Here is a 72,089-nt window from a genome sequence, read left to right on the forward strand (position 1 = left end):
AGCAGAAACTTGTAACTAGAGTTAACTATAAAAACCTGGAGCAAGAGACTAGAAATACTTGAGAACCAAAGCAGTAATTAAGGTACATCTAATAACAACACAAGCAGTATTGATGACCTAATCTTAGCAGTTAGAGACAAGGAATCCGCTTCGTACTTCGTAAAGTTGTAGGAAATGAAAAATGTTTAATTGTTGTTCAAGTTCAGATTCTTCCCTTTGACTTTTTTAAATAGTTTTTCCTCTTATTGTACATTTTAATAACTCCCAAAATATATGGGGATTTACAGATAATTCTGTTTCTTCCCAAGTATCTTTATTTGATAGGTTATATTGATTAACAGTGTCTGATATACACTTTTAATCTCAGCAACATAATAAGTATCATGTAGTAAGGTATTATTGAATTTCCAAGTACCCCTCTCCCTTTCTTGGTTATAAAATTTTAAAATGAGAAACAGGAGAATGGTCAGCACGATAGTTAATATCTATATCAGATTTATTTAATAAGGATTCAAAGTCAGTGGATATAAAAAAAAGTCTTAACGGCTTTGTTTATGTTCCGGGGCTCTCCATGTACACCTTTTCTTGTCTGGGTTATTTGCTCTCCAAACATCTACCAAGTCTAAGGAGTTCTTTATTTCTATTAGTTTAGTGTGCGCTTTGACATTATTTTTTGTTTTATAATTAAGTGTATCAATTTCATCATCTTAAACTACATTCCAGTCTCCCGCAATAATTATTGACGAATTTTGAATATTTGAGATTACCTCCTGTACTTCTGAGTAAAAACCTGGATTACCATTATTTGGGACATATATACCAACGAAAGTTATTCGATACTCATGAATGTTCATATCAAAAGTTAAATAGTTTCCCTCGTTATGTTTGTATTCTTTGTGAACAATAACTTTGAATTTATTATTTAGAAGTATAGAAACTCCCCTGCTGTGTCAAGTGGACGAGCAAAAATAGGCTTGATATCCTCATTCATTTCTCCATTTTTTTCTCTTTCTTTTGTACAATGTATATCACATAAAATAGTTATGTCATATTTTGTATTACATCTATCAAAAATATCTCTGCGTTTAACTGCTTCAGACAGTTCCCTGCAATTGAGAACCCCTATAGTAACTGCCATAGTACCAAAATATTAAACTAAGTTGTATTATACATATATATATGTATATGTAATCAAATAAATCAATTGCTTCAATTAAAGATATGAAAACAAATTTAATCAATATATCAAATTCATAGGCATATTCAAGTTGTGCAGCATGAACAAAAAAAAATAGTTTTCTTATCCTTATTCCCTGACACTGACAAATTCAACCTAAACACAACAAATCTTATGCATACAAAAATGTTATAAGTGAGAAAAAAATATTTTTGAAATAAATAAACCGCCTAAGTCGAACCCAACAGAGGTGATTCCCTGTGCTGCCATTCAATATTAAGAACACCAAAGTCAAACTATGCTCTCTGATTCTTTTCTTTTTAGCTTGAGAATTTTGAAAACTACTGTTTATGTAATTTCGTCTTATGTAAGAGAACGATAATAAGTGGAAAATGATTGAACAAAACAACAAAACACACCCTGGGCATGGATGTACATTCGTTCCCGGATTACCTTTATCCTTCACTGTAAAGAAGTTTTTATTGAAATCTATACTATTAAACGAGAAGACCTCATTTTGTGTGTCGATTCTCCTCCTTCCACAATACATTAATCATCATGCCTCTGTGTCCTATAGGTAACATGTATAGTCGCATTTGTCATCCATTCTTATGATCATTCAGTTTGATTTATTTTGTGATAAAAACGAAAAAGAATGCGTCCGGTTATTTTCCCGTCATTGGACAAAACTTTAAGTCAGATTAGACTTCCGGTTTGTGTTTTTCTGTACTTTGAACATATAAAAACTATGAATAAAGTATATAAATTTGCTTTCTGCTATCATTTTGAGTTTTAGCATGTATCATTCTTGCTTAACGTGTTTCAGTCTGGGTTATTTGGGGAGGAAAACGAAAATGAATAATATTTGCTATTTACTATCAATTAGTTTACAGTGGCGGATCTAGAACTTTTCATAAGGGAGGGGGCCGCTGACTGGCCTAAAAGGGGGGCGCTCCTCTCACGCTTCAGTGATTCCCCATATAATCAACAAATTTTTTTCAACGAAACGGGGGGCCCTACGCCCCCCTGGGATCCGCCTATGGTTGACTATCAAAGGCGGTCACTACGGATATATTTTGGTATACTTACATACATTTACTATGAATAATTGTATTTGTTATAATTTACTATAAATTCCAATGGTTATCTTGGGGGGGGGGGGGGGCTCTTTACTATTCATGGCGTTCACTGATGTATATATATATATATATATATATAAGTACGGTAACCTTTGACTTTTGATACCTCTCCTGATATTCTCTGTATAGTAAGTAAGAATATATAAAATTGAGAATGGAAATGGGGAATGTGTCAAAGAGACAACAACCCGACCAAATAAAAATAAACAGCAGAGGGTCACCAACAGGTCTTCAATGTAGCGAGAAATTCCCGCTCCCGGAGGCGTCCTTCAGCTGGCCCCTAAACAAATATATACTAGTCCAGTGATAATGAACGCAATACTAATTTCGAAATTGTACACAAGAAACTAAAATTAAAATAATACAAGACTAACAAAGGCCAGAGGCTCCTGACTTGGGACAGGCGCAAAAATGCGGCGGGGTTAAACATGTTTGTGAGATCTCAACCCTCCCCCATACCTCTAACTAATGTAGAAAAGTAAACGCATAACAATACGCACATTAAAATTCAGAGAAAAGAGAAGTCCGAGTCTGATGTCAGAAGATGTAACCAACTTCAATTAAACTGACTGAAAGATTATGATTTCATCATATGATCATCAGGCACAATCCTTCCCGTTAGGGGTTTAGTATCATACCATCATAACATATATGAGAGGAACATAACCCGCGTCATGCCAACAACTGTTTTTTAGAATAAATGTGTTTAGTTCCGATGCAAAGACCTTATCAGTGACTCAATATTAACGCCAAAATATGCAATTTTTAATGACTTGACAACAGTATCGTAATTATATCCCTTCTTAATAAGTCTATTCAGAGGTTTTGTAAGTTTCTGAGGTGAATACTGACACCTTTGTGCTTTATAAAGAATATTTCCATAAAAAATTGGATGTGAAATACCTGAACGTATTAGAGGTCTGCATGTTGAGCTATGTTTACGAATGATGTCTTAATATCGATGATAAAATTTAGTAAATCTTTTGACTAGTCTGTGATATCGAAAACCCTGGTGTAATATTTTTTCAGTAATACATAAATTTCTCTCGTTAAAATCTAAAACATTGTTACACACACGAGCGAATCGTACAAGTTGAGATATATAAACACCGTAAGATGGTGACAAGGGAACGTCACCATCTAAAAACGGATAATTAACGATAGGAAATGAAAAATCATCCCTTTTATCATAAATTTTAGTATTCAGCTTTCCATTAGTGATATAGATATCAAGATCGAGAAAAGGGCAGTGGTCATTGTTAGTATTAGCTTTTTTTAAAGTGAGTTCAACAGGATAAATTTCATTAATATACATACTGAAGTCGTCATTATTGAGAGCCAAAATATCATCCAAATATCTAAAAGTATTATTACATTTGTTTATCAGATGTTGTTTCGATGGGTCTTTGCTTATTTTTGTCATAAATTGTAACTCATAACAATACAAAAACAGGTCCGCAATAAGTGGTGCACAGTTAGTCCCCATTGGAATTCCGATAATCTGACGATATACGGAATCCCCAAAGCGAACAAAAATGTTATCTAGTAAAAATTCAAGGGCATATATAGTATCAAAGCATGTCCAATTAACATAGTTTTTTTGTTTATTGCTACTAAAAAATGACCTAAAAGAGTTTTTTCTTAATGAGAATGTGAGGCAATGTGGTATACAGGGTAGAAAAATCAAAACTTTGAACAGATTCAAAATCACCAATATAAGCATGCAATATACAAGTACTTCCAACGAGTTCTTGACACTCCAAAAGTAATTTATTCCACTATTTTTGAAGGTCTTATTTGAACAATTTATTATCAGGTTTTTAATTGTACCAAGTGTGCTGGTAAGAAGAATAGACAATTTAGTAGTTGAACAATGACTTGAAGACGAAATAAATCTATATTTGTAAGGGGTTTTGTGTAGCTTCGGAAGCCAATACATAGTTGGGACTTTCATTGTATTTGGCTCTGCTTGTAAAGCGGTGGCTAAAAGTTTATGTTTGTTACAGATTTCGTTTTCTGAAAATGGAGTCAGTTGGAATGTTGGTGAATTGGTGATTATCTTCTTCAGAACCTCAATGTAAACTTTACGTCAAACAATAATAATATTATTAGCAGCTTTATCGGCAGGGACAAAAACAATTCCTTGGCTAGTTCTTTTAGTTTATGTTTGATAGGTTTATTGTGGTTATTGTTAATAGTAAAATGTTCTTTAAAATGTTGAATACGTATATCAACTATCTTCATTACTGAATTAAAAAAAGAGTCCAAAGATTTTTTGTCAGCTTTTTCCCGTTTTATCCATTTCATACAGTAAGTATGGAGTGAGTCGTGGATGATATTACGACACTCATTCCAATTAATAATTGACGGGGGACGATATTTAGGTCCTTTACTGAGGAATGATTTTAACTCTCGGTCTTGAACGATGTTAAGATCTCCTGTTATAACATGGGAAATGGGTCCATAAATATATTCGGAATTACTGCAATTACATGAAGTAGGTGTATTTTCACTGATATTAACATACATATTCATGTTCATGGAGTCCAGAAAAACAGAAGGTATAAAAATCGGTATTTGGAAAATAGGGGGAGTGCAAAAAAATGTGTCCAGTCCCTCAGTACCTTTGACTTTTGATACCTCTTCTGAAATTCTCCAGTCAGTATATTTTTTTACAGTTTACATACGCTTTATTTCCCCGCGATTTCGCGGGTGTGTTCTAGCATTTAATTAAAGGAGCCTACTGCCGAATTTGTATGTACATGTAAGTCTGGTGCATGGTTTGTAAAATAGAAATTGTTGCAATAATTTATAAATTTTGCCAAATTGCGGTCAAACAAAAAAAACAAAAAAGCCGTTGGAATGTTGCCAAGTTGTTCCTATCGAGCGCCCATTATTAATGAGTCTACATGCCTGTAACTATTGTAGTATGTGATGATTTCACCTTAAACCGTTTGGAAGAAATTTTCAGGCGCATTGAGGTCGCCATCTTTGTTAATATTGTATTTTAGAACTTTTATATTTCAAATGTACAAACAATCATGTGATTAAAACAGCTTATTTTTAAAAACACGGACTTCGACGAGGACACCCAGGCAATACACAATTTAGAAATTTTGAATAAACACAAGACCGTACAAATAAGGTTAAAATAAATTCTTTTGAAATATTTAAGGATTTCAATCTAAGGACAAATATAATGATAATAAATGTAAATAACACATAATTCAAACATAGATTAACTAAAAAAACACACTTTTATTATACACATTGTAAATTAATGTTGTAATCTATGAACGCTTGGTATACCAATTTCGTTTTCCTTCCAAATTCTGGTGACAACTCCCGTCGTACCTTCAAAAGTTCACCTCGTTAGTCTTAGCATAAAACTGCGCCTGTCATCACCGTAGACGATGGACTGCAATGAAAAGCATGTTGTCTGAACGTTCTGGTGGTATGTTTAGTGTATTATTCAGAAAGTGTATGTCTCTGTAACGTTTGCCAGTTCCCGATGGTTGGGGTAGTTTCCTTGTACACCTCTGATAACGACATTCCACTTACGTCCCCGTAGTTTTAACTTCAACCGTTCAGTTTGTTCCTTTTATATCAAACTATTTAGATTTGGAATGTGTGTGTTGTGAATTGCATGTAGTTCAGAGTTCATGAATTCATTGTGATTGTCTATGTGTTCAACCCTTCTTTCCGTCTCAGTTTGTTTTGTCTTCAATATTTTGACTTCATTGTTGATGTGCAAATGTAACTTTTCAAAACATTTTGTCCTCAAAGTCCTTACATTTATACGACGGGGGTTTATCACTTGAGTTGCTCATTGTGCTCGTGTGGCGGGACAAATAGAATCGATTTCAAACACTAAATTAAATGCAAGTCACCAAATAAACGACAGTTGTTGGTACATCGATGAATAAAAAGTGTTCTTACTTATCAGTTTTCAAATTCTAATAGATTTCTAATAGAAATACCGGGAGCAAAATTTTCGTGTTATTCAAACATGGCAGTCACAGGAAGTTCACCTTTGGTCGAGTATGCTTAATACTAAAAAACATAGGTCGAGAACGGGTTACGACTGTTTTAGACCGGTATTAGTTCAGACTACATGTATTTTCAATGTCGTAGGTAAGTCATGTATTCTCATATTGAAGTGATATGTTTACTTATGAAGAGTTAGATTTACAATCCGATATGTTGTTAAAGCAATTGAATGGCTTAGATATAACTATATGCTTGACATGATATCTATGAGTTTGAACTCGACAAATGAAGCAATAACAACAAAAGAGAAATGGTCCAATATAAGCAACAGTAGTATACCGCTGTTCGAAAATATTGATAATATTATAGAGAAATAGAGTTCAATGTAAATGCATTCTGTAATGTATTGGTGACTTAGTATTTTATAATTGGTAACAATTATGGTTAATAACCATATCTATTTGAGTTATTAAATTTTTTTGTGTACATCTTTATTTGTAGATGAGACTTGAATAAAAGAAAATATTAGAAATATTTATTATAAAACCAAACTCTTAATAAATTCCAATGCGTTCGAAGCACTTTTCTTGATTAATCTTCGTCGGGAACGCCGAATATTTTACAGCAAAGTATGTTTACACACTTGAACAGCTACACGACAAAGACAGTCCTAACACAATAGCCTGTCATACGTGGTGAAGGCCTAACTGTTGCGTTTTATACTGCACTCGTTCTTTTTGAGCAGTCAAAATGCGTTGACCGTATATTTCTATGTCATATACAGTCACTGACCTGATGTCACTTTTCCTAATGAATATTTAAATAGAAATTGTCGAAATTATAATTAATCATGCTTACGACCTATTCAAACTGTTCTTGTTTCCAATGTATGCAACGAACCAAACATATTTTGTTTGCAATTTTTAGAAAAAAGAACATATTTCACTTATTCATATTTTTGGTTTGCAAACTATCAATCATTAAGTTTTATGCTTATTGTTGATAGTTTAGTTCATTCTCAAACAAATTCATTACCATCGATTTCGGGTTTCTACAGGTAATGTACATTTCATTGTGTTGTTCGGTCCGAAATGGGGAAAAAGCTCGACAGTGCCTCGCATTTCCACATTTCTAAGCCTCATCCTTATATCGTTGATATGTCAAGTCAATGCACTATTATTGTCTATATATTATGTTATACAGGATCGAATATATAAGAGATTGAAGAAAAGACATACAAATTATTATCCATTTCTTTCAAAACTGAAGGTACAATTTGGGAATTTTGCTAAAAATGGTAATAGATCAGGAACATATATATTGATATAAATAATAGATACACTGTTTCCAGGTTTTATCTGTAGAATTCCCCTGCAATTTTAAAAATAATTCTTAAAGTTTGAAAATCGTTAAATATATTCTTAAAATAAATATTATAGAAAGTTGTTCCTATTAAACATATTCTTAATCAGTGTTTCTTGCCAGCTTATTAATAGCAATTTCCTCTGAAACCAAACGTTTGTGGAAGAAGTTTGTTTTATTCCGTTTGACAATTTATCTACAGTTAAAATTGGGGTTTTAAATGGATAAATAATGCAAACAACTTTTATAATTTGATATTCAAACCATCATAATGACTCGTGACACTGTCATATTAATGTGGCATCTAAATGAGCTTTTCATTAGCACATCGATGGTCAAAGATTATTTTCAACTGTGTGCTAACTAGTAGGCCCGAGACCACAATTAATTTCTCTATTAGTTCTTTATAACGTTTTGTCTCATAAAAAAAATTGAACTGTTCTTTTTGGCAGATCTTTTGTGTGTGTAATGTACAGTACAAGTCCAAAAATATGTCCAAGTTTCAGAAACATTGCATGTTTACTTACAACTTACAAATTTAGCCAATACACATCCATACCCCTATGGACAAGTCAAGAGATGTTCCGAAAACTGTAAATATCACCTTTTTGCACCTGACCTAATCACTCTTTCCATGTCAAAATCAGTTAAAATAAAACATTTTAAAAAATTATTTCACCTCTCTTCTTTCATTTCCACCTTATAAAAGCTAAGAAATGTTTGAGAAAAGGAAAGAAAAAAATTTAAGAAGAAATACACTTAAATTAAAGGGAACTATATTCGTGAACAACGAAAAGCAGGGTCATTAATTGTGGTCTCGGGCCTTATAAGAATTTGACAAAAGTTAATTTTATATGTGCCTATGCCAAAAAATAGAGGTTTTCAAATGAAGCGAGGCCTTATATGAAATGTAATATTTTCCACTTACAACAATTTTCTGAAGTTTCTAAGTTAAAACAAAACATTTAACATATCATAAATGTTCTTTTCATGTAAATATAAGTTTCAAAAAGCAAAACACATGAGTTTTACATGGTATTAAGCAATGTCAAGCTTAAAATAACAAGTTGTCAATTTTGGCCGTTCCCTATATTTCCATATTTAATTGCATATAAATGATATTGGAGATGAAAATATGCTTCTTTTTGCCAAAATTCTTGCTGAGATATGATCAAATTTGAAGCCTGGATGTAACAAGACTGTTGCTTTTAATTGTATATGTAGAAAGTATGGTCTGATGCAAAGTTTTTTCAATTTACTGTTTAAAACCTGCATGGAATTTCAGTCTTAAAATGCCAATATTTTAACCACCAGCCATCCAACAGAAGAAAATAAAGGTAGTCTGTGAAACAGACAAGTTTAAACAACCAGTAATACGTGCTTTTGATATAGATTCAGTGCAATCTGTTTAAAGAAATACAATTTTAAAGTGCATAGAACTTCATATTTCACTTGCTTCGTACGGACCGCTAGACCAAGACTATTAAAACAGCTCATTTTATACTCTTTTTATGCTTTTATCCACTTTTCTTTGTGTTCAGAGTTCACAAATGAGTAAAACACATGAAATAAATACCACAAACACAAATAGATATCAGAAAAAAATTGTCAGAGAAAAATTAAGGATGCTGATTTTGCAAAAATATTGAAAAAAGTGAAAAAGCTACTTTTTGGGCATATTGGCTGAAAAGTGACTTTTTTTTACAAATTTCTATCAAATAAAAGTGGAAATCATTTCTTCTCCTATAGTTTGACAAATCAATACCAATAGATCATTCAGAGAAGTTGTCAAAATATAAATTCAAAATTTGCTGAAATGCACCTCTTAGGCCCGAGACCACAATTAATTCCTCTATTAGTTCTTTATAACGTTTTGTCTCATAAAAAAAATTGAACTGTTCTTTTTGGCAGATCTTTTGTGTGTGTAATGTACAGTACAAGTCCAAAAATATGTCCAAGTTTCAGAAACATTGCATGTTTACAACTTACAAATTTAGCCAATACACATCCATACCCCTATGGACAAGTCAAGAGATGTTCCGAAAACTGTAAATATCACCTTTTTGCACCTGACCTAATCACTCTTTCCATGTCAAAATCAGTTAAAATAAAACATTTTAAAAAATTATTTCACCTCTCTTCTTTCATTTCCACCTTATAAAAGCTAAGAAATGTTTGAGAAAAGGAAAGAAAAAAATTTAAGAAGAAATACACTTAAATTAAAGGGAACTATATTCGTGAACAACGAAAAGCGGGGTCATTAATTGTGGTCTTGGGCCTAGTAATATGGCGTTTGAATAAATTATCTCTACCAAGAATGCATCACATAACATTTTGACATTGATTTTTGTTACTTTTGATAGCAATCTCGCTCAAATCCCGTTTTAATCACAGTTGGAGGTACAGATACAACGTGATCGCCTTACTATATAACGGGTTATCCACTTGTCTAGTAATGGACTTCTGGAAATAACAATAACGGTACCAAATTACCCACATCAGATACCAGATTTTGACATTTAATGTCTTCAGGGATACTCAAGGCCCAAATATTTGATAATCTAAAACCTTTTACAAAGTTTAACGTCGATGAGCCACAGTGAATTCTTAACTGTGTAGCAACTATTGGTATGGTACATTAAAAAAAAAATTCACAAGAAAACATTTGTTGAATGCAATTTGTTTTATTAGTTTTTAATACATTTAATAAGATACCCGTTTCTAAATAATAAATGCACAAAGAAAAAATGTCACTAAATACTGAATACACTGTTTGTTGCGACTAATGTTTTTAGTATTCATAATCCGATATTAAACAAAATTAAAAGGAGAATTTCAGGCAATATAAAGTGGACTATCAGGTACATTTCTAGAAAAGATAATAATAATAACGTTAGTCAATCAATTGACTTTTCTGTTCACACGATATCGAGAAGTGTTACAAGCTAATTACAAGAACCGGTACTCAATGTTATATCATCAATTGCAATATCACCAATATTACCAGAACTCCCTTTCGAAGCCTCGATATCAATCTGAAAAATAAATGTCAATGTAGAAAATACTATTGCGAGAAATTGTTTTAGGTTTACAAGTATTTGAGAGAAAAAAATTGCCAATCACACTTTATGTTCTTTTGAAATACATTTTATGTTACCTTTTTTTTTCTTTCGCACATATAAGTAATTCACGTGTTTTAAATGTTTCAGTTAGTAGCTGCAATTGATATTTTACATTCCGATTAGTTTGAAATGTATTTGCGTACTTTATTTGGAAAATGATAGAATTATGACATAATCACAATTTAACCTGGTTGTAATTGACACAAATTTAAAATTGAAGAGTCCAATTTGATATATCATACGGTAAAATCGTTTAGTAATGTTTGTTCCAATATATGGCTACATCAAGAAAGTAACCATATTTTGCCAAGTAAGGAATATAAAAGTTACTCTTAATTTCGTTTGATGAGTAACTGTTTGAGCTTTTGATAAGAGAGTGTCCGTTTTAATGTTTCCTTGGAATTTGGTATTTTTGTTATTTTATCTCTTAATGTCTTGCTATACATACAATTAAATGTGTTGCATGCGTTAAAGATAAACCGTGTTAAACAACATCACGTCTTTCATACATTCACCCCATTATGAAGGTTAAACGTGTCATCAACGAAAGTATATAGACAGTTTATATTCATTAGTGTTACTATTTAAAAAGGGACAAAACTCCTTCACAATGAAGTGAAAATCGTCAACCCCGTTAATGACCTCCATTTTGTTACCAGCTACAACATGTCCAAATCCGAAAAGCATTGGTGTGATAACGCTGAAGCTATAGCATGGACATTGCCATGTTCTAATCAATCAAAGACCATATAATAGTAATTCTGACTAACAAGAGTAGAAATCATAACATAGAGCTTGACATCCATTGTAATATACGAAACAACATATAACAGCGCATTTAAGAGCAATGTGTCAACGGTTAGAAAATCATCAAATGCAGATGCTTGTCCGTCTGTTCAGCAAACGTGTTCCCTACTTAGTACCCGAATCTTCGGCCAAGAGGGAGTCAGAAGCCTTATATACTGATTTCATGTCCGAACTAACTTAAAATAATGCCATTTACGAGTTTTATGTTTTTTGGCAGAGTAATATAAAGATGTTTTGAATTTTATGCGTTATCAACTTTTTGCAAACAAATTTTCTCAACTATATCCTGTGGTGAGCAAGGGTAACAGATGAAATTATAGAACAGAAGAGGTACTCCTTCATCATTCTTTTTTTTTTTCTCGTTAAATGTCCTATGCTCATTTTTTATTTTCGCTTAGATAATTGATACTTGGACACTCCAACCCTTTTTTAATCGCTCAAATATTCGTTCATTTCGCTCAAATGTCCTTTGCTGCAAATAAGGTATAGAAGGCACAACTGCTATCAAATAACAACAAACAACGGCAGTGCAAAAAGTAACAATCAGTATGATGCCATCGATATGGCAATATATAGAGCCAACCTGCTAGGAACCGACTAAGTGATTTTACATTTAAATGGGGGAAACATTCGATTGAGATGAAATTCTGATATTTTGAGTACATTTTCTATAATATACTGATATAGTTATTGAAAATTGCTAGTTGATTTATATTAGAATTAGAATAATCACTTTGGGAAACATATTTCTAGCATATATAGTCCCAATATTTTCTAACAGTCAAATCAAAATGAATCAGTTTCTCCCTCTAAATTATGATGCTTCATAGTAATTTCAGAAGTCAAAGGTCAAAGATAAAGATTTATTTAAGGTCAGTGTATAAAATTATAAGCCAACACAACCTCAGTGAAATTTTACAAACAAACAAATGAATGTGTATTTAAAGTTTACTCTGGTAGGAAAAAATGTGAAGGAAGAACTGATATTCTGATTATATACTTACAACAATGCCTGTCTGTATATTACCAGTAATATTCACACTAGCTTTTATCCATTGATTTCCTTGATTTCCGGACCGAGTCCAAGGTTTGGACCACCAGCCCGAGTTGCGTTTTTGTGAGTACACTGCTAGATATCCGATATTTTGGCCATACATGTGATAATAAAATCTGAGGCAATACGAAGAGGCTGAAATAAACACAATAATTATTTGACAAGTGAGATATGTAAGATATGGTTATTGGAGCACAAACTGCAATATTTATATACATGTAATTCATTATCAAAAGAATTGAAATGTGAAGTTTATATGAATGAACAGGGAAATTAAAAACAACTTTTGAGAGCAACTCACAGACCCAACGCCCCTACATTGTCACTGAGCAAACACAATCTCAACATATCCTTAAGTCCAAAGACACACAACTGCTAAATGGTTCATCTGAGAAAAAATTCTTGTAAATATGCTCATCTGTATAGTATGTCCTAATTGAGTACACATGTTCAATTTGTTACGATTTAAAATTATTCGTCTTTTTTATAGGTATTCATAATATTTTACCAATAAAATCAGAATGAATTGTTGCAAAAACATAACTGTCCCAATTATGGGTTTTAGTAATATTAAAGTAAATACTAAAACTGAATATATGTAAAATGTGTAAGACAACACGATTAGATAATGCCTTATCTTTCGTATACGGCATAAACAAATGTCATTGGTTAATAAAACATAAAGATTATTGCATTTTTATATAGTAATACCTCTGACCCTTCAGTTAAACACAAAAGTATCACTATTTACAGCACAGTTCAATTTTAATATTCAAATTATATATATAATATCAATATCTAAAAATGACAATAGTGTTACTAAAAAGTGTCATTGATGTTACCAGCATACACGAGTTTGTAAGAAAGATTGGTATAGGTAATACATTTAATTGTTAAAAATTGTTAAAAAAAGTATTGTATTTTATAAATAATATAATATTTCAGTTGTTTGACATGAAAATATCACACAAAAATAGCATATGGTCAAGATATATTCAGTGGTGTTACTAAACTGGTCAATGATATCACTTGATCGAAGTAATCTCACCATTGACAGTAAGACTTATGACGTACAGGTGTATTTTTGATTATGATAAGTGCTCTCTTTACCTGTTTTATATGTTGTTCATTGTGCATGTTTCTACAATCAATATCTTTTCATAAATCAAAGTTTAGGAAATCTTTCGGAAAAAGATTTTTGATAAGGATACACCATGGGCACTAATGTCATTTACGATATAGCTTTTACTTACTTATTAAGATTTTAACAATAATTTCCAACTTTTTTTTTGTCGTCTGTACTACATGCTTACGGTTACATTGTTATTGAAGACACTATTGTTAATGCTTAAATCTTTAGAAAAATAAATCTGACCCAACCAATTTGGGTTACACCAGTGGCGTAAGACATGAAAATTTTCGTTTTGTTGAAATTTTTATTAATATAGATATAAGAAGACCAGGTATGCATGCCAATGAAACCACTCTCTTTTATGTCACAATTTATAAAAGTAAACCATTACAGGTCAATGTACATTCTTTAATACGGAGCCTTTGCTAACACTGAACAGCAAGCTATAAAGGTGTCCCAAAATGACGTGTAAAATCACAGAACAGATAGCAGATGACAACCATGCTGTTACAATAGATAAGCAACATTAGGGTCAAGGGGATAAATCGAAAAAATTCCAACTGCATCTGAAATAAAGAGACAAAGTATCTGATAATTTTAGATCGACGGCTGTTTATAAAAACATAATGATCTGGAGAATATAATTGGGAACATGTCAAAGTGACCACAACAAGACCGAAGAGCAGATAATGTACGTAGGCCAGCAATGGGTCTTCAACACAGCGAAAACATCCTCTCGCTCCGACACACCCTATTATCTTGTATATTATTAGAGCATTAACCTGAAGCACGAGGATGCACTCTACTGTCTTCATACGGCACTCTAGACAACATGAAAGCTAGTTAAAAGAAATCAATATAGTGCAGTTGTGCAGTTGAATACAAATAACAAAAATACTTATGTATTTAATGTAAATTTTTAACATATATAAATGAATGTCTTTAATACTTACAGAACAGGTTAGTATTCGATGAGCTCAAAAAGGCTACAAAGCCCTGTCCTTGACCATTTACCTCAATATAGGCATATTGGTTACCACTGTGTGCAGCCGAAGGACCAGTGTTTGTGGTAGATGTTGATCCCTGTATTGCAATGACATTTATAATATGAAAAATAAAATTGTGTTTGTTTGTTGTCATGTTTTACAGTTCCCTCTTTGATGTGTCGTCACACGATTATTTGTACAACACAATAAAACATTTCAGCGACTGATATAATACAAAACTCGATATAAAAAAATATTTTATTGATTACTATACCACATTACTTTGTTTGTCACAAGAAAACATTTCTGAAGGTATTTTCTGATTTCGATACCAACTTGTTAGCACTTTTTGAAATTACGTCTCATATTGAGAATTTAGTTGTGTTTTCAATGTATGCCATTAGCTGTATAAGACAATAAGTTGTCCTATAATGGAATATTATGTTATAGCTGGCAATGGGTTTGAGACGGAGAGTACGTGCTTGAGAAAAATCATGATTGCTGAATTTTTTAATATGAATTTGAACTTGCTAAATTTTTTTTTTTTAACATTATAATCAAACTTACCATTTTTTTTAACATCAACTCAAATTTACACATATAGAGAAATTTTAGTTCAAATGTATAATTTTGTATTAGTTTGTTGTTTCGTTGGATTGATGCCTCATCCCCTATTCGTATTCGTATTAACCGTTTTCTGAGAAAGGACGTTATTTCTTTTAAAAGAAAAAAGAAAAAAATAACATACCAAAAGCGGAATAATATTTTTTATATCAACAAGATAAGTCTAATTTAAACTCTTTTATGTAGGATTCTTATAATTTTTATAGCATGTTGGACAAGAATATCATTAGCCGATGATGTTATTGTATTATAATCAATTAATCTCTGAATTGATATTTTCGAAGAATGTCCAATTTCAGTAAAAATTAGTAGTTGTTGCACATAAATGACACACCGACGATCAATGATCTAAACAAAATATCAGAACTATGTGATATAATTAAGGAAAAACTGTAATATTTTTTTTCTGTCTATGACGAAATAACATAAAAAAAATGTGGTGCACACTGAATAACCCGCGTAGCAGGTTAATTGAAGTGTGCAATACATTTTTGTGTTATTTCGAATAGATAAATAAAATATTAATGTTATTTCTTATAATTTAATTCTTAATTCTATTTTAAACCGGAGTAAACTTCAAAAAACGTTTGATGACGTCATGGTCACATGATCAAAAAATGTCTATGAGTTTATAAACAAAACACCGTCAGCCAATCAGAAGACTCGTTACATCTAAAATTAAATTATATGTTAATAAATATTCATTATTCATTTGTTTCTAGATAAAACTTACTGATTGATCTAAGGTCCAGTCGAAGTCGTCGCCTTTAGTATTTTCGAATGCACATGTTTGTCCTTGTTCAAATCCACATTCAATAACTGAAAAGAAAAAAGGCAGATATAAAGTCTTTATATTTTTTTCGTGAAACCTCTCCCCTCCCCAGTATTTAACTGTTTGACACCGAATGCTTAGCTCAATCACTAAGATTCATTTTGACTCTTGCTTTTATTATTTCCTTCTTTTAAAATATTGAGTTCAGAGTCAATTAAAATGAATATAAAGCAGATGAAATCAACTCGTTTCTACATTTCCTTTTTTTTAATCGAACTAACCATTATCTCCTTGCAAATATTCATGTATTCCAGTTAACTAAATATGAAATACTCCAAAAAAGGGAAGAAAAGAAAAGGATGCATACATTTTATGTGAAGAATCCTTCAAAATGCCTCATGGGATGATTGAGAAGGGGTACTGTAAACCAACTTATTTTCGCGGATACTTTATTTCGCGTTTTTTCTCTTTTTAGTCCACTTCGCGGCTATTTATTTTCGCGAGTTTCCCAATTTACTTGACGTAATCTAATAAGAAAAGATCAAAGTCTTCTAAATTTGCGACGATTTATATTCGCGTTTATTTTTCTACTCGCGAAAGTCGCGAAAATAAATCGCTCGCGAAAATAAGTTGGTTTACAGTATACAAGAATATCATAAAATGTTAAGTAAAATAATAAAACACTACATCCATTTTTCCCTCGATGCCTTTATACCTATGTTTGTTGTAGGAACTGTTGTCGTTGAGGTCGGAGTAGTTGTTGTAGTCGGGGTAGTTGTTGTGGTCGGAGTGGTAGTTGTTGTCGGAGTGGTTGTTGTGGTCGGAGTAATTGTTGTGGTCGAAGTAGTTGTTGTGGTCAGAGTAATTGTTGTGGTCGGGGTAGTTGTTGTGGTCGTTGTGGTCGGAGAAGTTGTTGTAGTCGGAGTAGTTGTTGTGGTCGGAGTAATTGTTGTGGTTGGAGTAGTCGTTGTGGTCGTTGTGGTCGGAGAAGTTGTTGTAGTCGGAGTAGTTGTTGTGGTCGGTGTAGTTGTTGGTGTCGGAGTAGTTGATGTTGTGGTTGGAGCAGTTGTTGTGGTCGGAGTAGTTGTTGTGATCGGAGTGGTTGTTGAGGTTGGAGTTGTCGTTGTAGTCGGAGTTGTTGTGGTTGGCTTAGTTGTTGTGGTCGGAGTAATTGTTGTGGTTGGAGTAGTCGTTGTGGTCGTTGTGGTCGTTGTGGTCGGAGAAGTTGTTGTTGTCGGAGTAGTTGTTGTGGTCGGTGAAGTTGTTGGTGTCGGAGTAGTTGATGTTGTGGTTGGAGCAGTTGTTGTGGTCGGAGTAGTTGTTGTGATCGGAGTGGTTGTTGAGGTTGGAGTTGTCGTTGTAGTCGGAGTTGTTGTGGTTGGCTTAGTTGTTGTGGTCGGAGTAGTTGTTGTGGTTGGGGTAGTTTGAGCGGGTGTTGACAGAGGACTTGCTGTAAAATTCACATACAGTGAAGTGTGTTTAGAAATGTTATTTTTTTCATAATAAATTCGATCTGATGAATTAAAAGAAAATCCCAAATAAGCAAAATGAAAGAAATGTTCGTTCTTAAAGGTTCTTTGTTTCTATTTTAGGAAAATTTCTATTACAGACTATAACTTCAGTAAGTAGTCGACTTACAATTTCGGTCATTCTAATTTATTGGTAGATTTTGTCCTACTGGTCTTTTTTTCTATTTGAAATATCTATGTATATACTATAGCTTTCAAAAAAAAATTGAAAGTTGAATAATTTGTGGATCTTGTCTTGTCATTTTTTAATTTTCAAAGCTGATTCATTCTGTTATAATTTTTGTTATAGAAATCACAAAAAAAAAATTCAATCATTCTGGTTTACTTTTACAAATAGTCGTCTGACTGTTGATGTCATCATTGTGAACAGTTTATTCTTTTTTTGTAGCGGTTTTCACGTTTTGAAAGACGAACCTTGCATTTTTACCCCTATGTTTAGCCATGTTTGCAATAGATGTTTGCAAGCGTGTTCATAAGACACATTTTTCAAATCTAAATACCCAATGATGGTTGTGGTAAAGTTTGGTTAAATTTGGTTCTATAGTTTTAAAGGAGATTATCTTTATAAAAATTAACAGATGACCAACGAGGATTTAGGAAAAGTGATGACGAAAGTTTACGCTGGATCTTCGGTTCAGGCGAGCTTAAAATATAAATAAATGCAGGTCAAAATTTATTTTCTTTTATAAAACACACTTTTTCACAGGACCTATAATTCTGAAAGTATATCGCGTGCAATACAATGCCACTTTGGTCGACATATATCGATGATTGGATGAGTTGACACATTACATTGAGACAATGTATTTAATTGTGCAGAAGGGATCGACTGAAATTTGTATGTCAAAGGAGAACAAATGTTGCCATAACAGTTGAAATATCATACAAAAGTGTGGGTAACAAATGTCTTTAAACAGTTTACAATTTCTGGAGGCTACCAATTTATAGATTGAAACATTTTAAAGAAAGTGTTTAAAAATTTCAAAAACTTCATGTTTAATGTCAAAGGACCACAAAGTCTGTAGAAGTAGATCAATCAGAAACAAACTTCCTTACTTATTATAGGCACAGATCATCCCTAGTTTTTTGGTTGGGTTTCGTGTTGTTTATTCTTTAGTTTTCTATGTTGTGTCATGTGTACTATTGTTTGTCTGTTTGTCCTTTTCATTTTTAGCCATGGTGGTGTCAGTTTATTTTCGATTTATGAGTTTGACTGTCCCTATGGTATCTTTCGTCCCTCTTTTTTTAGCAAATATTGAATTTTTATATTGAAGCTTTTCATAGCAAATACGGAAGCATAGATTATATCTCGAAACATTAATCTAAGTCAAATACAGCTTTGTTTGATGTATGCCAATTTTCTCATGATTTATATACTTCAGATGAGCTTTAAAATGATGTTCTATTAACGAAGTCATACTCACCACAGGTACCAGGAACCAAGAATATACCATCTAGAGCCATTTCTGACATATAACTATTCCCTTGGATTCCGTTAATTGTAATCTATAAGGAATAATAATCCTGTCATATAATTATATTATCGAGTTTTCAAGCACAAAAAAGAAGAGCAAAATCTCTAAATGCATCCAGAAATAAGAGAATTCAAGGAGCTTTAATTGCTCATTCAGCAAGCAATATACAGCATTAAATTCCTAAACAGCATTTGCATATTGTGATCGCTAAGAGATTGTTACAAGGTCTGATCCTCTCTGATCTCATTTATAAATTTTAGGAACACACAGCTTTGGGGATTCAATAGACACTACGAGGACATATTGATAATTTGCAGATATGGTCGTGCAGATAAATTTTTGCTGTCTAAAGTCCCAATGTTTCTTTTGAAATAATTAAGTCTTTCGAAAGTGGACACACTCGTGTTACTGAAGGGGTCAATTGGTAACCATGTTCATATACTATCTAATCTAATAGTAACTTATTAGTGTAAATCTTGTCTTGCTTATCACATAGGTATTCGGATTATGCCACAAATGTATTATTGCTGCTACGTACGCAGACAGTCAGAATTATACGTTTACTAGATTTACTCATTGGCAATCATACCACATCTTCTTTTTATATAAACTTCATTTCAAGGTTAAGTTCCATAATTGTGTATGTCAATTTTTTTTATTCTTCAATCAAATCACAGTATATATTAAACAGTCTGAAATTATAAAAAAGAAGATGTGGTATGATTGCCAATGAGACAACTATCCACAAAAGACCAAAATGACACAGACATTAACAACTATATGTCATCGTACGGCCTTCAACAATGAGCAAAGCCCATACCGCATAGTCAGCTATAAAAAGTCCCGATAAGACAATGTAAAACAATTAAAACGAGAAAACTAACGGCCTTATTTATGTAAAAGATGAACGAAAAACAAATATGTAACACATAAACAAACGCCAACCACTGAATATACAGGCTCCTGACTTGGGACAGGCACATACATAAATAATGTGGCGGAGTTAAACATGTTAGCGGGATCCCAACCATCCCCCTAACCTGGGACAGTGGTATAACAGTACAACATAAGAACGAACTATAAAAATCAGTTGAAAAAGGCTTAACTCATCAGATGGACACAAATATAAGTGGACGTGGCCGGGTACGTATACATCCCGACACAAAAAGACACAATGAACAGATCTGAGAGTACTCGCAGTTATCTGACAGCTAGTTCAAAGCCACTAACAACTAATAAAAGAATCATGCATCTAAGACTAAGACTAAACTACCAATCCGTACACATTCAACATCCAATGGATTTAGTGTAAAGACATCCTAAACAGCCAGAGAAAAACATGACCTTGTGCAATGCCAAGTTACAGGTATCGACAGATTGTAGATCCTTGAATATGTATATATATATAGCATACTAGTAAAATTTAGTTAGCTTTTGATCTACTGATAACAAAATCAATACGAAACTCTGCTTACTAGTATCGATTGTTTGCAAACATCCAAGCAAACATAGCCAGAAAGACGATCAAATAAATTCAGAATTGAAATTGGAAATGTGTCAAAGAGACAACAACACGACCATAGAACAGACAACATCTGAAGGTCACCAACACAACTTTTGTTTTGCATGCTTTGATATAAAAGCTTTATCTGTTATGCTGTTTTACCATGGCAAACGTACGTCTTTATGCGAATATTCCCGGTCAATGGCCTTTGTTTAAATGCGGCCTCATGTTTTTGCTTTTAATTTTACATTATATTCAAGGGCTGTCTATATCATTCCATACAGTGTAATTGTAATTAGTTCATTATTAAAGGACGTACGGCGACATTTGGTTATTTCAGATCTTCCTTATTCGTCGATGTTTGTTGGAAAGTTGTCTCATAGGCAGTTATATACCATATATCTTTATCATCCTATTTATAATTCGAAGGGAAGTAACATTTTACGTACCTTCAAATTATCAACAGCTGGTATGTCTATTTTTTCTTGTAACCATGCTTGACCTTGATTTCCCGATCGAGTAAACAATAACGTTTCATCACCAGTGCTATCTGTCATTTTAATTTGTAGTGTCCCCATAGCACTTAAATGATAACTGCTCATATGATACCAGAAAGACAAACATCGCTCGACCTCTATCGTGCAAAAAAGTCAAAAAGTTCATTGAGAGTTGAATTGATTCAAATGAATAAAAATAAATTATATCATATCTGATTAATTCTTAAGATTCTTTGAAATATAAAACATAAACACACAGGTATTTGTTGAATTTCATTTTATTAGACAAATTATAGCAATCGTATCAAAGTCATCAATACTTATCTTAATAAATAGATAACAGGATTGAAATTTTAAACCTCAGACGCGCGATTTTCTTTAAACGACTCATCATTGAAACTCCATCCAATAAAAGTTATAAAGGTCAAATAAGTAAAAAGTTAAGAGCATTTAGGATACAAGTAACAATATGCATTCTCTTTTTGATTACATAACCACCATTACAAAATACAATGTTTAAATTCCTTGTCAGTTTTTGAATTGCAACCAGAATTATCTGAATACCTGAAGTCTGTTCAATCTTATCTTTACGCATGTTTTTTTTATTTCAATAAAGGATAATTTCATCGCAATTTTAAGGTGCTCTATAGAAGAAGAAAAAACATTTAATCTTAATTTAAGACGGATAACACTGTCTATAAAAAAATCACCAGAGAAATCTCTGCTCTGATTTTAGATTAAAGATGATTTGTTTTAAAACTTTTTAACATTGTCCGTTAATATTTTTTTTAAGGTTTTCACCGGTCTTAGTTTATTTTAGATTGATTTTGCTCTTTGAATGTCATTTTAATCATATAGCCCTGTTCTTCAACTGTTTCGTTTCTTATACATTGGCTTTCATAAAATTCATGAAATTAATTATGTTTCGTTTTCATTTTAGTTAATACCATCTATTTGATTTTTTTTTCGTTTTTCCTTGACTCAGGTATTTGATAAGTATTTTAACTGTTAACTAACAATCAAATAAAAGAAAAAGAAATCAAAGTATTAAAAGCTCTCACTTGGAAAAGATATTTCAGTAGACATAACTGCATTATCACCCGTTTTCCTATTTCCTAATTTTGTAGTATATAAATATACAAATCCTTCTTTTGCACCACCAGGACCAGTCACTCTCGATATTCCACTAGTATCATAACGCCTTGATCGACCCTGGAGAAAAGTGGACTATTAAAAGACTAGACTCTTAAAAGGAATAAAATTATTTTTAACGTAGTGAATTAGAACTCCGCGTATCACTAAATTAATGAAATGCATAAACAGCAACAAAGATTATTCTAAAAAGACAAAAATAACATTTACAGATTGAGCGAATTGAAAATTGTCAATAAACCATGCAACCGGCAGCAACATAGACAATTGCTGCGATTTTGACTGTATAATTCATCATAGATACTTGCTCAATATAGGTGATAGTTTGCAAGATATTTAATAGGAGTTACTTGAGTTGTACAAGCTCCGTCTATATCGACCTTTCATATGACCTTAGTTAGAAATATATTGCTCATGAACTCATAATATTTAGTGTGTGAAATGTCTCATGAAAAAGCAAAAATAGACATCAGTAAGGTTATAATTAAACTCGTTCCTATACAGCTGGTTACACGAAGGTATAAATTCTTTTAATTGATATAAAAGTTGCCAAAAAAAAAGGAAAAATAGCATAGCCATGAACATTGATTCCATGCACATCTATTTTATCGGGATCTGTATCTGATATCGCAGAAACATGTTCAACGCCTTTATGAGTTCATGTCGATTGTTAATTAGATAGCGTACCATCCCAAAATTCGCAGGAATTGTTGATATCATTCTTGCACTGTTTATCGTTTTCTCTGAAACTCTTGTAAACTTTTTAAGAATGTTAAAATTTAAAGTTGAAGGTGAATCAAATTTGTTGAACGTGTATTCGGCATCTAATACCGCTTTAAAACTGGATTGCTGCACTTTAAACATCTAAATAGTGTTCATGTTCAGGTTTAAATTATATGGATGCAAGAAAAAGTTACAAAACCTGATCAAGTCAGTGGTAATCCGTTTTTCATTTGATCTGTGCAAGTCTTATTTAATGTTTTCTAGTTTATTACGTATGTCTGGTCTCAATTAAAAATTTGGGTCTGGTTTTAATCGCTCAATAGTTTTTGACTGTACAAAGTCATGGTCCCGAAAGCACGTGCTGTTCGTTGTTCTTTGTTTTTATTTTTCTGCCTATTTCCACGTAGGATGTCGGTAGTTGGTTGTTGGTGTGTTCTGATGTAACTGCTGCTAGTTTTACCATCTTTAGCTATAATACGATAAACGTATTGCCTATCTTTTTGGAGGGAATTATTGATGTAATGTTCGATTGTTTTTTAAACGTCAAAGGCTTTAATTCGTATATATGAACAACAATTATACACAATATTGATATATTTACTCACTGATCGTGTGCCCCAGTCAAAATCATCATCAGTTGATTGAACAAACATACAGTAATGATCAATCTCTGCAGTACATTCGAATACTGAATACACTGTAAAAAAAAATAAAAGCATGAATCTGAACCAAAAGATGAAAGGAGTAGGTCTAGTAAGACCCCTTTTTTGCCCCAAAATATAGCAGTTTTACAAAATTGTTAAAATGTAAACTTTGAGTTATTTATTGGACAGAAGAATGCTTCTGCTACATACATATGGTCTGTTTTTGACAATACAATGCACATATATCGAGAACTAACATTACTAAGTTATGCTTAGTTACTGAAATTTTCACAATTCTAGCATTTTACTTAAATTTTAGACGGTTTGTCTGTAAAACAAAAGTGGCCGCATTCGTGTTCATCCTGAATATTGAAATGTAAGTTGTATTTGATGATAATACATAACATATATAAAGGTTGAGGATGAACACAGATGCGGCCACTTTCATTTTTGACAAAAAAACATCTGAAAAATTACATTTGTCGGCATATTTAGTAGATTTTTCATATTTGAGCTTGAATCGGATCAGTTAAAATCTTTCACATGAACTAATTGAATCATATTTAATAGACACTTAAGTGTTTTAAAAAATGTCAAAATCTTTCGTCAGATGAACCTGAAATTTAAGGCCAAAATCGGTCCTTACCGGACCTACTCCTTTGTTAAGAGTATGACATAATTGTGTATTATTTTAAAACCATGCAGCTATAACATCGTATATAAATATAACCTGTCAAAACCGTCTTATTTTGAAATAAAAGAAATACAATAATTTAAAGATCGGACATGTTCAATAGTATATCCAATATGTCATAATATACAATAGACAAGCATGAGTTGGAATGAACGGACTAACATCAACCCGAAACTGAGTAATGTCTTGAATATTGAATTTAAAAAAAAACCCATCTGCATTGTAAGCAAAACTGGTCATCAACACTGGTTTCTGGAATTAAAACCCACGGTCAATACTCAGCGGAAAAGTCAGCTTCACTACAAAACCGGAAGTATTTGCCTACGCAATGGAACCATTGACAAAATTGGACGTAATGACTCGTGGATCTACGACAAAGCTTCTACATCTTCTTCCCGTTTACTAGTCGAGCTCTACAATGGAGTGTACCTGACTCGAGCGCATCTCAAAGAGATAGGTGACCACTCTTCTGGCCAAAAGCAAAAGTCAAGGGAAACTGGATAGTATTTATAATAAAATTATAAACTAATTAACAACCATTTACACTGGTTGTCCTATGGTGTTGTCCTATGGTGTCCTGTTGTATTTTTCTTCATTGCTCTGCATTTTGTATTTTGTTATTTTATTCGTTTGTGCTGTTCTCTGTGATGAATATTCTTGCGTGTGTTTGTGTTGTTTTACTGTCACGCAGTATTGTCATTTCAACTATATGTTTTAACATTGTCGTAAAGCGGACGGTTTGGCTAGCCATTAGACCAGGTTCAACCCACCAGTTTTCTCTAAAATGGCCTGTACCAAGTCAGGCGTATGGTAGTTGTTATCAAAAAGTTAGTTTCTATGTATGATTGCGTTTGTTTTTGTTGCATATTAGTGTTCTTATTGTTCCTTTATTTTCATCTAATAGTTTATAAGTTTCCCTCGGTCATTGTTTGTAACCATGTTTTCTGTTTACCGATTTATGATTTTTCAACACCGGTATACTAATGTTGTCTTTATGTATATTGCTGTCTATTCACTATGTGGTTGGGGCTTTATAGCCACTATAAACAAAGCGAGCTGTTCGTCTTTGTACATGATCTATGTCGTGTATGATTGTTGAGAATCCCATACCGGAGAAACATAGTCCAGTGTTGGTCTTACTAAGATGAAGAAAGCTTTTGTTGTTGGAGTACATTAAGCAGGTTTCTCTGCAAGAAGCAACGTGTTTTGACTTTCTTGTTGATGTGGTGCAACCAGATGAGGTCTTTGCTGATGATGAGCCCAATATATTTTCCAATTCCTTTCTATAATCTCCGATTTTGACAACACCGAAAGAGACTTTGATATACGTAATATGAGCAACATAAATTGTACCACGCGTTTAACAGGATTTGCTTAGTCTTTCACAAAAGGCACCTAAAATCCAGTTTTGGGAATTTCGTGTTGCTGAGTTTTCTATGTTGTATCTAGTGTAATTGTCTGTCTTTCGTCGTCTTTCGTTTTATTTTGCCTAATTATTGTCAGTTTCTTGTCTTAAGAGTCTTCAATATAGCATTAGTATCTTCTGCATTTTTTTGCATATACCTCATAACGCTGAAGGTTAATCCATCAAGTGTTTCGGACACACGGAATTAATGGGATTTACATTTTCCGCGTCTTTTGTGTTTATCAAATGTATGAGGAGATATATAATACAAATTTTCTAAAAGTAGAAATCCTGTTCCCTTTTCATGAATGTGACCTACTGAATAAGACTATTCACCGGCTTTGTAATAATATGAGCAACATGACGTGTGCAACATGTGAAGCAGGATCTGCTTACTTTTCCGGCAAACCTGAAATCAACCCAAGTTTTTGGTGGGGTTCGTGTTGTTGTTGTACTCCTATTTGTGACACTCTGTTTACGCATCTTAGTCAATAGAATTGAATTTGACGCAACTGTCGTACAAATGAGAGGTTCAGCGCTACTTAACCAGGTTCAAGCCAGCATTTTCCACATTTGAGAATGCCTGTACTAAGTCAGGAATATGACAGTCCATTCATTTGATGTGTTCTATCATTTGATCTTGCCATTTGATTAGGGATTTTTCGTTATGTATTTTCCTCGGAGTTCAATTTTGTTGTTATTTTACTTTTAATGTGATTATATCGTCCATTGATTAACTATTAAAGAATATTAAAGCAATTAATATATCAATAACTAAATAAAAAGAAAATAACCTAATAACAATCGTATTGCTGCATTTAAAAATAAGTGATCTCATAGAATAATATAACTTTTTTTTTTACTTTGCAGAAAAAGATGGTTCGTATAAGATATAAACGCTTTCCAGAAAACAAAAAAATCATATTTAATATGTGCAATATTGCAGGTATTTGTCTGGAAATCAAAATATATAAATGCAATAATACGATATTTATTTATGATGACTTTGCATAGAATACAGTTGTATGTTGTTTTTTTCATACCTGAGGGTACGTCGCAGTTGGTTCCAAAAAATCCCTGGTTGCATGTACAGGTATAATTGCCTGAATTCATTGGACTGTAACATGAGCCATGAACACACGGATTATTCTCACATCCTATGAATAATAATAACATTTATAAATATCTGTGATCATTGTAACGAGTGTTAAAAAGATGACTGCTAGATATTTATATTAAAAAATTGGCCTTTGTTAGATTATTGTGCCATTGGCAATTATATCACAAACATTCATCGTTGTCTTCCGTGTTGTTGATCAACACCGACTGTAAAAATAAATGCATATACTTACAAATTAATTTTAACATACACTGGACTATTTGCACGAAATGTAATAGTTTTTACTTTCACTTATAATCTGATTTAACACGTGTCAACCAAATTGAAATAAAATATCGTAAATCAGTTTACTTATAGAATATAGATAGATAATACTTATAGAAAGCTACTAATAAAGCTAACCTGAGACTTTCCAAAGGGTACCTGACACTTTCAAGCGTTTACGGATGCGGATATTTGAAATGTATTGAGATAATCAGATTCGTATACTTCATAACTTAGCATCAACTGTGATCAATGTCTTTTACTCAATAATGGACTTTTTTTACATTATTTTTTGCATATTCAATTAGTTTGAAGTAAAAACAAATTCAGAAACATTAAATGGTCATATTTACTAACGAATGACATCACTTTTATCCTAGATTGTCTCTCATGCTTACCAAACTGTCAAACTTAAGAACAAACTAACTCGATTTTATGACATCTTACAATCAATGATACATTAAAAGAAGAACAATTACTTAATTCTGCCACCAGCGCTCTTATGAGCTATGTTCTCGTTAGGTGTTTCTATAAAAAAAAAAGATGCCCGCATCGCATCTGAAGTTCATTTGATAGTTAATTGATGAAAAATCACACAAAGACGCTTATGAACCGTATATTGTCCGTAAAGATTATATAAATTCGTAAATGTATGGCTATTACAAAATACATCATTTCTGTAGCAATATTCGCCCCATTACATCTGGAATTGGCCGTGCAGTTCTATCGAGAATATTGGAATATGTGTCACGAAAATTGATGGAAACTTGTACTCGCATGGCTGCTTTTGTGTTTCCTATGCAGATGTAAGACTTTGCCTGACAGGCATTGCCATGCACAAGTTTGACGAAATTAAGACAGCATTCCAGATTGCATTGTTTCAAAACACCGAGGGGGGTGTTTGATACAACAAATGACAACAATGTAGTCACCAACACGGAGACAATTGATAGTAAGGAACGTTTCATTCCATGAAACGAGCAGACATTCAGGCTTCTCGCTGCATTAAAGACCCATTGGTGGCCTTCGGTTATTGTTTGCTCTATAGTCGGGATGTTGTTTCTTTGACACATTACCCACTTCCATTCCTAATTTTATTATCAATTCACAATTGATTCCCGAATGCGTCAGATGAAATTGAATAGAGGTCAAGATAACACTTTTCAATTGACTGACAATGCATCATCGTTGGCGGCTGTTTCGTTATACCAAAGGTGAGAGAGATCCTTTTCGTGTTACGACTTCTTTTCAACATTCGACCGGGAGGACAAAAATGGATAAACCCTAACATGTCATCAGATTACTTACAAGATTAACTTTGTACTTGCAAAGTTAATTCTTTGTGCTCAAAATCTGCGTTTGTTTAGAACAAACTCTGTCCTTCGCCGAACTTGTTCGTATAAAAAAGGGACAAGTGTGTTGTAATGCTAATATGAGTACTGAATTCGCATTTGATGACGAAAAGATTGATTCATATCCCTATTTAATGAAGACTAGGGCTGTATAACGATTTTAAAAGACAAGTTCTATAAGGGTCATTACTGATTTTAAATTACATCATTAGCAATTTGGCATTATATTGTAATATTTTCGATCACTTCCCTAAAAAATTGATGAGTCTACACTTTTTGACAAGGATAATCCCACTAAAACAAGGTTCATGAACCAAACTGACTTTGTTTTACACTCAACCAAACGCTAAATCAATGCAAGTTAAAACTTATATTTTTTTAAAACCTCGCATCCGCCTCGGTTTACTATGGTATTTTTTGTGTTATAACTGATCTGTCCAGACTTTGCAAATACACAATATGTATTTATCTATAACTAGTTATCAAAGGTACCAGGATTATCATTTAGTACGCCAGACGAGCGTTTTGTCACTAATAGATACTAATTTTCACAAAATATGAAACCTTTTAGATGCAAAATTTTAAACACTATTTCAGTGCTTGAACTTTTGATATTTTTTTTTCAAAGATAGGAAAAATATTAAAATAATTTAATTAACTGGTGTTTTATAGTTTAGAAAATAATTATGTAATATATTGTAGTGAAAAGATATTGGCAATATGAAAGTCTATGAATGTGAAAAGTATAAGTAGAGCTACTTACTTAAAAAAAATTATAGTTTTTTGGGAGAAGTAATTCCATTTTATATAAAGTGCCAATTTAATTAAAAGGACCCATTTTATGTAAATTTTCTTTTTATAGCGCTTTCAAATGATTACTTAAATGAAGGATTGCTTATCATTTGGGAATAGGTTTTCCCCTACCTATTCAGGTCATCTCCTTACACAATACTTATATTATACCTAATAAATACTGGCTGTGTCTTTTATATATTCTTTTTATATTATGATACACATATACACAAAACAAATATGCTAAACAACATGATATAAAGAAACGAACTGCCTTCTTTGAAATAGCAAACAACTTGGTGACAGTTACAAAAACATAATTACATATACTTTTAACCGACCTGTTCCAATTGATTCTAATGTTATATTGAAACCACGGGAGGCAGCCTTATCACTCGCTACAAAGCTGTTAAATTTGATGATCATTGTATTTATTTCTCCGTCGGAAGATGTATCCCAGACTTCATGGTCTGTAGTACCGCATCGCCTTAAAATAAAACACTGTTTATCAGCATAATAAGATTAGAAAATTGTAGTATCATTTGTTAAACAATTCGTTTTTAAAATATCAGCCAATTAACAGCAGTAGTTTAAAAAATTGCAATGATTATGAAAGTTTTAAGGTCACAACGTAGGTTACTACATACTTTTGCACGCTTATAGCATTCTAAACGATAAGTATTTGACTGCGATTGTGTTATGCCTCTTTGTAAGAATCACCTTGAATATTTGTAAGTTTGAATATCTTAATAATTTCATTTATAATTAAGTACATAAGTAATTTTCGTATATGACTTTTTTCCTTACACATAGATTACATAACGTACTCTGGACCTTTGTTGGCAAGGAGGTAATAAACCATTTCTATCCAGTGATAGCACGTATTTTTGTTATGGCTTATATCCATATCGGTTACAGTTGCTCTTATATGGTTGCCAGGATCTCCCTGTAAAATGATTAAGACTTTAAATAACTCATTAAAGAAATTATTTGGATTATAATTTGCTAAACTTAATGTGTATTTCGTCTACATAAGCATAAGTAAGAAGCAGTTATATGAGTGCTAATAAGACAACTATCCATTCAAGTTACAATTTATATTAAATCAAAATAAGATATGGGTCAAAATACGGCCTTCAACATGGAGCCTTGGACAAACACCGAACAGCCGAAAACATATTATTCATATTTTACAAAAAAAAAGTTGCTATATCTTTAAAAAAAAAAATACGAACCTCTCATACCAACTTTAACAGTAGATCAAATTCATTAATCAATGGTTATAATCAAAGGATACAAATCGCTCTGGAATCTTCACAAATACCTCTGTTAATATGTATTCAATACAATATTCAAATATAAAAACTAAATTTACCACTGCCTATCAGATATATCATTATGTGATTTAAGTGCTTTAACGATACATACCTGTATGAACCATACACACTTCAAACCAGTGTCATAATTCGAGGGGTAATTTGGTGACGTCAGGAAATATGTTTCACCGCCTGCTATATTAATAGTACCTCCACAATTTGCTGAAATCAGTATCAATACATTCATGTGTCATTTCAATAATTTAAAATTACCGCCGTTTCTATCATATACAACACGAATTTTCAAATCATTTAATGATTCATTGTTATTTGAAATGTATGCGTCAATTCAATGAATCTTTACTTTTTGAAGTTTCATATTTTACCTATAGAAAAAGATTTTAGAATTTTTAAACTTTCATTCATACATGAAAAATGATATCTCAATGTTATCAAAACCTTTGAATAAACTTATTAACTAGGTTGATACCTCTGTTTTTAGACTGATATGATATACACTATATATTTTTACTAAACCCCCACTTTGATTATTACGATTTACTGAGAAAATAACAATTCCAAATCCATCAGGCAATACTGACTTAGATTAATTGTTCTATTCTTTTTATTTCCCTTCATTCAGATAGCTTCTAACGTGTCTACCCATCTGTAAATTTCTTGAATTCAATTAATTTTTTTTTAATGTTCCAGATGACGAAAAATGGAGAAAAGTACTTCTGAAGCAGGAATTATTGGAAGTCTTATTTTCATGAAAGAGAAAAACACTGTATACTAGTATACATGTTAAAATGTAAAATAAAAATGTTCAATGCATCACACTGCGGTTGAAGACACTATATAATCAGAATTTACTTACAACTACTTTGATCAAGTTGTTGACAAAAAGTGCCCGTTAAATCTGGAGGACAAGCACATGAACAAGTTTGATCAACAAATCCTCCGTGCTGACAGGTAGGTGGTGAGACACAAGAATCTGAAATAGTAGTAAAGATAAAAATGTTATTGGAATAACTTGAAAAAAAGACCATGAGACCGCTTGGTTTTTTTTCTAAAATATAAAATAACTGTTTTCAAAAATTCGAAATTAAGATTAATCACGAAAAAAATTGTTTGAAATTTTAGCATGAAATAATACTATCTTTTATGAATTGATGCCGATAATAAATATCTAACATTTTAGTTAACGCATCAATGTAAATATAACGGAATTTGATTAGACTGTCATCAAAGTGAGAGGGTTAAGGCTATAAAACCAGGTTTAATCCACAACTTTCTACATTTGAAAATTCCTGTACCAAGTCAGAAATATGACAGTTCTTGTCCATTCGTTTTTGTTATTTGATTTTGCCAGGAGATTATGGACTATCCGAATTGATTTTCTTCTAAGTTCAGTATTGTTGTGATTTAACTTTTAACAAACAGTTGTATCACCACTACAAACACATAACAAATAAAGGATATCTTCGGAAATTCTTTTGTCCATTTGAGATACATATAAATATATAGTAGGTATGTTGTATTGTCGTTTTCGTTGTTGTTTGTTTTGTTGTTTCGTTGTTTTCCTCTCGTAGTTTATGTGTTTTCTTTTGTTTAAGATTGTAAACCGGATTTGTTTTCTCTGAATTGGTCTATGACTTTTGAACAGCGATATACCACTGTTGCCTTTATTTTGCATAGCTACAACAATTTCAATTTTCTTATCACTAAGTTTTTGAAATATTCAAAACACTTCACTGTTAAAAATTAATTGAATGAGCTAGATTTAAAAAAATCCGATTTATGTTTTACTTCTCTACATTCTCGTATTCTTTTATCATTTATCATGTTTATCGCATACTTTAATTTCAAAGAGAAATTTTATTGTCAAACAACTAATACAAAACACTTAATTTACAATGACAAACGTTCTTTTTTTCAACAATTGAACTGTATTAATGACGATTTTCTTACCAGTACATTTATACGCCGCAGTAACATCAGCAATATCATAGAAACTCAGAGTTTTACCAGTTCCTGCGAGAAACTCTTGTCTCCAGTCATGGAAGATTTCTGTTTTATCTCCATTTATTGTGAATGACTAAAAGGAAGATAATACAAAACTACAAAATACGCTATTTTTTAAAAATCAAAGCACAGTCTATTCATTTCATTAAACAACATATTGATACATCTAATACGAATTAAAAATATAAAGGCAAAAAAATAATAATAACAATTATCAGTTTAGCACCTTTAATTTGTTTTGTATAAATAGGAAACAAAACTAAATATAATAGAGCATTACAAAGAGCAACGTGTAAGCAATATTTTAGGCAACAGTAGTCTACCAGTATTCACATCTCGGAAATCTTTGAAGAAAACAAATCGTCACTAAAACTATAACAAGATGGAATAATTCTAAAAGGGGCGAGACCTGTTACGTCGGTAGTGTATTCGTTCTCTGCTATGCATTCAGTATCTGCAATCCACCACAATCAGTCAAAATGTCATGTTAAATTAAACTATTGTTTTGTTTTTTTAAAGATTAAAGCCTTTGTTTCAATAAACAATCCTGCACAATATGCGAGCACAATAAAAATGTGATAAGTAAGAAGCCAAATTGTCCATATAAAGCTTTCCCATACAAACACCATATTAGTGATTTTGAAATCGGAACAAACAATTTGCTTCACGTAAAGGTATATTACAAAACTATTAGCTAAATATTTGTATAAACATTTGATATAATAAGCATTTCAGGCGGAAACCAACTTAAATTAGAACAAAATAATCGTCGCTCTTTGTTAAAGAAGGCGATAAATTCTTACTGTAATGTTTACTATAATAACAAAATTTTTAAAACTTAATAGAAAGACATAAAATGACCGTTTTCGGATAAATTATGATGTATTGCTTCAGAAAAACACAATTTACATAAGTTTTAAAGTTGAGAATGGAAATGGGGAATGTGTCAAAGAGACAACAACCCGACCAAATAAATAACAACAGCAGAGGGTCACCAACAGGTCTTCAATGTAGCGAGAAATTCCCGCACTCGGAGGCGTCCTTCAGCTGGCCCCTAAACAAATATATACTAGTCCAGTGATAATGAACGCCATACTAATTTCGAAATTGTACACAAGAAACTAAAATTAAAATAATACAAGACTAACAAAGGCCAGAGGCTCCTGACTTGGGACAGGCGCAAAAATGCGGCGGGGTTAAACATGTTTGTGAGATCTCAACCCTATACCTCTAACCAATGTAGAAAAGTAAACGCATAACAATACGCACATTAAAATTCAGAGAAAAGAGAAGTCCGAGTCTGATGTCAGAAGATGTAACCAAAGAAAATAAACAAAATGACAATAATACATAAATAACAACAGACTACTAGCAGTTAACTGACATGCCAGCTCCAGACTTCAATTAAACTGACTAAAAGATTATGATTTCATCATATGAACATCAGGCACAATCCTTCCCGTTAGGGGTTTAGTATCATACCATCATAACATATATGAGAAGAACATAACCCGTGTCATGCCAACAACTGTTTTTAGAATAAATGTGTTTAGTTCCGATGCAAAGACCTTATCAGTGACTCAATATTAACGCCAAAATATGCAATCTTTAATGACTTGACAACAGTATCGTAATTATATCCCTTCTTAATAAGTCTATTCAAAGGTTTTGTAAGTTTCTGAGGTGAATACTGACAGCTTTGTGCTTTATAAAGAATATTTCCATAAAAAATTGGATGTGAAATACCTGAACGTATTAGAAGTCTGCATGTTGAGCTATATTTACGAATGATGTCTTTATATCGATGATAAAATTTAGTAAATGTTTTGACTAGTTTGTGATATCGAAAACCCTGGTGTAATAATTTTTCAGTAATACTTTTCAATGTATCTGTTGCATAATTAAGCAGAACAATTAGATACATGTATCAAGCCGACAACATCAGTGTCTACTCTGTTAGAAAAAAAAATCAAATAAACAAGGACAGTAAACGTATTAATCGATTTGCTCATTAATGTGTCTTCCCTTCCATTATGTGACTCAAGAAGAAATTCCAAAAAAAGGTAACAATTGCATAGTTAAGAGAAAATCGAGTGCATCTTTATACAGTAGAACTTGTTTGTGTTGAATATTTTGTCTTAAAAACGTATAATGCAAGAGTATTGATACATCATTTCATTTCAGATTCTATAATTTTTTTATATCAAGGCTACAGGTTGACTTTATAACATCAGACTTTCTAAGTACTAATGAAATATAATATGGGTCAAGTGAAACACCTTTCTTATGAATCACAAACAAAGAGTGGGTGTGTTCGAATAACAATTTTTTTATAGAAGTGCTTGACGATAGACTTTCAAGTTGAATCTTGAAAGTGCATATCTTCGATTAAAACTTCATTTTTTGTGTGTGAGAATAAGGGTTAATAGTCTTCAACTCCTGAAAATGTCAGTCTGCCCTTTCACAAAAGATTTCATTAAATTTTCTTTTAAATGTCTATGAATTTTTGAAAATTCCACCTGACAACCGATCAGACAATCTATACTAATAAACGAGAAGACCTCATTTTGTGTGTCGCTTCTCTTCCTTCCACGATAAATTAGTCATCATACCTCTCTGTGTTCTATAGGTAACATGCACAGTCGCATTTGTCACTCATTCTTATGATTATTCAGATTCAGTTATTTTTGGAAAAAAACGACATAAAAAGATCCAGATATTGATTCCGTAATCAGACTGACATTTGTCATGGCTAAGACTTATGGTTTGAAACACTGCACAAGTACAACCAATCGTATGATAGATAACAAAAATAAAAAATAAATAAGCCAATCAGAGCGTTCTCCATATCAGGGTGTTTAGATTGCAAGAACCACAACTATTATTCCTCCTTAGAGAGGACAATTATTTTTCGCGTTTATCTACATGTAAACTACAATTATACTACTTTAATATATAGAGACTCTCTGTCTTCTGTCTACTGTTTTCTTTGAAATGTTTACTATTGAAGGGGTCATACCAGTTGCATATATATATATATATATATATATTATATTAAAATAAGTAAAACATGTGGGAACAAGAATGTGTCCATAGTACACGGATGCCACATCGGCACTAAATTCTAAGTTTCGAGTTGATTTGACTTCAACTTCATCAAAAACTACCTCGACCAAAAACTTTCAACTAAAGCGGGACAGACGGGCGGACGGACGAATGAATGAACGAACACCCACGGATGCACTAGAAAACATTATGCCCATAAATGGGGCTTAAAAAGTATTGAAGAAAGTGAAAGTTTTGACTGGCAAAAATGAAAGTAGGGTAGAGATTAGAGGGAGGCAGGACCTTTTTCAGGACGTCGGAATCGGGTGTTTTCAAGCTCGGGATTCGAGTTGATTGGACTTCAACTTCATCAAAAACTGCCTCGACCAAACATTTTAACCTGAAGCGGGAAAGACGGACGAACGAACGAACGAACTCATGGATACACAGACTAGAAAACATAATCCCCATAAATGGAGCATAAAACAATTATTGTGGAAAGTGCCTGAAAGTAGTAGTTTGGCAAAAATGAAATGGGTAGAGATTAGAGGGATGCAGGAACTTTTCGGGACGTCGGGATCGGGTGTTTTTAACTTCGGGATTTTGGGATTGATCCTTACGGGATCCGGGAATATGTTTTTCGATTTCGGAACTTGGGGATTTCATGTTTTTAAGCCCGGAATTTCGGGATCAAGACCCCTCCGACCACCCCTCAAATTAGCCTCAGACGGCCTTAGTCATTTGTACAAGATTCATATCCTACCATTGGCATGTTAATAAGGCTCTCAAAAGATAAAGCACTGATGGATTGTCCCAGAAGCATATTTTATTAGAAAAATAATTGTCTATATATAACGGTTACATTTATTTCATGTTTGAAACGCTGCAAATTTTAATTTAATTTCATTTCACCAAAAGATACATTGTAGCACAGGAGGGGATAGAAACACGAAAATAATTGAAATTAAAAGAAAGGAAACAAATATCGGACTTTGGAAAAAGGTAGAGGGCTTTTGATACCTTTTATGAAATTCTCCATACATAATATCTTTTATAAACAAGAATGTGTCCATAGAACACGGATGCCCCACTCGCACTATCATTTTCTATGTTCAGTGGACCGTGAAACTGCGGTCAAAATTATAATTTGGAATTATAATTAGAAAGATCATATCATAGGGAACATGTGTACTAAGTTTCAAGTTGATGTAACTTTAACTTCATCAAAAACTACCTTGACCAAAAACTTTAACCTGAACTTCGCACTATCATTTTCTATGTTCACCGGACCATGAAATTGGGGTCAAAACTAGAATTTGGCATTAAAATTAGAAAGATCATATCATGGGGAACATGTGTACTATGTTTCAAGTTGATTGGACTTCAACTTCTTCAAAAACTACCTTGACCAAAAACTTTAACCTGAAGCGAACGTACGGACGGACGCATAGACGGACGGACGAACGAACGAACGGAGCCACAGACCAGAAAAAATAATGCCCCTCTACTATCGTAGGTGGGGCATAAAAATCATCCTACAACAGTTCCCCGCGGGTTTGTTTTAGTAGTTTTTAAGTTGACTGAATGCAGCAAAGTACATTAACTGATGCTCATTAGCTATATACGTGTAGTAGATGCATTTCTCTTTTAAAATACAACTGGCTTATAAGGATTGTAATGGTGCTATGTGGATAAATTTAATGGTTTTAATGAGCTAAATTGGTAGCGCGTCATCCCTAAAATGGCTTCAATTATACGATTGTAAAAATGAACTGGCGGAATGGGGATAACATTTTGACAAAGTAGAATCTAGACTGATTTATAAATAGAAAGGTTTGTCTCAGAAACAATGAAACAGACACCTGAAAATAAAAAGAAATGCTGATTCTAAATAAGACTTACATATACACCATACATTATATCGGATGCTGGGTCAAATGGAGAAATATCACTTGTTTGTCTTATATAGAAGTTTCCACGACTTCCGCTAATAACATTACTCATATCAATAGTCATATAGTTGTTTCGGTCCCGTCGAGCCTGTTCATGCCAAGAACCAATGGCATGTAGCATTTCATGCATAATTGATCCTTTCTGTAAAAGTAACAATATTACACGAAATATGATAGGACATAGGAACATTATATCATTATTAGTGCCAAGGGCTTATCTTGTTGATTCGTATTTGTATACTTAAATGCAATCAGTTGTTATTTTAATAATTTGAATTGAAATTGTAAACTATATGTAATGCTTTAAAGAGGACATATTGTTATATTTGAATGTTCCTTAGGCATCTATTGCATTTCTTTAATATAAGAAAAATTATATTCGTTGATGTAAATCATATTATTTGAAATAGGAATAACAATGAAAATAATCATTGTGCTAATTGTCAAAAAGAAACAAAAAAACAAAAATACCCAATACATACGTATACACAGTTGTTATTCAACCCTATTATTTGTGGACTTTTCGAAACTTTACCAACAAACGAAATGCATTTTCTACAAGAAGAAAGAAATCAAATGATTAAAAGTACGGCTGTGAATACAATTCTGTACAGAAAGCTTTAACAGACATAACGAGTGTACACCATTAATTATGTATCCTTGAGTTATCCCAATCATGGTTAACTGTGGTATGGTACAATGTTCTGGCAGTCCGTTTTAAATGGGAACGTTTAATCTGATGCCTCGTGAAGGGCTGTTTTCAACGATTATGTAAGAAAGAAAAAATAGCGACAACTATTCGTGGATACTTAGGAGATCTAACTGTAAATCAAATGTTGGAATTTATTATATTATTGTTTACCAGTAGCAAAAAAGTTTTCGTCTTTCATCCCAAATCAATTTGTGATATTATCTGATGTTTTAATTATAGACTTTCCGTTTTGAATTTTCCTCGTAGTTCACTATTTTTGTGATTTTTCTTTTTGGTAGAATTTTCCTATTTAGAATTTTGTTCAAGGTTAATTTTCAGAAATTTTTTGATTTGACCACGTTTACAGCATAGAGATAAGTATCGAACCATGTTAAAGCTAGAAGTCGTCCTAGTCCTAGCCTAACTGTGAAAATATTTAATTGTGTGCTTATAGTGAATAAATTACAAAGAGAAAAGGTTGAACGCATGAACAACTAGTTCAACCAACCCACAGGTTGTTCCTGTACACAATCAGACCGTCTGGCATCTGATTTCCTCGGAGTAAGCGTTACAGGAGTCGGGTAATTGTGATTGATGTAGTATGTTATACTGTGCGGTATTGTTTTTGTTTTTTGTTATCATTAGTAATAAGTTATTAGTATCTTTGACACACTGAATGATGTTCCTATATAAACTCACGCATGAGGAACGAATTCAACGTAGTGAATATGAATATTGTTGTCATATGGTATCCATTTTACACATGTTTTTTCATTAAACTCTGCTATTGCATCAATTATTCGTATTCTCTGTTTATCATCTGCAAATACAAATTTGCCTTCATAATTAAAAGTTTTATGTGGCTTTGCCAGAAGGAGAAAGAATAATTATGCTATTGGTTTTTAGCTTTATCTACAAGGCTAATATGTCAAAGACGTTTTCTGAAATGATTTAGTAAACACTATTTTACTTGTGAAAAAAAAGCCAGAACAAATAATCATCGGCAAATAATAGAAACTAATAAGGAATCAAAGGATAATGAAATAGATAAACTTAACCTATAAATATATTCATTGATAAAGGTGTCCTAGAAAACTGCGAAGCCTAATTATATTGTCGAATGTTGGAATTATCATACATGATGAAAGTTGCAATGAGATATATCAAAATATTGTGTTTAAAATAATATAAAATTAAAAGAAAACAAACAGATAAAGAAATTTAAAGAGTAAGAAAAAATAAATAGCCAAACAAACAAAACTAATTAGATATATAAAGAATAATTATAAATTAGATCAACTAAAAACTTAACTATATAAATTGATAAGATTTCCTAATGATAAAACTGCAAGAGTCTGTTCGATTGTCGAATGATAGAATCATTAGTTTTTTTGTAAGACTATAAGTGTTGGTTGAAGGTTAATCTTTGTTGCAAACATGCTCAGTGAAAAACAATTATCAAAAACGTCGGCACACATTCAATTTTATTTGAAACCTTTATTTTACACATACATGCTGCATAGTGACTAATTTGCAAAATATCAGAATAGTTTTCTGACGTTTAAAAACTTATTTGTGAAATACAAACCAAGCGTACCGGAAGTATTCTAATAAACTCATAATTAAACGGTACTGATTTCATCTAAATGTTACCTTCACGTCATCGCTTATGAATGCATTACAAGCCATGCTCTCGTCAAAAACGTTACACTAGGGTATTTGACACAATCAATAAATTTACAAATTATACCATGAATATGAAATTGTAATATCTAAGCCACAATCGATACATTTACATTAACAGCCCGTAATACGAATATGGAATCGTAAGTTCTACGTCTTGGTTAACATGGCCTTGGCATTGCGTGTTTGTCGTCGAATTACGGTTTTTATTGTCCCTTCTCCTTGTATTGCCATAGTAACAAATATTTCGAAGGTACTCCGCGGAGTTTCAAATGTAAATCTGTGGCGGGTCAAAAACTTATAATTCCGTAAATTTGATTTTAATGCAAACAATAAATAGATTTATGGGCGCACTACATTTGCACGCATTTGGGGATTAAAATGTTTTACGTTTTGCGCAGCTTTTGATTACATTTGGGAGCATTCATTTTACAGGTAAACTCAGGTAAAATATAAATAGAAATCAATCAAATTACAAATGACTACATATTTTTTTATTTTTATGATAAATATGACTATCAATTATTAGTTTTGTGCAATTAAAGTCATGTATTATCAGTACTTTTACGATTTAGATTAGCTATATTTTAACATTTTAACATTTGTATCGGTATATATTTCAAGGATTTAGTGTTTGTGCATAACAAAATGGACTTATACTTATAAATCCTCCTTCATCCTCGCTGTTGAGCAGGTGACTTAGACTAACGAAAGGTTTACTTATACTAGTAAATATTTGAAAAAATAATAAATTATTAGATATCATTACCTGTATTTTACCTGAGATTACCCTGCACCTGTCAAAAATATGCACGCAAATGTAATCAAAAGCAGCACGCAAACGTAACGATTTTTGCGCGCAAATGTAATGGTAATGCGCGCAAACGTAATGCACCGGACAATTTTTAGGGACCGTTCAATATTTACATAATGGTTTGGCCGGTGCATTCTTAATATTATTTCATTAAAAAAGTGAATGCCCATCCTTTTAAATTCTGCAAAAAAGACCTTTTCCATCTAATAAAAATTATAAAATAAGTACTTGTCCCTCTTAAGCTCAAAGACAATCAAACAAATTTAGTTTTTTTTTCTATTTTGATGTTTGCATATTTATGTCTGAAAATAAAACTGGTGTATGATACAAAATTCAAAATGTGTTTGTTAAATCCATGTATACATATTTTGTGTGTGTAACAGAAACATACATTTTATTGTTTTTACAACCAGTATGAAAATACTATGAATTTACATGTATAGATTTGATTTACATGTGCAGCCTCAGATACAATGCCACAATTAAATCTCAAGACATAAGTAAAAGCATACTATTATATATCATCCAGCCTTTCTTAGAGGCTTGATAAGTGCTAACAATGTTCATGCAAGTCAAAAAAACATGTGAAGAAATATTAACCATAATATTAGATTATATTTTTTTTTTTAAATCTGAGGGCAGTTTAATGTATCCCTTGTTATGTCTTTGTCCTAAATTAAATAATTGCGGGTCAGAACTTTTTTCCCCTTTTGTGAGCATAGGACATGACATTTATTCAAACTGTTATTAACAATCCTAATAATTTATTAACTAAATATCCAATCTGTATTCAATTTTCAAAATACCCTATTAATATAAAATAAAGGAAATACTTTAAATTAAGGGACAATAACTCTTAGACTATTTAACATATTATCTCATGTTGAATAACCAACTATTGTCTTAATATCAGAGCATGTTTATGTCAAAAATAAACAATGTCCCTTTATCTATTCTTCTTTTCAAGAAATAAATAAATTATAGTCTTTATAAAGAAATTTAGGATGACATGTTTTTGGACTTTGATGCAGCTTTTTTCTAACATATTAATAAAATTCCTAGTTTTTTAAGATCAATATGTAAATGAAATAGCTGTCAATTTATATGAAAATCCAAGTTGATATAAAAAAAGATATGAAAATTTCTAAAATGACTATCTGGAATCAGCCTAAACTGAATATTTTAGGTTTTTTTTCACCTATTTATAAATTCCAAAAAAATTACAGCAAAACACCTATTTATAAATTCCAAAAAAATTACAGAAAATCCAAGTTGATATAAAAAAAGATATGAAAATTTCTAAAATGACTATCTGGAATCAGCCTAAACTGAATATTTTAGTTTTTTTTTCACCTATTTATAAATTCCAAAAAAATTACAGCAAAACACCAAACTTCCAAACAACCTGGCTTTCTATAAGATCAATATGTAAATGAAATAGCTGTAATTTATATGAAAATCCAAGTTGAATTATAAAAATTATAAAAAAATCTAAAGATGACTATCTGAATTCAGCCTAAACTAAAAAATTTAGCTTTTTTCTTACCTTTGAATTAAATCCATAAATTTAACAGCAATACACCAAACAATTAGACAATTTGATATTCTTTACGATAAAAACAAATTTAATTTTAGTCAGAACAGAAAATTCTAGTTTTTTTAATCCTCAATTAAATCCTTAAAATTGACAGAAATGAACCAAGCTACTAGTTTGTTCAGACATGTTTTGTGCGCCTGCAAAAATATTTTCCTACCCACCGATACATTTGATGGCAATTTTTTTCCTAAGTTCTAGCCCATACACTAAGCATATTAAAAAAAGTTCTCGCCAACCAAATATTTCCACAAAAAAAAGTGCTTGCCCCGCCCCATTTTGCACCGGACCATCCATCTGATAAACATTGAACGGTCCCTTAAAAGTAGAAAAATCAATAAAAAAATTAAAAAAAATATAATTTACTAATGAACTAATGAACTCAAAATCGATAACTTGTTTTTCTAACTTTTTCATTTTCCCGCATTTACGCATAAAACTATTTCTATTTCATTTCCGGTCTCTTTTGTCAGGAGACTTTGAGTTATATAGAACCAATATGAATGGACACGAAGTCCGTATCAATTACAAAAACATGTAATTGATACGGACTTCGTGTCCTTTCATAGGTAACGCCTGCCTCATATTTAATTGTTTAACTGATAATCATGTATACACCATGTATTTAAATTATGCAAACATTGATTTCCAGATTGAACAGTGGACCCGTTATTTGAATGTTTGAAAACGAGACTTGTTGACTAAGTTTGATAGGAAACAAAATGTATACAACATGTCATCTTTTTGTGGTTTATTTGTTTCATTTGGTAACTAATATTACATGTATGTGTATGTATATGATAAAATATAATAAAATGTACAGTTTTTAAGACTTGTAAATTATTTCTTTGAAATTGTCTAAAATGTAAATCAACTTACTAAAGGTTGAATTAATATCATAAGGAACAATTCCGTTCGGCCAAAAACTAAACGTCCGGATAAAATTTCTCTTAGATGGATCCTAAAAAAGAAACAAATATATACCTGCATTAAAACTACTAGGATTATAAGGACAGAATGCTATATTTTTACCGGTTCCCTTTAAGTTATGTGATAATTCCATTGATATTTATTTCGAGATTAAGAAGTTATGGCGAGAAAAAAGTTCATTCCTGGTATCTTTGATGAGTTTATGCATATCTTTATTACATAACATTTGGTTATTTTATGTATTTGCAATTTTTATCTTTTTCAATGTTGATATATTTTTATAGTGATTAAGATTATTACAAAATGTTGACTGTTATACCCCTATTTTGTACATTTTTACCTATGATGTCTGTTTGTTTTATTCACACATTGTTGTAATTAAATCTGAATTTGATCGTGTAGCACATAGGTGAAATGTTTAGCTCGCTATCAAAGCAGGTTTAATCAACCTTGTTTTACAAAAAAAAATGTCTGTTCCAAGTCATGAATATGTCAGTTGTTTTCAATTTGTTTAATGTATTTTTGCTTCTGCTTTTTCATTTTATTAGAGGCTTTCCGCTTAGTATTTTCCTCAGAGTTCGTATTTTTTTTTTTTACTTAATGAATAATTAAACAGATGATTATCTTGATCATTGAAATATCCGGCATTAAAGGCAGACTAAGCTGACCCTTGAACACTTATATTTACCAGTTCAACAAAATGGACGCCACACTATACCTCGAAAGATATTAACAACCAAAATTTAAAATAATCGCACAGAACTAAAGGTCAAACGTAGGACAGGCGCTCAAATGTCGATCAACAATACAGAACATTAAGGGGAATTGTCCAGTGGTGGATTAAGGTGGGGCATAGATGACATATCCGTCCTCATTCAATAATATATGATTTTATCAATATAAAATCATCCCATTAATGTTTGACTCTCTTCACTATTCTCTCAGTTTCATATTTTAGACACCCTCTCTCGTCTGCTGTTCTTTTACAATGTTAAATAGGTACACAATACTTTAATCCTAGGTTACAATTTTGCAGTGTCAAAAATAATTACAACATTATTCTAAACCCCAGTCCCACTAGACCACGATCGCACCACGCTCACCGCGATCTAGAATAAATTCAGATCGTGGTGAGGTCGCGGTATGAGCACCATGACAATGTAAATTTTCGTTGCCTTTACGATGTTACTACGTCCTCATTACGCTTCTTCAACGATCCCACTACGATTATATCACATTCTCGCCGCGCTTATTCTGCGACCTTATTACGCTTATCAAGATCTTTCTACGCTCCATGCCACCAAAATCTACTAGAACACGTGGGCGTGTTGGTAGGGGTTGATGTAGAGGCAGAGGAGCTCTGATAGTATTGAACCCTGTTCAAGCAGAGATGTAGAAGACCGACCAATCCAATCTAAATTTCAACCTATTGCTGGTCCATAAAGCTCAAATAACTATATTTTAGTGAACGATAGCAGAGATGACACAGCTATGTCAATAGATTTAGGAAGATGTGGTATGAGTGCCAATGAAATAACTCTCCATCCAAGTAACAATCTGTAAAAGTAAACTATTATAGGCCAAGGTACGGCCTTCAACACGGAGCCTTGGCTCACACCGAACAGCAAGCTATAAAGGGACCAAAACATTTCTAGTGTATATCCGTTCAAACGGGAAAATCAACGGTCTTATCTGTATAAAAACGAGAAGCATGGTTGAGCAGTTAGAGAAATGGACTGTCCCAAGTCAGGAGCCTCTGGCCTTTGTTAGTCTTGTATTATTTTAATTTTAGTTTCTTGTGTACAATTTGGAAATTAGTATGGCGTTCATTATCACTGGACTAGTATATATTTGTTTAGGGGCCAGCTGAAGGACGCCTCCGGGTGCGGGAATTTCTCGCTACATTGAAGACCTGTTGGTGACCCTCTGCTGTTGTTTTTTATTTGGTCGGGTTCTTGTCTCTTTGACACATTCCCCATTTCCATTCTCAATTTTAAGAATTCTTATTACATACAGACAAACAAAACCTGGAGAGATATATTATATTTTATGTGAAAATGACAATGAGAATGATGGTCGTAATATGAACGTAATCAGGTCGTAAGAAGAGCGTGATGAGGACGGCAAGGGCGTGCTAAAATCGTACTATGATTTTGAACAGCGTGGTGAAGTCGTAGTGGAAGGGTAGTTGGGTCTCAGTGAGAACGTGATGGTCGTAGTGAGTTCGTAATAAAGTCGCTGTGAGATCGTAGCGCAGTCTCTCCGAATGAAATTATGCTTTCGCTTCGCTCTCGCTACGATGGTACAGCGACCTTTGCGATCTTACTACGATCTTAGTGCGCTCTCAATACGCTTCTACTACGACCTGATTTCGCCACGACCGCTCCACGATTGTTTTGAAAATGTTCAGAGTTGGCCACGCTCATCACGATCTTGATGACCTCACCACGACCGTGATACAACCTTACTGCTACTACACGATTGTACTACGATCATAAAAATTTGCATTTTTTTCACAGATCGTATGGAGATCGTGGCCTATTCGGACTGCGGTATAAGCACACATATGCATTATCTAAATAAGCTCCAAAAGCAATTATTGTTGTATACACTTGGGATGCTCTATACGCCTTTTTGTCGGAACAAGGCGACAATAATTTATTTTTTATTTCATATTGTTATAAATTTTTGTCATTGGCGGTTAGAGGATGCTGACAACAATTGCAATATGCTTTGCCTACTCACAGGAACAACCTATAAACTGACGGGTCCAATACCTAATAATACGATAAGGTGTGCTTACTAAATGGCGGCAATGAAAATCGTTTTGTCGGAATTGCCTATTTTAGTTCTGTTTTAACAATTAAAGTTGACCTTAGATTCATTCAACTGTGTTCGATGTATATATGTATACTAGATAACAAAAGAAACGATACAAGGCAATGCATTTCCCATATTTCACGAATTTGTATACAATACACCGAGGTGAGTCATTTCCCAATCGGTCTAATTTTTACAGAGTGTTATTTTCGCATCAAACCCATTGATTTAAGGCAAAAATTCTGCGGTTTCAAAATTTGTTTTTCACCCACAAATTCAAAAATTGATATTTTTACTTTTTCTTCTTCGAAATCAAGTTCCGATTCTTGTCATCATTTTCTTCAATACCTCGTTTTTTTCTAACTTTGCAATTTGGTCAAATTCTTTCCATCATATGCATTTGCTTTGTAAATGAATGTTTTTCATTGGATAAAAACACAGTTTTTTATATTTATTATATTTCATGATAAATCGTAGTTCAAACTTGTGTTTCGTTTCTTTTGTTGACTAGGACATATACATTTACGAAATCAATTTAGAAAGGAAGGCGAGGGTTCGATTCTTTTTGACCCATTATGAAACGGTCTCTGCAAGTTATAAAATTCTTGAACATCTCTTTGAGGTAGCCTTATACGAAGCTGAGATTCTGTCCTTATTGTTCATATTGTCTTTTCCTGAGTCAGCCCGAATGTTTTTTCCGTCATCATATATCAAATATTGTTCTTTTATCTTCATATCACTAGACATTACTTTTATATTTTTTACCCAGACTGATTTGTTTAATTGGCATTAAGATGTTGTCATAAGCTCAAAATTTTTAAATAAAACCACTCACAGAAGGAGAGTCTGGATGGTAATCTAAGTTGTCTGCAATGGCTCTCGTTGTATTCTTGATATTACGTCCAATGGGCTAAAACAGATGATTATGGTTATGGTAATAAAGGAAAATCGCAGACATGCAAAAATATCATTATGTAGTTACTGTGCTATTGTATCACTTTAGTCATTGTTATTCTTTTGTAGCAAAACTATTTTGAAGGTGACTTCTATAATAACGTCTAAACCAACAACAAATCTTTCATATCAATTTAAATATAACATGTGATTCTGCCAAAGAGAATGTATATCATCAGAAACCGCTTCTATATGTACAAAAAGGAATATTTTATCGATGCAATGTTCAATGTAATTTTTGGTATATATTGCGTTCAAATATGGGAACGCTAAAACCCAAAAACTTGAAACCCTAAGACTTAAGTTATTTGTTATAACTTTCTCCTGGTACGTGAACGACCAAATGTTTAAATGATAACAAAAAACGTTTATGAGCATCATAATGCCCGCGTCACACTGTCCCGATTTTTACGCCGATGACAACACGAGTATGGAAATTTTCAAAATCGGGACTGATCGTATCCAGATCGGGCTATTCGTAGTGCCATCTTTAACCATCGTAGAACCATCGGCCACTTTTTCTAGCTTTCGGGGACAACTTCGGGAAGGGTTCTAAATTTTTTAACATGTTAAAAAATCCCCGAAGGTGCGTCCGATGTTGGGGGTTCGTATAGAGTTCATATCACCATCCCCACCATCGTTATGTCACCGGGAATGCATCTTTGAACATCGTATTGCATTCGTGTTTCCATCGTTTCCATCGGGCAGTTTTGACATTACGATGTCTACACGAATGAATCACGAAGCTACGCGAGGGTCTTACGATGGCAACACGACTTCGTGAAAACCTCGTAATCCCGTCGTGTTGCCATCGCATAACAGTACGAAGGCGACAAGATGGAACTACGACGGCAATAAATCCAGCTAAATGTAAGTTAATTTTCGCGCTAAAATACATTTAAAGTGTCATGAGCGATATGCACTGGTCAGTCTAATACCACAGTTTAGAAAGACGTTCACAAAACATGGAGCTCATATCATATGATTCTATGAGAACAAGAAAGGCGACAGCGTTGTTTCTATTAATTCAAATGGAACAAGAAGAGCAGCTATTACAGGCTCAGGATTTACTTTTACAAGTAAAATATTATTTTTTGTCAATTTTTCATATCAAGTAACATAATGAAAATTATAAACGCGCCTCGTACACCAACACTGCAGGTACACGCATATAGGGAAACCAACTTTTTCTTCATTATTCTGATTTTTTATGTTTCGTCTGAGTTGTTGTCACACGAATGTTTACTCCATAACCATTTTGTTTTCTATATGTCATATTTTGCCGCATTTATTGCTTTCCCCACATCCTTTCTTTTGTCTATATTATTATGATATTCTCCTGAAAAGCGCTCTTTTTGAATAAAAGGGATCAACGAACCCATTACCTTACCTTTAAGATAGATCAGTAAACATGGTCTTAATTATGGGTGATTATTCAGACTAGTGCACACATTTTACAGTACAAACAAGGCAATGCCGAGCGTGGCATCCCCCCGTATGTAACATATTGGGGACAAATATGGATACTATATTTGTATATGACACATGCAGAAAATGGTAAATTGAATATGCATATTTGATACATAAACTATTTTTTTAGAAATCAACCAAAACATTCAGTTACTGGAAATACATTTAATATTGTCTTTAGAACCAGCAGGTAAAAAAAATGAACAACCAATTTCCTGTGTATTATGCTATTTCAAGGAGAAAAAAACAAGTCCTTGACCTTTTGCCTTGAACGTAAAAAATGTCAGATCATTACAAGGAGGAACAATATACCAAATGTGGTTAAAATCTTTTGAAGCATATTGGTTTTAGAGTGTCCACAAGGGTGATATTGCCTTGTATTACAACTGCCACTGTGACCTTGTTTAGACATCGTATGGCCATCGCGCCATCATCGTAATCCAACGTGTAGCCTTCGTAATCCATCGTGTAGCCTGCGTGATCTATCGTATAGTCTTCGGCTGAGATATGAAGCTTAAATACCCGTCTTCGGTTAACCTTCGTATGTCCATCTTTTGCTATCGTATATAAATTCGGCACCATCGTATAGACTTCGTTATTCATCGTACTTGATTCGGTCACCTTTTGGTATTTTAACGAGATCGGCACCAACTTCGTACGAACTTACAATTTTCGCATTCGGGTGTCCATCGTATATAAAAATCGGGACAGTGTGACGCGGGCATAACTCAGAGCATGTACAATACATATATATCAAGTCATCATCATTAAACAATTGTAAAAACTTTAATATCTTACGTATATTCACAAATTTAATAATTTACTGATAATACCCCACTATCACAATTGAATCTAACAACCTCATTTCAAAGAAGATACACAAACGACCAAGAGGGCATTCAAAGACAATAATGAAAAAAAAATGTTTTCGATTTAAAATTAACATACTTTTACTTAATATTATTTATATTACAGTTAAAGGTTGCGAGGACTTCTTTGCTATTTTTGCTGATAAATTGGCATTCCTCCTTGAAGGTTTTTCTACAACTTAAATAAATATTTTTCAAAAATCTATAAAAAGAGGGAGGAAAGATACCAGAGGGAGAGTCAAACGCATAGATAGAAAATAAACTGACAACGCCATGGCTGAAAATGAAAAGACAAACAGACAAAAAATGGTACAGAATACAAAACATAGAAAACTAAAGACTAAGCAACACGAACCCCACCAAAAACCTGGGGTGATCTCAGCTGCTAAGGAAGGGAAGCATATCATGCTCCACATGTGACACCCGTCAGGTTGCTTATGTTTTTACAAAAAATAGTCTAATTCGGTAGGTCACATTTGTGAAAAGGGAAAGGTATTGTAGTTACGACATAAGGAACATATCCGATAGTTTACAATTACAAAGTATTACTAGTTTTCTCATTTGAATTAATTTACACTTGATGATGTCGTGGCTTTTCATATTTTATGGTTGTTTATAAAGGCCGTGTGTTTAGCTATCTTAACATAATAAAATAAAGTATAAGCTTTGTCCATTGTTGAAGGCCGTACGGTGACCTACAGTTGTTTATGTCTGTGTCATTTTGGTCTCTTGTGGAGAGTTGTCTCATCGGCAATCATACCACATCTTCTTTTTTATATCTATTGAATAGTTGCCTTTCTGTATCGTATAACATCTCCTTATTTTCATATAAATTTTGTTTAAAGTATTTAAAAATGTTTAATAATACATCTTTTATTATGTTTTAACAACAAGATGAACATATGATGAAAAAAGGGTATGAAAAAGTATCATTTTGTAAATACACATAGTGTATCTTAAAAGAAGATCAATCATAATCTTCAGATTAGAAGGCAAAGAAAAGGGGATTGTGGAATACAATCAAATACAGTCTACGGTCAACGCATACATTTTCAAATGATAAAATGAGGGTTACTTTAAAACTGAATACATATATTATCTATGAAGTGAATTGTACCTGGTATACTTGTCCGTGGTCATCAATACTCATTCCATTGAATAAAAACGCCAAATCCGAATCAGGGTCAAGATCCTGTGAAAAAGATAAGAACAAAATCAATGTTTTCAAGTGGAAATTGCTCTTCACGTATTGTTTTGCTGTGCCGACATGTTCTAATGTCTGAGAGCCTTTTTTGGAATGGTTGAACCTTGTTACTTTACGATCTGAGTCAAAATAAAAAATAAAACATGAACGTTTCCGACCCAGACTTTTGCCGGAAGTTTACTAGTATATCTAAAAAAAACTATATGAGATCAATATCAGACGAAAGCCCTTTTTTATTACTTTTTGATGGATTTTAAAAAATATATATCTCTCTATAATGACGTGCTGAATGTTATGGCAATTTTTGTCAATTACGGCTTTAAAATTTGAGTTTCAGCCAACAGTGATATTCTTGCATTTTGAGTTTCATGTATGACAATTCTACACTTTTAGATTCAAAGTGTATTTAGATTATTTTAGTTTATAAGATTACTGTCTCAAGAAGGTACTCCGTTATTGATCTTTATTTTCTTTAAAATGCATCTATATTAATTTGTTTGAGTAAACAATCATTGCACAGATACCTGAACATAAGACAACAAGCCCTCTCGTATGATAATAAATTCCTTGAGGTGCTATTTATTTTTGTTACTTTAATTTGTCACTCCGAAATCGATTTACGATATTTTTAGTTACTCGTGCTAAAATCCAATGATGAATTGTTAACACATTATGGGTAACTTTGTGATTTTGCATGCGACTGTCATACAACTGAAAGAGTGAGCTATCTATAAAAACCCCACATTTCTACATAATGATATATCTGTACTTAGCCAGGAATATGCTTTTTTTTCGTTACATATGTCTGATCTTTTAATTTTGCAATTTGTCGAGTTACTTTGAATTTTCCTAATTAAATTTTTCTTGAAGTTCGGTATGTTTGTTATTTTACTTTTGATAAGGTGCGTTGTAAAGTGGTTTGAAAGAAATGACTTCACCACTAATCGGATGTATACTTTTAAGCGTTCTTTTTCATCGTGTTGGCAAACATCGCTGTTTGATGTTATTATAAGAATTGACATGTTTATTTAATTATATTGCAAGTTTCGCTTTTCACTTTGATATTTTAGAATCTATTTAAGGTCTTCATTTCGCTTCGTAGAGGCTAAACACTAAACAGGTTAATGCCATAAGAATATTATGGACATCTTATATTCCAATATCAATGTCATTACTTAAGCCATCGTTTTGTTATTAGATTTTATTAAATGAGATTCTGTTTTTACAAATGAAAAAAAAACCGTTAATTTTGGCCACTCATCAACAAACGAATCTTTCTATTAACTCTACTTGAAATAAGACAACTCTTTCTAAATAACATGTATATTATATACCGAAAGTATGACGAATGTATGACGAAGTAATAATCTTTCAATTTTAAAACCTTTGATGGAATTCAGTTCAATCTCCTACTTTAGATTAAATTGAGGATAACTACTAGAAGTTAGCAGTATCCTTTAAATTTACTTCCCGCTATATAGATGATGTTCTCTCACTTTTTTTTTTTTGCCATGGCGTTGTCACTTTATTTTCATTAGATGAGTTTGACTGTTTGGTTGGTATCTTTCGCCCTCTTTTACTACTTATTTCATTTTCAAGAATAATAGATTTAAAAACATACCGTTGGTTTATCAAATTTGTACCCCTCATCGAGACCCTTTTCCTCCGTGTTTTGTTCCTGGTCAAGTGTTCGTAAGTTTTCCGTAAGTTGTGGGTTGCCTTTAAAGGCATTATCATTGCTGATATAGCTTTTGTCTTTATCCGGTGATTGCCTGTGTTGACTTATCTGAAATAGTCGTATCATACAATGCAATGTCATATATTTAATCAAAGTATAAGTTCAATTAAAAATTGAAAAAAAAGCTTTATACACAGAAACAAATTAGCAAATATTGTACGAAGAACGGGTTTTTCTTCTATTCTTCAATACATCTGTAAGACTTTTTTGTACTAAGTATACGGGAAATATATAGGCAATAATTCAAATTAAGACATGAGTAAAATAAGTTGTTTAAATTGACGTAAAACAGGATTCCACGGATTTTGATGGTGGAACATTAAATCAAAATGCTAGCCTTATATAACGATTTTTTCGTAATACTAAAATAATGAGATTTCGTATTATTTTTACCGAGACAACTTCCCATGAATAACATATAAACAATAATGAACGTTTAGTTCAGGTCTTATATATACTATCATAGCATACGTTTCTATCAGTCACAGTAGCCTTTGAGCAATACAATAGTTTTAAAAGTATGCATCAAATTAAAGAGATAACGAAAATGGGATAAATATATAAAGGAAAGTATCATTTCTTGCATGTATGACGTTAACTCGCCAATATATTTTATAGATAACCACACTATTTCACGAGACGAACCAGCTTTTGAAGGCGCTTAATATGAGATAAATGTAATAAAATATACCATAAGCTGCAATATTCTCGTATCAGTCACCAATTTTCCCTATAAGATACAAATGATGAAGCTAGTTCCGGGTCGGATCTAGGATTTTTGATAGGGCCATAAAAGTGAAGAAATACCAGAGTGTAGCTATACTTTACACATTTTGGAAGAATAAATGCTCAAAATGATATATCTTTCGATCAATGAGGGACGTGCACCCTCTATTCCCACTTGAACCCTCAACTAAGCTAGTTTATCTATGGAGATATTGCGTGGAGCTATTGACTATAGCAGTTAATCTTTAAACACATATAAGCATGCAAAATCTACACTTTTAAGCAAGTTATAATCTAATTTGGTAAATGCATCAGTTAATTTAAAACCTGATCAAAATAGTTTGAACGTTCATTTTTGCTATTAATAGACCCTCCATTCTTATTATTATTATCTAGTTTAAGAATGTTTTACAAACTTACCTCACGTAATTGTCTTCCATAAATGTTATCCAGTTCATTAATGGTTTTTGCTACTTCTTCTATATAAAAAAAGAAAGAACGAACGCATTTCCTAAATAAAGGTTATTCAATTCATAAATATTTCCTTTTGGGTTTTTTTTTTTAGAATTAACAAGAAAAATAAAAAAATAAATAAAAACGATTCCCCTTCTTCCCCAAACAATTTACTACATACACAAAAAGTTAAAACAAATAATGATTAAAAAGAAAATATATAATAAACACCACAAAAATATTTAAAAAAAGTAAACATGAGCAATCTAAATATACAAAAGTCGTTCAAACTTTTCAATAATCAATAAGGTGTTGAACAATTTAAAAAGGAGAAGTAAACATTGTCATCTGAGAAAAATTAACAAACTAAACAAACGAAATAGTCTTGAAATTGTATTTCTCAGAATGGAATAAGTCAATATTGCATGTCATGTAATTTCTTTTGATTTTAATGTTTTTGTTTAATAGTAACCGTTGTACAAAAGTTTTTATTTAGTTTGAAATATAAAAAGGGAACAGAACTCGACAAAAATTATGCAATATGAGCTAAGTGGTTTTGTTTTTCCTCTAAATTAGAGCTCCCTGAAGCAGAGCTTTTATTTCTTATAAGTGTTCGCGAATGTTGCGATGTTTGCCGATACTTTAATAGCATTTCGATTTAAATCAGGCTTTCATCTTTAGTATTAAATTTTGAATATTTATATATGGTTTGACCTATAGCATAAGTGCAGTCCAACCTTTGTGACTGGCATGCAAATACGGATATTAGTTTTATAAAATGTGCAGTGATAAATATAGGACATCTTCATATTAAGGAATGTAAAAGCATATAGTGATTTATTGTCTAGATTTGTCTACACTTTTGAAAAAAAAGAGGGACGAAAGATACCAAAGGGACAGTCAAACTCATAAATCGAAAATAAACTGACAACGCCATAGCTAAAAATGAAAAGGACAAACAGACAAACAGTAGTACACATGACACAACATAGAAAACTGTTTCGATTACCGTATAAATGGTTTTGTCGCTGGTGGGAAATTTCCCGATTTACCTTGAATAAGGTATTCTATATACTTAATGGTTTTTATTTTGGAGGATTCAAAACTTCCATCAAAACATTCGCATGTACAACTTTAAATTGGTGGAATTTTTTTTTTGCGATTTTTTTCTTTTCGCGAAAATAAACGAAAATTTACAACCGCGAAAATAACCCGCTATACAGTATATCAGCTCTTTATCGTAAGTATAAGGTACACATTTTGAATATAGTTTTACCTCAATCATCATTAAATAAAACTTGTGTAAGAAAATGCAAACATGATGCTAACATTGGTACAGCTTAATGTTATTAGTTATGTATTGCAAACCAGTGTTAGAAATGTCAACTCCCGATTGTATTATTGTTTTCAAATATTTAATTTTAAGAAATAAATATCTTATATTGTCGACAAGCTGATATTAAACAATAGTTTATATGTGGAAAATATTTAAATGTGTGTTGATGCACTTCACTTGGTTATACAATAGGTTCTTTTTATTTCAGAATCTAAATGGAAAACGGCTTGATGAATTAGTAAAATTCGGGATTTGTATTTTATGATGAGACCAGGAAATGTCAATACATACTGGAGTGGATATAACAGTTGGCATGAAAAAAATACCTTTAAAGTGTAAATAATTGAAGTCAGTAAGACAAAACTTTTATGTAACATGTTAAACAAAAACCCAACGGCTAAATTTGTGATAAAACAACAAACAGCTAAAACTATAGCAGACAACAATAATCGACAACCACTTCAAACTACAGGCTCCTGATATTGAAGATTCCTTCGAGAATGTATTTTAGAAGGTAACAAAATGTAATTGAAATAATATCTTTGTGATCGCTTACCTTTCTTTATATGAATTGCTCCACTAAAAACTGCAAAATGAACCAGAAAAATAGCGTAACTGATGTACATTTTTAGTCAATCTAGTTGTTTCATCGACAAACAAAATAGCTATAACTTTTTAATGGACTTAAACTCTCTAAATACTGAAGTCTTAATGAATGTTGCTCAACATGAAACATCTTTTAATTGGTCCTCATTATTTAATGTAGAAAGATTGGATATGATTGGCTACGAACTATTCACGAAAAAACAGATGAAGGAGGATCTTTAATGCATGAATCTATTTTCGTAGATTTGACGTTTGGTGATAATACAGTGAAACCTGGGTGAACCGGAACCTGATTTAACCGAATTTCAGTTTAAAGTTTCAGTCCCTCAAAATTTCCCCATCAATTAACGTTAATCTAACCTGAAAAAAACGAACCCTGTCAACACCGAATTTGAAACGCTTTTTGAAAGCTCGTTTGTAAATATGTATTTACAAATTACCTGTCAAAATTATTTTGAATGATTAAATTAAACAAACACATGATGACTGAGTATCCCCGAGTATATTTGAGGTAAAATTAACTGTTTTGGTGCGTTGTTATTACAAACTAATGAGCATGCTTGTATTCATGTATTCAGTGATCAAAGAATATTTGCGTGAAGAAACGTTAAACTGGTTAGATGCCCCTATTGCCGAAAAGGAAAAGTAAGGAACTTTCCCTCGGATCAATTTAATGCACTTTATTCAAATATTTACAGCCACAGATGAACAATTGCCATTCAATAGCTAAACTGTTTAATTAAATAATAGTTTTTTAGCCTTTTATTGGATTAACAAGTCGTGCAACACAACAATGTCAATGAATTTCGAATTATGTTAAAGGGATGCCGGATTTCCTTTAGATGTCCTATAATACATCATAATTCAGATGCTCCTGCAGACTTCCGGTAGATATATAGCAACGATAAACTCCTAGAATAGACTGAACTCTTGTTGTTGTTTCATTCTTATCTTGTAGCGAAGTATCAATCAGCGAGTTAGTTTAGTCAGAGAACTATGTGTACAGACAATTGAAAATGACGATCTCGATTCAAACTACGGACAGTGGCTGGGAATCTAAATTAACGGATGAGAAAATATTTATAAAAAGCAAAATCGCTCCACGTCGGACATCATTGAACGATTTATACATTTCTACAAAGAGGAACGTGATTGACGGAGTTGATTTTTATTGATAACAAAAATGTAACAATACGTCTAACTTATATTTTTACATCTTAATCAACATGAAAATAAATTGTCGTTTGCTGTATCACCTATTGCATGTCCTTTGTTAAGTATGCACAAACAATAGTTTGGTGTCGACTTCCGTTTGACTGTACAATCCGGACACCAGTGAAAACCGAACAAAACGCAATGTCCCGCGGGTAATTGGTTTGGACAGGTTTCACTGAGTCGTGTATACTTTTCGAGATTTTTATAATGTCGAAACGGGGGGTATCAAAAGAATTGTACAAAGTTGGTTCAATGTTTCAATATTTTTTGCGCTACTGTTATGTTTATATTATGCTTTGTAGCTTTGTATCTAGTTGCATGTTACATGGAACATGACAAAAATCGGAAATTTAAATAGAAACGTCAGTAAACGTACGACTGACGTAAAGATATCGAACTGATATGCCAAGAATCTTTGATGATTTTTCATGTATACTGTGTTGATGCCACTGCCTACATAACACATACATGGTCCGGGACACAAGATATTGTCTTTTGATTTTCGTTGTCTACAAATTGGGTCCTTACTGTGAATAGTGTATCAATAGCACTGGGTTTTCCATGCACTATAAAATGCTATACATGAATGACTTTTAATTGTCACTTAATTATGAAAGTGAACTCTTAATAACTGCACTAACGAAGTGTACAATCCCCTGAGGCAGTTTCCATGGAAAAAGAGCCTACTGACTAAAGATGAAAGAGCAAAGATTACATAATAACATTTTGAATTTTGCAAATTTTCATACATTATCTAACGCCGTGGAACGGTACACATATATAGAATAAATAAAAACAAGTTGGGTAAGGATGTAGGTAAAATAATACTTATTTAATTTATAAACCTGACATTTGAGGGATTTTTTTTTCTTTCAAGAAAACAATGCCAGACTGCTGATATATAAAGCAAAGATTTGTTTCGGAGAAACACAATACATGTAAATTTATCAATAAAAAGTAAGCATTAAATGTTGAATGGTCTGAATTAAAATATTGACCCAGAGAGTTTTATATTTATAAAAAAAAGTAAAAAAGGGGATTTATAAAACATTGTGTTGCTTTTTTAAAATAAGTAAATCTTAAGATATATAAGTATTAAATTTTACCAGAAGCAGACGAAAATCAATTTATCCACAATTCAGTCCTCACAAACTATGTTCGAGCTTTTTCATTCCATCCATTGAAATGATGATTACCTATACTTTACATTTAGTTCATAATAAAAAGTGAACTCTTATTTAGGTTTGAATATTACAATGGAAAAGGATAATTTTGTAAGGTCACTCGAATGTGTGAATATGTGCTAAGTTGGTCAGACAATACTTGGTCATGTTTTATGAAGGTTTAAGCCCTGTCTTACAAGTATTGTCTAACCTATAATTCATTATGTTATGTATATCTCTTGAGCTTAATTATTACCAATGTCAATGCTATCATTTTCAAATACGCAATTCGTATGGGTAAATATGATTACTCTGCCAAACATTTCAAAAACACTTCTGTTCGATTAGGAGATTTTAAAGTAAAAATTAGACATGTATTATAAATATATATACATATGATAATATCTGATAATCAACCAAAACGTCAATCCTATTAATGGTATACATATGTTAAAACCTATTATATTACTATTGCTAAAACTGTTTGACTATCGAGATTACCCACATTAATATTTCATAAATAAAGTTGTTTAATTCATGTTTTAATAGTCTAAGAACAGTAAATCGTTGCACATTTAAAACTCATTCATAAAGTAACACCAGGTCTTAATCCGTCCAGAAGTGATTTCAGTATGTCTGATGTTTTAAGTCAAATTATTTAAAATTTAGATACGTGGAAGTTCACTAATATCAGATCCTAATACGTATACATACGTAAACAAAGTAAACGCTTTGTAAGTTTCGTGCTTTCAAACAGCTTTTCTGGATATAACTTTCACATGGGAAAATAACAGAACAACATTAATTCGTGGGACCAGACTAGAACACAAAATCGTAACATTTTGATGGCATTGATAACACAAGTGATAGATTTTCTAATTAGCTAGCTGTTTCATAGTAGATGGATTGTATAATGCTATCATCAAATATTGAAGTTTCATCCATTAAGAATAGCGTTACAAATCTATTATGATGATGTTATAAAAGAAATCTGTTTTAGGTGTGCCAATTTCTTTTCTTTAGGCGTGGTGGATGGAAAGGATGAACACGGGAAGGGATAATTTCGATATTTATTAATCACCTATGTTCATACATTTGTCGTTTTACGTTTTGATAAACGTGTGATGCCAATAAGTACATGTAGGTGTGTCTTTTGTCGGTCAATTGTCGGTCAGTATTTACCAAAACTTGCCATTTATTTACTTATTCTTTTATCTTATTCACATACATTCAAATACTCTTTTATCTGGCAAAAGTATTAAAACAAAAACAATCAAAACCAAGGAGTAAACAAAGACTCACAAAACCAAAGGACATTTACAGTAAAGTTATCAATACTAAATAAAAAAACAACACGAATTTCACTAAAAACCGGAGGTGAAATCAGGTGCTCCGGAAGGGTTAGCATTTCCTGTACCGTATACGGCATCCGTCGTGTTATTCCTTTGTTCAGTTCGGTAATGATGGAAGGTTATTATGACTAAGGAAGAATATCAGATATGATTTCTGAAACACTTTTGTCATAATGGCCAATCAGCTCATGATGATGACCGTAAAATTTCTTGAATGATGACCTTAATTTGATTGATTCATAGCGCCGTCTTAGCAACTTTTGAGAAAGCAGTATTCCTCGTTCAACAAAATCAACGTACTTTAAGCGTATTCATTGAGACACGTATACTCCATATGCTGGTGCAGTTGGGATGTTGATACACACTAAAGGAAAGTTGACTATAGGAAAATTAAAATCATTGCGTTTGTCATAAATTTTGGTATTCAACCTACCATCAGTAGTCATTTCGATTGATATTTGATTTTCTACATTGTACACAAGTATTCCGAAAAACAAACTAAAAGACAAATTGACAGATATGGTATTGCTTTGTCTAATCAAAAGAATGAACAACGTAGATATAGGTATCTTGTCCTAAGGAGAGATAAATCCTACTTTGTAAAAATTCACTCTGATTCAAACAAAGGTAATTGAAGTTAAAACTGACATTATCAAGATGCTTGATTACTTGATTGACAACAAATTTGTTACGTTTAGAGAACGTGTTTTTCATCAAACTATCTGCATTCCCATAAGAACAGAGTATGTCCCTGTTCTTTCTGACTTGTTCCTTTTTTTATGAGGCTGACATCATACAGGAACTTTGTCAGAAGAAAAAAATAGAAATCAGCAGTTTTCCTCAACTTTACTTTCAGCTTTAAGGATGATGTTCTCTCACTAAATAATTAAAACTTTGGTGACCAAGTTTAACGCATGTATCCAATTGAACGAGAGATAAACAACAGACACAATTATTTTTGCCTCATTTCTTTACTTTCATCTAGAAATTGACAATGAGAGTCGGTTAAAAACAAAACAAAACGACAAAAGAAATGATTTCATCGTCCAAATGTAAATTTTACATTTCTATGTAGCTAAATTCCAGCAGCTCCTGTATACGGAGTATAGATCTCCCAATTGCAACGCTATTCCCGGGTATGTATTTCTTATCATGATTTCCTTGATAGAGGATTGCTGCTCACAAGGACAGTAATAAACCAAGTATTTCAAATGGTGAAACTGAAATCATCCCTGCGTAAATTTTACGGACGCCTTCATGGTTGTTTGACTGTTGTGAAATAGCCATCAAGCAGATGATAACATATATGTTCCTTATGTCGTATTAACTACAGTCCTGTTCACTTTTCACGAATGTGACCTATTAAATACGACATTGTATGGGGTTTGTAATAACATGAGCAACACGACGGGTGTCACATTTGGAGCAGGATCTGCATTCACTTCCGGAGCCCCTGATATCACCCCTAGATTTTTAGGGGTTCGTGTTGTGTTGTGTGTACTATTATATGTCTGTTTGTCTTTTTTCATGATTTATGAGTTCAAATGTCTGGTATCTTTTGACCATCATTCCATAACCAATGAAATTATCATTATCCCAAACACATGGTAAAAGTTCTACGTTTTGAATTTCACTGGTAATAGTACTGCTTTTTATTTTTTCTCTCTATCTTAAAAAGAATTAAAGATTTTTTTTAATGTATTGAAGAGATGAAAGGAAATTCTGACAACCATCTTTCTACATTAAAAAAAAAGAAGAGATAGCCTAGGATATCTTCAACAAGAGAATACCATACGTAAAGCTCTCAATTTTAGGGAATTTTGGAATTGAGTAGACACTGGTTTCAAACATGAGTTTGCTATGAGTAAATAAACGTGATAAGTTTCCAGTAACCATCAATTGGTGTTAGCAAATGGATGCGTATTTTACAAATTAATGAAAACCTCAGTATTAACCAACTATATGTTTTCATGTTTTATTATTTAGAAGAAAATAAGTTAAAAATATATAGATGGAAACTTTTACAATTCATATTACCAACAAAACAATTATTGTTTAAATGGAAACAGACGAATGTCAATCTATGTAATGTATGTAACGAAGAAGAAGATTATAACAACTTTTTTATCTCTTGTCGATTTTTAGAAAAATTTTGGATAAGTATTCATGAGTTAATGATAAAATCAAATTTAAATTTTAGAGTATCATTAAAGCAATTAGTCTTTGGACATAAAATTTTTGACAACAATTATTTTGGTCTGAATTATTTCCTAACAATCTTAGGTTTTTCCATATACAAATCATATTATGTATCTAATCAGAAATTGACAAAGGTAAATGTTTATCAAATTTTTGTTCGAGAATACATAAAAAGATACAACGAAAACAAAACAATGAAACTTAATCCATTACTAACGTCACTAAAAAGAAGTTTAGACGATTGATAGAATAAAACATAATGTATTAAAATGTTGTATAATTGTATTTCAAGAAATTTATACATATTATTATAATATATACATATATACCAGCAGCTGATTGCTAACCTGGGCAATCGGTGGAATATTACAGGATGCATCAAGAAAAGCTTGGTTTCTTGGTGTAACAATGTAACAAGCATATTTGATGAATAAATATATAATGTTGTTAAAAAAAAAAAAAAAAAAGTTTCCAGTAACGATATGTTCCTTATGTCGTAACTACAATACCCTTTCCCTTTTCACGAATGTGACCTACCGAATTAAGACTATTTACCGAATTTTTAAACACATAAGCAACACGACGGGTGCCACGTGTAGGGCAGGATCTGCTTACCCTTTCGGGGCACCTGAGATCACCCCAAAACTTTGGTGGGCTTTGTGTTGCTTAGTCCTTAGTTTGTTTATGTTGTGTCTTCTGTACTCTTATTTGTCTGTTTGTCTTTTTATTGTTAGCCATGGCGTTGTCAGCTTATTTTCTATCTATGAGTTTGATTCTCCTTCTGGTAGCGTTCGTCCCTCTTTGGTATATAAATTATAAAATGGTACACTTGCGAATAATACAACAATCTTATAAACGACCTAAGCAATTATAGGTCATCTTATGACTTTAATATTTACCAGAACCCATACCGTAATTGTGAGGTATAAAATGCCCCGACATGACAATATGTGAAACAATTCAAACAAACGACCAACGGCCAGATTTCTGATAAAACAATGAACAAAAAACAATATAACATACAGTTACCATCAACAACTTCCAAATTACAGGCTCCTGATATTGTAGATTATTTAAACTTATCCAAGTGATTCTGTCCCTGGATCGTACTCTGTCTGTTTTAACGTATTGTGTATCACATGCCAATCTTATCTCTCGGTATCATGTTTATTTTATTGTATATATATTGTTTGCCTTAAAAACAAATTGAGGCGTTGTCCCGAATATATGCATAAAAAAACTCTTCATAGATACCAGAAATGTTGTACGTCAGACGCACGTCTTCAAAAGGGTCATGCTCCAATCAAAAAAATTAGAGATACATGAAGTACGATTTGAAGAGCATTTAAGAAAAAAACCGAAATGTTTTGCAAATTATAGCTAAGACAATATATTCCTTGGATAGAAATCCTCAGTATTTCGAACAATTCAAATTTTTTTAAAGAGCTTATTTGATTTTGCAATGTGATTATGGACTTTCCGAATTGATTTTCCTCTAAGTTCAGTATTTTTGTGATTTTACTTTTTATCATAACGACCATATAAATGATAATTCATGTCAACACAGAAGTGCTGAATACTAAGATTGTGATACTCTCTGGATGACAAACACAACCAGTAGGTGCATGTAATCCAGTGGTAGTAAATAAATTTATCATAGGTACCAGGATTTAAATTTGGTACAATAGACGCGCATTCTGTCATCAAAAGACTCAGCAGTGACGATCGAATGAAAAAAATGTAAGAAAGGCCAAATAAAGTACGAACAGCATTAAACAACCAAAGTTCCTTTAAGTTTTGCCAAATGTAGCTTACATATGATAATCTTTTCCTTGAGTATAAATCCTCAGTATTTCGAAACAATGAATTCATGATTATGACCATATCATTGATAATGCATGTTAATACAGACGTGTTGAATACTTGGTTGGTGGTACTATCGGAATGAAAAACTCTTATCAGTCGCATCGATCTAGTGATTGTAAATAAACTCATCATATATACCAGGATTGAAATGTTGTACGCATTCCGTCTACAAAAGTGTTAGCAGTGACCTTCCAATCAAAGAAATTAAAAAGACCAAAAATAGTACGAATGTAAAGATCATTGAGAACAGAAAATATCTGAATATTTTGACAAATACAACTAAGGAAATCTATTCATGGGGAAGAACATCCTTAGTATTTTTAAAAAAATCCATATACACATACAAAAAAATGGAGGAGAGGGATTTCAGCGATTTGATCACATGTCATTGGAATGTATGATAAATGCAGGCTTTCCAATTTCATTTAATGGCATTTGAATAATGTAATGTGAATACCTCATAATCTGTGTGATTCTCTTTATTATCATGTAAATTTTATGTTTATATAACATATCAGATAATGTGATACGGTTCCATCAAGACAGTGATAATTATTTCACTTAAAATAAAGTGAAATTCTGTAGCATTGAAAACATCTCTTGGTTTTTGATAAAACATGTATTTTTCTTCTTTTAGTGACATTATATTTACCCTGTCCTGTGCTAATCTCTTACTTTTACTATTATGTTGGTGCAGAGGTGACAATTTACAAGAAATAAAACATATTCTATTAAGTTAAAATCAACTATGGTATTTGCACCGAAGTAATGTTGCAGTAATCACGTTTTTAGTATTATAGCAGGGTCATATATGACTTTATTATTAGTTTTTATTGGCTGTGAACTTACATTCAGTAACTGCGAGTATTATCTGATCTGTGAATTATGTCTTTTGTGCTTTTTTAGTGCCTTGTATATTAAATTCTATTCAACTGATGCTTATAGTTTGTTCTGATGTACTGTTACATCACTGTCAAATGTTGGGGTTGGGATTGGGCTTGGCGCCAGCAAACACATTCAACACCTTCTTATTATGTATGTTACTATTCCAAATTATATTTGGAGCCTGTAATTCAGTGGTTGTCGTTTGTTGCTGTAAATCAGATTTATTTTCATGTTTATGGTCATGTAGGCAGCTAGTGGTTTTTTTCTCACTTCAAATGATCTACATTAATAGTCATTACGATTACTCTCTTTCTATTTGCAGGATGATTTAGGGGGGAATCCCTCCTTTTTCATATTTTCAATATATCTTTTAAAATCATCACTTGTAAATCGAACCAAAATTGATTAGGTTATGTAATGACTTAGATGTAGCACACCCAACTGTCAATTCACTGTTGAAGGTCGGTTATAAATTTTTAATGAAAACATTACTAAAATGATGTTGCACTTTCTACCAGTCTAGTGCATACACACCAATAATTATATACTAGATGAAATGATTGTAAAATATGAAATCTCGTGTGAAGGGAACGATGAACGGAACCTGTCTACCAAGATTTAATGCAGACACATAAACACTCTAGATCGAAGTAAAATTCTCAGCACGCTCGTTTTATCTTATACATGTACTTTAAACTTTGACACTAAACCTGCATAATTTCCAGACTAAAAATAATGTATTGACGTCTTTCGAGAAAATCAATGTTAAGTCGTAAGTTTATCATTTGAAACGATAACCAGCTGTCATTTATATATAAGTAAAAGTTTATGCAAGATAATTTTCATGTAGTTTGTAAATGTTATTACTACTCAGCGTATCCAAAATAAAACCTAAAATCTCAAATTTGTTCAGGATTTCATGGACAAGACGTTAACCTCACGTTCTTGTTTGTATGTCTTTACCACTGGGTCAATGAGACTACTATTTAAAGTTCCGATATACTCTCCTGTACTGACATGAAATATCATTGATATAACCTTCCGTCATTGCACTTCTTACAAATAGCTACTTTCTCGAAAATGAAGGTTTTAAAAGCGTCAATTCGGATTATCTCATTGTTGACGAATAATCTTCTTAATCGTTCAAATAAATGACGACAGTTGATACCTGTTCTTTTTTACTAACACCAAAACACGTGTTAAATAAATCAGAGTTTTTCTTAATGAAAGCATGATCTTGTAATCCTGACCATGTTGGATGATATATGGTTTAAAACCGACTTATTATAAACCCATAGACTATACAGTTATTTGATATATTACGTCAGGGTACCCAAATTGCACCTATTTTGACAGTTTTTTAACCTTCGTTTATTTACACTTCAGATAAAAGTTGTCATTATATGTTTATTTTGTAGATGTATCATTATTTAGTCTATGGTTTCACCAATTTAATTTTGAATCCATGTGGAATTATAGAAAAATTGGTCTAAACTGACCTCCAAACCATCAATGATTCTGAAATGAAGAGTACCCAAATTGCATCCATGCTTAAATTCGCATCTTCAAAAGTCTAATAACAGAGCTTTTGTTTATTTTTTTCAAATATTTTGAACAATTGGATATTAGTCCATGCTTACTCTTTATTTTTTAAGAAATAGATGCTTGTAACATATTGTATTTGCTCATTGTAAAAAGATGACGTTTTGATGACGTCGCATGGTGACGTTTCAGTACATTTTGCTTTTTCAGTAAACACTTCATCTGTTGATAAATACTGTGAACGTTTTGTGCATATCTAAATATGTTTACCTATGTTGAAAGATGTGCATAATATCAAATTATAAAAATACAAATTGTTTAGTCTCTAGGAAATCTTGTAAGATTTCCTCTGCTATTTTTGCTAAATAGGTGCAATTTGGGTACTCGTTGCAATTTGGGTACCGTTACGTTAGATTGTTCATTTTTGTTAAAGTAAAATAACAAAATAATAAAAGGAAGATTGCTCCTTGACATTTCAATGACATCAACAATGGGGTTTTTTTCACAAATTCAAATAAAATAAACTATTTTTCTCCCAAAAAGGGCATTTTATTTGAATAATATAAATGATTTTCATTGTTATTCTGTATAAATTTGAAACTAAGTAAAAAACAAAAGAAATATTTACACAAAATTGATATTTTGGATCGTGAAAGATCTGTCGGTACGAGGACGTTCAAATTAGTTAGGTCTTTTCACTTTTCTGTGGAAAGACCTATTGTATTTGTTCTGATTATTAGGATTTTGGTTGAAAGGGTACGCTAACATTAAATTGGTGTTTTCTCCCCTCTTATATTAAAAATTAGTCATATAGTGATATAACTCATTAACCGTATATAATTAAGACCTATAGTATTTTGATTTGAAGCCCTTGGTTTATGACCTTAAAATTTAACTCAAGGTCATAGGTCTGTATACATCACAAAGCCATGTGACTTTTTGCATTACGTTGCAAGACACTTGAACATGAAAAAGCCAACCTGAAATGACCCTGTATAACCTGATTACTGTATAACCGAAAGAAGCTATTTTATGTACTTATTTAATGTAAAATTATATCGAACAATATATTTTTGGAATCAGTATCTAGTAAACTATAAAAAAAAACGGAAGTGACATATTTCGAATCGGAATTAACAATTTATCTCCTCAATTTAGAAAAAAATGTATCGAAACCCTATATTTTTGGAATCAGTGTCCAATAAGCTATCATTTGACGCTTGATATGATATTTCAAACTGAATTTTCATAGTTATATATCAAAGTTGATCTTTATGGGTGGAAAGACCTTCAATTCTTCTCTGAACAATTGGTTTTGAATTCTTTTCTAATTACTTGTTCAATATTAAAACAATTACAAATAGACAAGATTATCGATGTGTATCTCTCTGCAGGTGTGCCTAGATTGTCATTAGTACCCGGAGATAGTGAATTTTTGTAAACATTGTATAGGAACATTGTTAAGCAATGGGAATCGTGCATTGTGCTGACTAACAAAGAAAATAGTTGTCTGCTCTATGTTCGGGTTTTTGTCGCTTTGACACATTCCCCATTTCGATTTTCAATTTTTCTTATTAATAATTGATATTTCAATATTGAATTTATCTTTGGTATATATGCAAAAAAACACGAACAGAAATTAATGACAATTGATCGGAAATGACATACACATAATTTATTTTCCGGCATTTGACGTCTTATACTGAGACAAGAAAAGTCTGTAATGTTTTTTATCTCATTCAAGCCAATCGCTGTTGCTGTATCTCAGATGCACAATAAGGCAACCAAACAGAAAAAAATATTCCTAAGTCACACATTCACGGATTTGACGCCGGATTACCTACGGATACGATCCGGTATCATTCGTTGCAATCTGTATTAGTCCGTAAATATCCGTATTGTTGCCGTAGTCATACGTAGTATTATTTGTATATCCTTGACAATTTTTAAACAGGCGCAAAATTTGACCACGGATAAAACGACCGTAGTTACTCCTTACTAAACCGTATAAGAACGCACTGGTCCAGTTTAGTTCCTATCAAAACCGTATTAATACGTACTTATTATAAGGCCAGGGCTAGTATCTTGAACCATCTTAGTGCTTAAGATCTTCTTAAGATTATCTTATCTGCTAAGAGTGTATCTCAAAGTACTCTTAGAATGATTAACAGCCCTTAAAATTCATATTGAAGAAAAAAAAAAGGAATACTAGTATAACGTATGAAACGACGACAAATTAACATAAGGGTTCTGTATAAATACTCCATACTTATAGGGCCCAACTTATTCTGTGTCTTGGCGTTGAGGTATACATAATGATTATCAAACATGAATAAACTGCAGCTTGCAATTGCAATTAATTGGTTGAATAGAATATTGATATGGCACAAAATGACAGGGCTGGATAGATATACTTGATGACAGACATAGAGTTGACAGGATGCAGAGTAAATGGTGGACTAGGGATTGAGCCAGTTTGAGCCCCTCATGACTAAATTGTGTGCCAAAAAATTGCAACATTTAAAAACTTTGAGAGAAAAGTCCTAAATATGTTTCAAAAACGTTGATGATTACAAATAACACCACATAGTACAGACAAACAGATAGATAAGTTATTTAAAATGAACGAAAAGTAATCTACGATTAACTACCATGAGGAAATTATTAATAAGAAGTAAATTGTAGAAATCTGACGATTCGTACTATTCCATTTCAGACCGTTCTCATTTGTACTAACCCTTATTTATAGCGTAGAAAACCGTTGTCTATCTGCACTTCATACGTCATGACAGTTTCGTTGCGTACTAAACCGTGTCTTACCGTAAGAAACCGTATCACTCATGTCGCCAACATGAATCCTGTTCTTCATTATCCGTGGTAGTAACGTCAAAACCCGTAGGCATACCGTTATGTATCCATATTGGATCCGAAGCAGGCCCCGTATTCACTAAAGATACGATACAACATTTCGTATCATAATTATTCATCGTAAATCTATTTTGTATTCTCCAACGTAGTTCTGTTGTTCGTTTCTCGTAGTTGCTAATGTCGTAAATCTACAGAACAATCAATTTACGTAACAGAGAAGGATTTTGTTCAGCAAGTGCCCGATTTGGAATCTATGTCAATGTTAATTGAAAGGCTTTTAATATATAATGTCATACATAATAATGCACTCAGAAAAAGAAAGACAAATAGACAAACAATAGAAGCTAGGAAGTACAAAATGTATATGTCGCCGTACGGTCATCAACAAGAACAAATCCATTTAAAAAGTGGCGTAATAAAAAAGCGTCGTTAAAATTTAATGCAAAAAATAAATATCAGTCCGGAATGCGGTTCGATAAAATTGCTCCCCTTGTTTATTTCGCTCTCCTGTCAAATCAGGTAATTTCGCTACCTCCAATGGTAGACGCTACAACGATGGGTGTCGTCAAGAAAGGTACGATTAAAGGAATCAGCTAGGAATTAGACGATCACCATTGGTATAGGTGAGTTGTTTAATAGTTGTTGTTTTGGGATAAATGCATGTTTTGGATTTATTCATAATCAGGAATAGCTGGAAAGGAAAAAAATGTGTTGCTACGTGAACCCGGAAAGGCCGGGGCGAATTAAAAAAAAAATCTAGAGACGATCGTTCTGAGTGTGCCACCTACACATTCAAACGTGTACACAAGCACAGTATTCCCTATCTATGTAATGTGTTTTCATAATTATGTGATATAAGGCAAAAAAAGGTAGCAGCTTTTTGTATCTTGTTGTTAAGCATTTCCAGGGGAGATAATGTTATTTTTCACGGTGTGTTCGATAGGTTTGTTACATTGTAACATTATATAATACACACTCATAAAGTGGATTAAAATAGCCTCCCACACTCAATTAACTGAATTTCAATTATTCTATTTACCGTAGTGCTATTATATAAGACTTCGGAGGTTCATATCACTTATATTCAACGTTTTTATATCGGATTTTTTTTTACTATTAATGTTGAACGGTTCAAAGTAATAAAAAAAAATCCGATAAAACCGTTGAATGTAAATGATATGAATCTCGGAAGTCTTATATATCGTCATCTAATATAAGACCGGAGGTTCATATCATTTACATTCAACATTTTTTATCGAACTTTTGTTTACTATCATTGTTGAACGGTTGAACGGTTCGACATTTGAAGTTAAAAAAAAATCCGATAAAAAATAACGGTTCAACACTGATATAAAAAAAAATCCGATAAACATGTTGAATGTAAATGAAATGAAACTCTGAAGCCTTACATTATAGGACTATCGTTTATTAGTTCTTTATCCTAACTAAATGTTTTTGTGGTGTACATTACAAAAAAAAGGGGGGGGGGTCAAAAACACCAAAATACCTTAACAATCCTACAATATCTGTTTACAGAATGAGAGAGATATTTCGTATTCTATAACTAATTTTTCTCACATGTTTGTAAGATATGTTTATAAGACAAAATTAATGTTTAGTACGTATATCCATCCCCTCTTTTTCAATTCATTAGTTCAAGATACAGCTCTGAAGAATATGCAATAACCGACATTATTCTAACATGTGAAGACCAATGAAAACATTTGTAATGATTTGAAAACAAGGCCAATTAAGTAGGAACTTTGGGTTTCGTAGACATAAATTATAATTCAACATTTTTGATTAATATTTTAAATTTTCTTTATTTCATATTCTAGTATATTTAATAACATGTTTATATTTTGTGATGCATCTGATGTATAAATCCAGTGGCAGATCCGGGGAAGAGCTCTTAGTTCCGATCCGTTTGTACGGGGAACATGTGGTTGCAACCCCCTCTTTAATTGCCTGTTCGATTTTTATGTTTGCAGTGTCGAAAAGGGAGATAGACAGCAGTTTTATCAAGAAGTTATGTGAAAGTTCTGCTATACATCCGACAGTCAGGAATTATTCTGAAGTACACATGTCGACCAGAGACATAGAACAGAGAGGAGAGGTTTTAAAGTACCAGATTCTTATCTGAGATTCCAATTTGAACTAAAGAAAGCAATATATAAATATATGTAGGAGAAAAAATTTATATGAATAAAGTTATGCCACAAAAGGAACTTGTTTTTTTTTTTTATATATACATAATTTGTCAAACGTATCCATAACAGAAGAGATGTGAATGCATTATGCATCCTTCATAGCCTTGTAATACTGACGGTAATAATTTATATAATTTCTGAGATGATATAGCAGTAGCATTGGTTTCCCCTTTCTCCTTTTGCATAGAACTTATCAGCTGAACCCTTCTTCTTTTTTTTTTAAATTGGAGCCCTGTTCAAGAACAGAATAAAGAGCATATGCTTAAGTTTCGTTATCTTTTAGAATAATCTTCTTTTTTTTTTTTAAATAAAACAGGTTTGTACATTCTACATAAAATATGCTAGTCAACCGTAAATGTTAACTCCCCAAAAGGTCTTTAAATTAATATATTCATTTTTCAACTTACAAAATATGTCAAAGGTTTAAGCATCCCAAACATTACCATGTGACTTGAATTTTTTGATTTGTCAATATCAAGCAAACTCGATATTTCCCATAACATCATAATAGTTCCGTTTTTATTATTAAAACAACAAAGGACTAACTCTTGTACAAAACTGTAACAGATTATCAAAAACTGTCTAGTAAGTACAATTTTAACCCAAGCCGCTGCTCTTTTAAGCACCGTCTTAGCAACGGCTTGGTTGATTGTAAGTGTTTGGTACAGACTGAATACTTGAGACAATAACATGGAGGCAAGTATGTATAAGAACAATGTTTTAAAGGATAAAGGCACATTCGGGGGGTGGGGGGGGGGGACTTTCGTCGGAAAAATATGTTTGATTAAACATAGGGAATCACTGAAGCATGACTGGAGCGAGCTCTCCTTAGCTCATCAGTCAGCCCCCCCCCCCCCCCCCCCACCTCCTAATGTAAAATTCTAGATCCGCCACTGAATATTGGTTTGAACATTGCGATGGAAGTCTTAAAATGTATAAAAAAAAATGAGACTTTGAGCTGGTTATTTACATACGGGAAAGAAAAACATATTTGATTGGTGGAGGCGGACAATAAATGGTCGCGCTCAGACAAGAAAAACCATACCCCCTTTAAAGTTAAATGAATAACTTAATTCCTTGTTGATGGATTATTTCCTGGCTTGCTTAGGTAGAGTATCGTTGCATGTTTCACATTCGAGTAATATATATACGCATGTGTAGTACATGAAATATGAAGACACCGGTGTACTACTATAGTACTTGACTTGTAATAGTGAGCATGTATGAGAAAAATAGAGTGAGCCAAT

At 32.3% G+C, this 72,089-nt stretch overlaps 1 protein-coding gene across 1 annotated transcript; it reads right to left on the reverse strand.

Annotated features, from left to right (window-relative positions):
- Positions 1–10,332: 10,332 nt before the first annotated feature.
- On the reverse strand, positions 10,333–55,665 carry LOC139513018 (uncharacterized). The gene is made up of 24 exons (XM_071301080.1): positions 55,493–55,665; positions 53,568–53,626; positions 52,305–52,469; positions 50,597–50,671; positions 47,022–47,096; positions 43,316–43,397; positions 39,045–39,165; positions 38,137–38,209; positions 37,605–37,796; positions 32,604–32,730; positions 31,510–31,626; positions 30,745–30,854; positions 30,144–30,262; positions 29,658–29,803; positions 26,832–26,945; positions 23,651–23,742; positions 22,232–22,382; positions 21,123–21,307; positions 19,119–19,200; positions 16,881–17,615; positions 16,127–16,212; positions 14,737–14,866; positions 12,602–12,786; positions 10,333–10,703 (listed from the first exon to the last, which is right to left on the reverse strand). The coding sequence occupies exons 1-24, from the start codon at positions 55,560–55,562 to the stop codon at positions 10,614–10,616; spliced, it is 3,381 nt and encodes a 1,126-aa protein (XP_071157181.1). The 5' UTR covers positions 55,563–55,665; the 3' UTR covers positions 10,333–10,613.
- Positions 55,666–72,089: the final 16,424 nt, after the last annotated feature.

Source organism: Mytilus edulis, chromosome 2 (genome assembly GCF_963676685.1).
Source record: "Mytilus edulis chromosome 2, xbMytEdul2.2, whole genome shotgun sequence".
Classification (NCBI taxonomy): domain Eukaryota; kingdom Metazoa; phylum Mollusca; class Bivalvia; order Mytilida; family Mytilidae; genus Mytilus; species Mytilus edulis.

What these genes read in the sequence shown, in the direction of transcription:
- LOC139513018 (XM_071301080.1), bottom strand. Translation starts at nt 55,562, where the DNA reads ATGTACATCAGTTACGCTATTTTTCTGGTTCATTTTGCAGTTTTTAGT. An exon ending in TACTGAAATATCTTTTCCAA is followed by an intron (nt 21,308 to 22,231) that starts GTGAGAGCTTTT and finishes TTTGCACGATAG; the next exon opens with AGGTCGAGCGATGTTTGTCT. An exon ending in CTTGGTTCCTGGTACCTGTG is followed by an intron (nt 17,616 to 19,118) that starts GTGAGTATGACT and finishes TGAATTTTACAG; the next exon opens with CAAGTCCTCTGTCAACACCC.